We start from the raw sequence: 72,089 nt of genomic DNA on the forward strand, positions 1-72,089 counted from the left end.
CCAGGACTCATCCCATGCAAGAGCCATCTCTGCCTATTATTGGTCCGAAAACAACGAAGGAAAAAGTGGAAGAAAAGATCCAAACTTGCAGTGACTCATCCACTGGAAAGACACTCCCATTAATGTGCTAAACTTTGCCAAAGCAATTTCTTTTCAATTCTGAGAATGAAGAGGAAGGTAGGGACATTAAAAAAGAGAGAAAGAGAGAACTTACATTTCAATTCAGAGTAGATAACACTGGTTTTAATGCATTTTTTATTGTTTCATTGCAATATTAATTCTAGTAAGCTCTTTTCTTCTCTCATTCACTTCTTTTTATATTTTGAATGCCTATCATGAACTTCTCAATTCATCCAAATCTGGTTTCTTACTGTCTCATCTTGTATGTCATTTCATGGAATCTGCATTTTATTAAATTTTGATGTCAGTAATTTTTTGAAAATATTCTCCTATCTCATAGGAAAAATACATTTTTGGAACTATCTTCTTCCGCTATGTCTTTGGGCTAGCTGTAGCTCAGGTTTCTACCACCAGAGCAGAGGATTTCCCTCTGGCCAGCTTGTCTAAATGCTCCCTCTGTGGTGCCAGCAAATTCTGCCCTATGCTGTGTTACCCTGTGACAGGGCAGCCCTGAGTTCCAATGCAAAGTCCCCTAATAACTTGAGTCTCCGTCCTTTGGCACACAGGTTCTCCCTCCATTTGGCACACTGGCACAGTGCTGCTTGGGGACGGGGGAGGCAGCAGCATAGGCAATACAAAGCTGTCTTTTCTGCCCTCTTTAGTGCCTCTTTCCTTGACATAATGTTAAAATAAGGTATTGTGATTGATAACCAGATTTTTGGTTCTTTTGAAGGTGCCTCCTTGCATGGTTGTTGAATTTGGTGTTTTTGTGGAGGGACAATTGCTGGAGGTTTCTATTTGGCCATGTTGATCTGCCCCTTGCCCAAATCATTCTCTAATTATGGCCTCATTTTAGGATACCAAGAAACTCTCAGAGTAGACCAGTCTGCCCATGGAAAAGAAGCTATGAAGAGATCCTAACCACAGGTATATAAGATGATACCATGGAGCATCCCTCACTTTTCCTCAGTGTTCCCTAGTTCTCAATGCACTGTCTCTGTCTGAAAGTTTATCTTTTCAGAGAACAGTATAAGCTTCCAGTTTAGATAACATTGTGCTATGGCATACCTCATATTCGAAGAGAGGATCCTTTCTGTGATTATTTAGTACACTTTATAATTTATTTATTTGAATGTTGGCTTGCTTTTCAATTTTTTTGTTCTATTTTCAAAGAACTAAAAGCAGTGATTCAGTTTATTTACATCAGAATTTTATTTATAACGTCATGTATATATTAAATCATTGACAAGTAAATTGGGTTGAGTTGATTTGACTAGAGTAATAAAAAAAATTATTTACATTTAGAGGCTATGGTAATTTGTGCCATTACCTTAGTACATATACACAGGTTTTATAGACTGTTGCTCAAATTTTAAGAAAATACTTCAAGTGCTTAAACATCTATCTAGGTAATTGTATATTTTTTTCACTTCAAGTGACAGAGTCTGTTTCATTTTAAACAAGCAAAGATGTGCCACTTACCAACTGATAACCCCAAGGGTGTAGGATTAGATGACCAAAAACATAATGGATTATGAAGTTGGGAAGCAAAAATTCTCACTAATACATCTTCCTTTCCCAAATGTAAATGGTACTTATAGAATTAGTAAATTCTAATAAAATCAGTAAGTTCTTTCCTTTTTGTTGTGATTCATGATGCTAATAGATACATGTACTTCTAAAAACAAAAAAAATAAAAATAAATCACTAATATGATTGAATGACCACACATAAAAAAATGCTATTTATTCATGGTCACAATTAACAAATATTTACTTTTAAAACTGTAACAAATATGAGTAGCTAAGTTAATGTACACTTAAAATCCTTTAATTTCACTCAGCGCAGGTTGTCTTTTCAATCTTTTCCCTTCTCCTCTATACACTGTTACCCTAGAAACAGGTTATGTTTTGCCTCTGGGAATAGTGTCATGATAAAAATACTGGACAATAAAGCCAAAGTGCCCCTATATTAATTATAGGGCTTATGTGACTTAGCTAAAATGTTATGCACCTGGTTGTTCCTCAAATACCTACAGGCAAAAAGACATTAAGCAAATCCTACTTTAATAGCATTCAAATGTTATTCTATCAGTATTATGTAAACAGTCAACTGAAACCACTAACGTGGTCTAGCATAGTAGAGCAATTAAAAGGTTAGTCTCACATGCATTATGTTGCTATAAAATAATGCCTCATTTTGGCATTGAGGGTACATTAAAATTTATTTATATCCTTATAATGACACATTTTGTTTTCTAAACCTAAGGTTGCATTTCACAGAACTCACTGTTAGCATGTTCTTATTCACTGTCTTTTTATTTATTCATCATTGTATCCCTAGGAAAGATTACAATATATGAAACATCACAATGCTAAATTGCTTTACTTTCAGTGATGCCACTGACTGTTCCAAGATGGCTGTTCCAAACCAGAAACAATATTCCTCCTCTTGACTCCTGAATTATTTAATGCATTTTATTGAAAATGCATCCCACATCTTTATCATAATTTTAATAGTCATAGAGCTCATTGTTCAGCTTCTTCTATAATATGTCTCTAGTGTGCAGTTTTCTTTTATAAATATAAAGGTTGGTAAGTTCCATGTGTGAGATGATCCAAGAATGAAACTTAACTGCTATAACAGTATAAAAAACACATCAGGGACATCAAAGAACATGGGAAACACACTTACATCATATACTTCCCATGATAATTTGAATGTCAACATGGAAAATAAATTCATGAATCTAAAAATGTAAAGAACAAAAATATAATGTAGAAATAATTTTGGACGAATACCTCCACAAATAAATGAAAATTAAGCACTCTGCCAGAATCATAGAGGTGGGGCCACAGCTTGGATTCAGTTATGTGCCTTTGGTCCCTGGGCTACCAATCTTCCCTTTTTCCCTGGAAATTCTAGTGTGACCTACAAAACGCTCTGCAATGTTAAATAATTTAGATTTTTTTTTAAAAAAATTGCTGCACAATATTTTGCCAGCCCACATATTTAGGGCTGCTTCTATTAAGTAAACTCCTTTCCTGCGTTAGAAGAAGATGCCCCCTCTGGGAAGATGAATTGGAAAAGGCATAGCTTTCCCCAGGGACAATGAAATCTTGCTTAAGGAGGCTTGTTTGAGGAGTCCCCACCAGTTTTCAACCTCAACACACTCCATTGGCTTAGCTCTATGCAGGGTATAACTTAACCGTACATCGTTGACCTGTATATATTTTTCCTAAATTCACTTTCTTCACAAAGTAGTGAGAGTAAAAGCTCAGTGAAGTACCGAAGTGCTGTATTAGGTAAATGCTCTCATCATTATATTTGTTTCTTGCTTACCTTCTGTTTTCTTTAAACCTTGATCCAGATATATCTTTTCATCTTTGTGCATTTGAACTAATGGTCAGTTCCATGAGAAGTTGACAGCATATTGTGAAAGTTAGCATTTACAACCATTTTTGTAAGGGTGCTACCAATAAGTGTTTTTATAAATTGTCATGAAAAATTTTGCACAATCTCAATCATCATGCATGAGAAAAATAAAACATTGTTAAATTTTTCAATAGTTCAATGGCAAATTATCTCACTATTATCAATCCAGGAAGCAAATATATTTCCTTTGAAACCGGCCAAAATTACAGAAGCCCAGGGGTAGATTTTAGCAGTTAAAATTCCTTGAAAAATATTTTAATATTGCTTTCTAATTTTTCTCTATAAGAGATTCTTATGTCTTTCCAAGGTCTATCATTTTGCCTAAATGAAGTAGTAGACAGATAACCCTGGAATCTCAAGCCTTTAAGGAAATTAAGAATCCATCAAGATTAATTTAAACTTTTAGGTGTGTCTCACAGATTTCTTTTTCTTTTTTTTTATTTTTTTTATTTTTTTTTTTGAGACAGAGTCTCACTTTGTTGCCCAGGCTAGAGTGAGTGCCGTGGCGTCAGCCTAGCTCACAGCAACCTCAAACTCCTGAGCTCAAGGGATCCTCCTGTCTCAGCCTCTCGAGTAGCTGGGATTACAGGCATGTGCCACCATGCCCGGCTAATTTTTTCTATATATATTTTTAGCTGTCCATATAATTTCTTTCTATTTTTTTTAGTAGAGATGGGGTCTCGCTCTTGCTCAGGCTGGTCTCGAACTCCTGAGCTCAAACGATCTGCCCACCTCGGCCTCCCAGAGTGCTAGGATTACAAGCGTGAGCCACCGTGCCCGGCCAACAGATTTCTACAAGTTGTGTCTCCCTCATCACTTAGTTCAAAGAATCTTTTGATTTCCATCTTAATTTCCTCCTCAACCTAATAATTGATCAGCAGAAGGTTGTTTAGTTTCCATGACTTTGTGTAGAGATGAGAGTTTCTGTTGAACTTGATTTCTAATTTTATTTCACTGTGGTCTGAGAAGATGCATGGCATAAAATTTCTATTTTTTTAAATTTGTTGAGATGTGCTTTGTGGCCTAGGATATAGTTAGTCTTAGAGAAAGTCCCATGAGCTGATGAGAAAAACATATATTCAATGGGTTTTGGGTAGAATGTTATGTACATGTCAGTCAGGCTCATTTGTTCTAGAGCTCTGTTTAAGTCCATTGTTTCTTTGTTTATTTTCTGTTTAAAGGATCTGTCCTGTTCTGTCAGAGGGTGTTGAAGTCCCAAGCTATTATGGTACTGCTGTTTATTATTTTGTTTAGCTCCAGTAGTATTTCCTTTCTGAATCTGGGTGCACCTGAGTGAGGTGTACAACATTTAGAATTGTTATGTCTTCTTGTTGAATTATACCTTTCACCATTATATAGTGACCATCTTTGTCTTTCATTACTTTTGTTGATTTGAAGACTAAGTTATCTGAAATCAGAACTGCTACACCAGCTTCCTTTTGGTTTCCATTTGCATGGAATATTGTTTTCCATTCCTTCACCTTGAGTTTGAATGCATCCTTGTGGTTTAGATGTGTTTCCTGAAGACAGCAGATACTTGGCTTGTGTATATTTATCCATTCAGCAGCCTATGTCTCTTTAGTGGGCAGTTCAAGCCATTCACATTAATTGAAAGAATTGATAAGTGGGGCAGATTTCTGTTCATCCTGTTGAGTTGAACTTTGTTGCTTTGTTTTCTCTCTTGAGCCATCGAGGTATCTGGCCTTTGACCTTTAGTTTTGGATGATTTTACACTGATGAGTGCCTATTGTGCTGATCCGTGTGTAAAGCTATTCTGAGTACTTCCTGGAGGGCAGGTCTTGTCTTGATGAATTCCCTTATGATCTATCACCTCTTGTATTTTCCTGGATAGAGCTGGAGCCCATTCTACTAAGTGAAGTATCAGAAGAATGGAAAAACAAGCACCACATGTACTCACCATCAAATTGGTATTAAGTGATCAACACTTATGTGCACATATAGTAGCAACATTCATCAGCTGTTAGGCAGGTTGAAGGGGGAGAAGGGAATGAATATATTCACACCTAATGAGTGCAGTGCATATCGTCTGGGGGATAGACACACTTGGCTGACTTGGGTGGGGCAAAGGCAATATATGTAACCTAAACATTTGTATCCCCATAATATGCTGAAATTAAAAAAAATTAAACTTCATCCTCAGGTTATTAAAACATTTTATACCACAGTTTTCATCTTTAAAATGGATTGAATACCACAACCATCTCATACGGTTGTAATTGCCAAATGGCTTTCAAATGTTAAGCTCTCATAATTGTATCTGGCACTAAATAATACACACTCAATAAATATTGTCACTATTAACATCCTTGTATTCACAAAAAAACCATAAAACTCATAAAACTTGATAAGATTTTTGTTGATGTAATAAGCAGCAAATTTACAATAAAGTCTAAAATCTATCTGAGGTCATTTGGGTCTGATATTTTTTACAATTTGCTCTTAGAAATTTGAATGAATGACAAAGCAATAAAATAAATTCCATAACTACAGATTTAGTTCAGAATAAGCAATATAGACATACTGAACATTTAGAGGGAAAAGTCAGTAAAAGAAGGAAAAAATAAAAGTAAGTGATGATAAGTGGGCATCTGGAAGAGAAAAATATTATGATGTTATTATTAGATTCCTTTTAAAAACATCAGGTTTGTGTGCTGCCTTCTCAGAGCCTGCACACTTCGAGTGTTAAGAGGAGGAGTTGTTAGTGCTGAAGTAATTATAACAAGGGTGTAAGTTTCTGTAGGTGGGAGACAAATTATTCCAAGGAAATACTTATTTTAGTCTTAAATAATATTTTATTGAATTTAAGGATTTTGGCAAGACTAAATATGAAGCATAGTATTGAAAAAATAAAAATGCACTTCATATTTTCACAGTGGTGAATTTTTTAAGTGAAACATAGAAGACTAAACTTACCTTGTGAGACATTTTCTAGTCAGGCCTTGGACCCCTTGCAAAAGACTTAATTTCGGCATTTGCCTTTGGTTATTTATTTGCCTAATATCTTTATTGTCATAAAATATTAGTAGGAATACTCTGTAGTCTTTAATTTAAAGTTTTTAACTATATAAATAACTTTTACAGAGAATAATCCTTAAAAAACAAAACAGGAGTGTTAAGTCCTTGACCCTGATAAATATTTGCCTCTGCTCAATGTTATTTCTACAATTTTTAAACTTGTGTGGGTGCCCCATTAGTTTCATTCCCCAGAAAAAGAACTGTAGTACTATGACTTGAAATATATTATTCTGGTGACGGGTACACTGAAAACCCTGACTTCAGCATGATACAATTCATCCACATAACAAAAAACACTTATACACCATAAATTTTTTGAAATATAGGAAAAAATTTTATCAGTTTCTTACCATATCTGAAGAGATTTATACCAGCAGCTAGTATCTAGATTTTATATGAGGGAACGATTTTTAAAACAATTTCAAATTCTTCTGTTTTGCTAATAATATTACCCATTGAAATTTACCCTATGTCAGAGTTATTTAGGAATTAGGTTTTTCAAACTTGCGTACATGCACTTTTGAAAAATGAATTGACCTTAAGGTGCTAGAGGAAAAATCACTGGGAAGTATTTGCTAGGTAACTCCAAGTACAAAAGAAACCAGTTATATAAGTTTGTAAACTTATTGATATTTTCTCTTTCTTATTTAAATCTAATCCACTAGAATGTAAGACTAGAACAGAGTCTGACACATAAGAGTTCAATAAATATTGATATAATTAATATAATCCATGAATAAAAGTGATTCCACAGGCTGAGGCTCTTTATTCAGAAGGAGCACCTTCAAGTGTTAATGAGTTTTAATTAAAATACTCATGCTCAAATGTCCATGTTTTCTTCCTTCTATTCACAGCCATTCTTCTATTCCACTGTCACATTAATAAATGGAAACACTAATATAATACCAGACAGCATTCTAAGAATTTTCCATACATAACTCATTTAATCCTCTCAGTGATTTCATGAGGTAGATGTCCTACGTATCTTAATTCAGTCAGATTAAGGACCTAAAGCATCAGGAAGATGACTGATCTGCCCTAAATCACATGGTTGGTGGGCAATGAGTCAGGCCCACAACACAGAACAGTGACCTGGGAAACTAGGTTTTAGTCTTAACAACATACTTAATCCTATTACAAATCTAAAACTTTATTTGACTGTCCAAAATTGAAGTTCAGAGACACTTATTTAAACAATACGTAAAAAAACCACAACTTAAGAATTCAGGTGTTGATATTTTCCAAGTGTTTGAGATCCAAAAATTTCACACCAAGAAAGAGGTTGTGGCTCTAAAGTACTGAGTGACTGTACTTAGGTCACATGATAATTCATTCTTGGGATCCCAAGTCATTACATATCTTCAGAAAATTGTAGGAGATGAGTCATTAGGATGGGATTTACATGCTCAAGGGGGCTAACAGGAGACCTATCCAAATGAGGAGGGGACAGGGCCCAGGACTGATTTCCCAGTAATACTCTGCTCTGGCACTTGATTTCCTTACCTGATCCCAAATCTCGTACATAAGGAATAACAGGAGGGCTCATAAATGCAGAAAAGCTCATTGCCTTAATAGTGATGGGAGAATAGTGATGGGACATAATTGGCTGGAAAGTTTTTTTGAATTTTTTGTGCTCTCAATCAGAGTTGTACAAACCCAGGGACATCAATAACCTTGTACAGAGTTGGTCTCTGGAGTGGCCTCTGACATCGAACATGAGAGAGTAAGACTGTCTAGAAATAAACAAAACCAAGCCCTACGCCATACACACAATGTCAGGGCAAACAAAAGTCATGAATGGGCTGGCACCTTATGGGTGTAGAGATCAAAAGTACCCCAGAGCTTAACTTCTGGGACCACAAATTACTTTCTGGTGTGTAAGGAACTCTCATTCCTGGAAGCAGCCTCTGTGGTGGGTTTGAACACTTGAACCATCTCCAGAATTTGCAGGTTTAAAGCAAGGGCTGTATCTGTTGAGTGGTGGTGTTGCTGCTGTAACAAATTACCACAAATGCAACAGCTTAAAATGACATGAATTTATTACCTTAAAGTGCTTGAGGTCAGAAGTCCAAAGTGGGTTGGTGGGCCTGTGTTTCTTCTGGAAACTCTAGGAAAGAATCCATTTCCTTGTCTTTTCTTGTTTCTGGAGGCTGCATGTATTCAATCACTCCTGGTCTTTTTCCTCTACCTTTAAAGACAGCCACCGAGGTTGGAATTATCCCATTGAATCATTCTGACCTTTACTTCCCTTATAACATCTTCTCTGGTTCTAATTCTCCTGCCTCCACCTTATGAAGATCTTTATGGATATATTAGGTCCACTTATGCAATGCAAGATAATCTCCCCATGTCAAGATTCTTAACTTGATTACATCTACAAAGTCTTATTTGCCATTAAGGCAACATATCCGTATGTTGTGAAGATTCCTAGAGGGATATCTTTGGGCCGGGGTAGGAGGGGTAGGGGGAAGCACTATTCTACCTAGCACATAGGGCTATAATAGGGAAAGAGACTAGAGTTTTTGAGGACTATTTTTGAAAACTTCCATTATCCATGAAGGCCTGAGCTAAAAGTAGACTATTGTTTTCCTGTGGTCACAAAGAAATGTTTGCATTTTATTAGAGGCCAAGGGACGGTTCAGGGGCATGTGGCAGCTGCCACCTCACCACTGCCTTGAGAAACAAGATCTGTTTTTCTCCTCTATTGGAGGAGTCTGGAGATAGGCTGATTATTACTCATGTTTAGGGCACATGGCACTTACTCAGTGTGGGAAGGAATTAGGGCTGAAAATGACAGGAAGTGGTAATTTCCTTCTTACTCTGCTTTAGGTAATTTACATTTGTCACAGGATAATTTACCAAGCTGTTGATTGCTGTCTCCGACTCATTGCCAGAGGAGACTCCAAGGGGAAGAAAGCTAATTTTGCCCTCCTCTCTTATAAGAAGTGTTGGGCTTTTGGTCTCAGGGATTGTAAACGGCCTTTATGTTTTATGTTCCAGAAAAAGGTATTAAACACTTGTTATACATTTTGATCCAGCCTCTCACATGAAAGAGAATGTAGCTGGATATTCTGGAATGGGAGGAGATGAAGTCTGGAGTGGGATATTGGTGTGTTGTCCAGGGTCAGCAATGCAGGACCTTGAGAAGAGGAAAGTGGGGATGATTTCCTGCAGAATTGCTGTGGAAGCGCCTGCCCCAGGAGGCAGCTGGAATTCTGCAGGGTCAGCTGATGTGCTTGCCGGAGGGACTAAATACCAAGTACATTTACATGTCCCAGGCCCTAGAAGTTGCTAAGAAGCCCTTCGTTGTGAGAAATTATTTGGATGTTAGTAACAAAAAACCACAATTCGCCTGAATTAAGCAATAAATGTGAATGCATTGACTCATGCATTTGACAAGTCTGGGAAGGGATCTGCAATCAGGCGGCTGGGTTGACAGATGTACTCTCACAGGTGATGGAAAGGGAGTCAGATTCAAATCTTGAAAGCCTGAGATGCAACAAGCAGGCTGCCAGTCTTCCTTTCCACTACCCTTTTGGTAATACTACATACTTGTAAACAGGGAAAAATATTTTTTTTTTTTTAGTTGTAGGAGAATCAATTTTTACTTATTTATTTTAATTTCAGAGTATTATGGGGATACAAATGCTTTGTCTACATAAATTGTTTTTGCACCACCCAAGTCAGAGCTACAAGTGTACCCATACCCCAGACACCTCACACCGCATCCGTTAGGTGGGACTTTACCCATCCCTTCCTCCCCCTCCCACCTTCCTACACCCTATGAATGTTACTTCCCATATGTGCACATAAGTGTTGATTGATTAGTACCATTTTAATGGTGAGTACGTGTGGTATTTGTTTTTCTATTCTTGTGATACTACACTTAGAAGAATGGGCTCCAGCTCCATCCAGGATAATACAATAGGTAGCTCACCCCATTTTTTATATATGGTATATATATACTACATTTTATTAATCCATTCATGTATTGATGGGCTTTTGGGTTGTTTCCACACCTTTGCAATTGTGAATTGTGCTGCTATAAACATTTGACTGCAGATGTCTTTTTTATATAATGTCTTCTTTTTTCCTGTTGGGTAGGTACCCAGTCATGGGATTGTTGGATCAAATGGTAATTCTACTTTTAGATCTTTGAAGTATCTCCACATTATTTTCTATAGAGATTGTACTAGTTTGCAGTCCCATAAGCAGTGTATGAGTGTTCCTAACTCTCCACATCCATGACATTTGTCGTTTGGGGACTTTTTGATAAAAGCCATTCTCACTGACTGAAGTTAAGTGATAGCTCATTATGGTCCTGATTTGCATTTGTCCGATGATTAGAGATGTTGAACATTATTTATTTATTTATTTATTTTTGAGACAGAGTCTCACTCTGTTGCCCAGGCTAGAGTGAGTGCTGTGGCGTCAGCCTTGCTCACAGCAACCTCAAACTCCTGGGCTTAAGCCATCCTCCTGCCTCAGCCTCCCAAGTAGCTGGGACTACAGGCATGCGCCACCATGCCTGGCTAATTTTTCTATATATATTTTAGTTGGCCAGATAATTTCTTTCTATTTTTAGTAGAGACGGGGTCTCACTCTTGCTCAGGCTGGTCTCGAACTCCTGACCTTGAGCGATCCACCCGCCTCGGCCTCCCAGAGTGCTAGGATTACAGGCGTGAGCCACCGCGCCCGGCCCGAACATTTTTTAATATATTTGTTGTCCATTAGTCTATCTTCTTTTGAAAAGTTTTTGTTCATGTCCTTTGCCCACTTTTTAATGGGATTGTTTGACTTTTTCTTGGTGATTTTCCTGACTTCTATATAGATTCTATTAATAGTTATCAGCCCTTTATTGAATGTATAGCATGCAAATATTTTCTCCCATTCTTCAGGTTATCTATTTGCTCGAATGATAGTTTCCTTGGCTGTGCAGAAGCTTTTTAATTTTGATTAGGTTTGGCTGCTTTCTGGCCTTTTCTAGATCAGGCAGACTCCATATCCACACACCTGGATGATGGTTGTTCCATCTGGTTCATGAATTTCTGAGAGCTCAGCTCTTCCCCACATGTGTTCCTTTTTATGGCTTGGAAATTACAAGCCATTCTCTAGACTTTCTCCCAGGTCATGAGGGGCAGAGCCTGACTCTAACTCTCTCTGTCATATCTCAATAAAGCCCAATTCTTTCCCAGAACCCAATTTCCTATAGACCTTTGAAGCCATTTTGCTTAGAAAAGTAGGAGTAAGGAGTGACGTGGAAAATTAGAAAACTCTCTATTTGTAAACTTATATGGAAATATAAAATGTGAATAGCTATTTGCTAAATGCTATTAAAATATAAAATATGCTGTTCAATTTTAAGAGTGCAATAGCACATACAAATAAAGATACACATACACTGTCATCTATTATAGCATCAGTCATAATAGAATAATGTAAATAATACTTAAATTTACTTAATTAAAAATTAATAGTGGACTTATGGATGATTTTTTTATTGTTATTTGATGAGAAAAAATGTCAGCTGAATTTAGAGCCTAACCCTCATGGCTGAACCACAGCAACCTAAGCATGGACATAGTGATGCTAAAAATAATAAATCACATCTCCCTGGAAGCCTCTCCTGTGTGAGAACCTATGGGAGAGACCAGGTGTCCGTGTGTGTGTATTCAGTATATATATACCAGGAAGAAGATTTATCTTCGACTGAGTGCTATCTTCTAGCTTCTTCTTTTTTTATTTTGTCTGATTTTGCTATGTTTTTTCTCCCAAGGCTGTACATGGGACTTGGACGACAGCTGCTGCTGTTCATCCTGAGATGTTTGGTGTGCTCCCTGGTCTGCCAACATTGCCCTCTGCTGTCCCCCGGATGTCCCCCTGACCCTAATCCAAGCACTACTATTCTGCTGCTGATCCTGTGAAACTTCTAGAATTACCAAGTTGGTGCTTTGCTATCTGGAGTTCTTAGTGCCACCCTTATTCTATGTCCTGGGCTATAAGTAAGGAAAATGTTTATTTTCTGTTTTATGTTACATTTTTCTAGAATAGGTGCCAAACTTTAATGTTCTGAGGTTTTACAAATATTTACCTACAGCCTATTCTTTCTCTGTATTTTAAACACGAGCCCATGTGAGTGCTGAACTGGGTAAAGTCCCACAAACGATAGAATGTACTCAGAACAACCATTCATTCCCTTGGAATAACTTCTCCCAGAAGTCTCTTTGATTCCTCATGCAAAAGGTATTAATAATAATAAAAAATCCACTAATATTATGGAAGAATTATTAGGTGTCAGGCATTGTTACAAATACTTTACATATATTCACTCATTTAATCCTCTTGACACCTTGAGGTTTGTAGTAAAACGTATCATTTTAGTTGTGCTGAAAATGTGTGATATGTTTCACCCAACTCTACAGAACTATTTTAATACATACTTTACTGATATTTCTAAGCTTTGTCCTCAAAACTCCTAAGTTAAAATTTAAAGGTATAGACCAAGTTGAGTCAAAATATCCGTTATTTTTATCTACCAAAGGTTTGCAATGAAAACTGTAGCCGTTTCAAAACAAAACACAATTTTGATATACAATGCATACAATAAGGTATGTTAAATTCATAATGTAAGAAAAAAGACAAATGCAGAAGACCACACAAAAACAGTCTGCATACGGTATAAATTGAAGTGGGAGTTGCTTATGAAGAGGCATACTGCCAAGCTCTCTCCTGTTATCTGTGAAGTCAACCTCATGATTTTCAGTTAGTTACTCATACCTATTCTTCCTTTCCTCCATCCAATTCACTGTCTAAACCCTAATTTACTCCCACTGTTATCCACTCCTTCTGCTCTATTAATTTCAAAGCTGCTGTAAGTGTCCAAGGACACTTAAGTTGGCTTTGTTCCAAAAATGTCTTTTCCCTTCCTATGGAAAAAAATGTGTCTTATTCTTTCAATCTATTTCCATTTATTTCTGGCTCCCAATGAACTAGAAATACCTAAGAACTTTAAAAAACATCAGCTAAAAGTACTCTAATATCTTTTCTTTGAACATAACTTCCACCTTTTTCATTACTGCATTATAACTTGTCAGGATCTTGTCTTCCTTTCATTCATCTACTCCTTTCATCAACTTTGGTAAATTTTTTCCACTCAATTTTAGTTCTAAAGCCAAACACATAAATAAGGGATTTTTAGTAACAATGAAGAAGTCCTTATTTCCTTCTATTGACTTATTTTTGTTTAGCTAGTTAATGGATTTGGCATATATTAATTGAATTCTAATTTTAATAGTTCAAGTATTTGTTGAGATTAGAGAGAGAATCTATATGCAGTGCCTGTCCTTGATAAAGTCAAAAGATATATTCAAAAACAAACTTGTTAAAATTATTACTATAGAACATCCTATGTTTCATGATAATTATACGTGCTGAATGTTTTTGAATTACAGTAGACTGAATTATTTGTTTTTCTCCTATCAGAATCAGAGAAAGCTTCATAGAATGGGGACCATCTGGTCTTAGATTTGAGGAATAAGTAAAAATTCATCAGATTACAAAAAATGTACAAAGGAATTGGAAGAAAACAAAACTAGAAACTAGATAACAAAAATCAAATCATGGAAAAACAACACGGATAAATTCATGGACTCTTGAGAGAAGGGCTCAGAGATTAAAGCACATTAACTGCCATGCTGATGAATATGTATATTGTCCAACAAGAAATGGGAATCATAAAGATTTTAAATGCAGGCTGTATCTGTGCTCTTGAAGATTTTTAACCATAGTAGCTGCTACTGAATAGCTGCGTGTCATAAAGAAGCACATAGATACTAGAAAAAAAATTAAACATGTTTCTATACCAATGACCCCATTGAACTATCTGAAATTCACTCTACTCTTTTGAATTAAAACCTTGAGGACTATAGGAAAGAATAACATATTAATTTATCCTTAGCTAATGATATGAATTAATAAATCAGAATAGATATTTGGGAAAAAAGGCTTAAATGAAAAGAACATAGAAGATATTATTTTCAGTGAAAAGAAAAAACATACATATAACAGAAAATGTTATAATACTTACATGAACATGTACTTATAATACTCTACTCATGTTCTTATAATACTCATGTACTTATAATACTCTACATGAGCATGCAGAAGGAGAGTGAGTACCATACTTGTGTCCAGGCCAGGAATACTAGCTTTAGGCAACTGGAAATAGTGCACTTATCTGAAGTAGTGGACAATGTATCAGTCATTGTCTCAAGAGAAAAAAAATGGCACACTTAAAAGGGCATAAATAAAAGAATTTAATAAAAGGGATATGAACTGCTATGGTTTGAATGTTTTTGTCCTCTCCAGAATTCATGTTGAAACTTAATCCCCACTGCAACAGCACTGGAAGATGTGGTCTTTGAAAGGTGAATAAGTCATGAGGGCTCCACCCTCATGAGTGGGACTAAGAGCCCTTATTAAAGGACTTGACTGACTGAGAGAGTTGGACATTTTTTTTTGTCCTTCCACCTTCTGACACAGTGTTCTTCCCCTCCCAAGGACGCAATATCAAGGCACTATCTTGGAGGCAGTGACCAGATCCTCACTAGACACTGAACTCGCTGACACCTTGATTTTAAACTTTCCAGCTTCCAGAACTGTGATAAATAAATTTGTCAATTACCCAGTCTCAAGTATTCTGTTATAGCAGCACAAAATGAACTAATGCATGAAACTAGATGTTAAAGGAATAAATAGCAAGTGAAGAAAATCAATGACCGCTGAAGGAACGATGTTACTAGAGCTCAGAGAGAGCTGGAGACATGGGAGAGGAGCTGCAGCAGGACCTGGAGCTGGGGGAATGCACCCACAGTGGTGCAGCAGGGAGGGAGCTGGGCAGTGGAGTGAGTGTAAATATGTGGTCTCTTTCCCTTCCGACATTCTGATCTCCTGCCCATGTTTCCCACTGGCTAAATCCATCCAAACATTGAGAACAAGAGAACCTGGGTGACCAGTCTACAAAGGTCAACTTTCAGAAACATGAATCAGGGCAGAGAAGGTTGAGAGAAGAACTGGAGAGGCAAGTGGAGAAGCAGCAGCAAAAAGAGGAGGAAAAGGGCATAGTGAGAGTGGGGATGTGAGGAAGGGATGAGGGGTACCACAAACAAGTCTTGATAACTGTGGGTACTTGGTACAGGCTGGAAAGAAACTGAATGTAGGTGGGAAAGGAGAAGGAGTTCTCTTTTCTGAGATTTCTGGAACATAAGTAAACACCAAGGCAGCTCTCAGAATCAGGATCTCTAGCACTTGTACATGTCTCCTAATTTCTCATTCATTCAATGGTGTTTTATTGAGATCTAGCAGGGTCATACATCAATATCCTTGAAGGGATCTGAACACCTGGAATGCAGGCCTTTACCAAGATGAATAGGAAAGTACCAAACCCTCCCATGGTATAGTTAGGAGTCAGAATAAGATAGCAATGTAATATGGTATAACTGTGGTTGCAGTTCTATTCTTTCAGCTCAATGTTTGTGGGTAAAGGGTGGAGAAACTCGTCCATCCTTTGACATGATTGGAAAGACTTGGATCCAAACTTTGCAGTTCAATAAGATTTGCCTTGACCGGCTTCCATGAAGCTTTGGAGGCAGCCGACAACTTCTCAAGGGGGCCAAGCAGCAAGAGGTCAGTCTTGAACAAGTTAAACCTATCTCTCCAATAGGTATGGTCTGAGCCTTCATTCCATAAATAGGTTCTGGCTCAAACACATCCTGGAGGTGTAATTTACAGGGCTTCCTCTTCCTTATTCTTCTGCACTGTTATCTTTCTCTCTCTATTGTGAGAGATATGCATATCCTGTGTGAATGCTTGCCAAAGAGTGCTCTTCTCTGAGATAGCCATCTAATCAATGATCTGGCATATCTTCCACCACACAGATTACAGTCTTTTTTCCCTAGCCATGACAGTGCTTACCATAACTTCTCATGAACAGAATTTCAAAGATAGCAGGGATGAAATACATACAAGCCTTGGTAACAAGGACTTCCCCACCAAAGAGCCCAGGTTGACCATCATGCTTATTTTCTTTTCCTGGAAGACCCCAAGCTCACCATCATGTTGATGGCAGATTGACTACTAAATGCCTTCTCTAATGGATAGATAGAATATCAATTATTATTCACTGGAATATACATAACAATGATTAATATTTACCTTCTTTCACTGTCAATCTTTTGGCTGCATCACCATTCACAGACCATAGACTTTCTCAACACTTTATTCAGAGTCATATTATCTCACATGACATTGCTTCTCCAGAAGAAAATTATTTTCAGGTTAATTAATTAAGGTGATGTGCTGATTTGTAAGTGTTTCATTGGTTTTACCATGTTTTCCAGAACCTGAAAACAGCTATTCTTATTGAATAAATGGAATGGTCTACTGAACACCAACTTACAGTGTTACATGTTAGAAAGAAAATCTTGTGAGATTGAGATATGATCCAACAGGATGCAATATATACTTTGAACAGGTGACCATTAATTATATGGTGCTACTCATAAAATAGAATTTTGCACTATTAGGCCTAGTGAACCATTCACAAATGTCTACTTTATTTCTGTGTTGGACTCCAATGTTTTAAAGTTTTTTGCACCTAAGGGAGAAGAGTTTCTACCAGGGATCATGAAATTATGTCCACTGAATTCCATGTTATAATGCTATTCTGCCATTTTAGTGTCTTTATGCCACTGAATAGGCAAAAAGGGGAAGATTTTGTACCCACAGTAGTTGATCTTACTTCTCAAGAGGAAAGAGTTACTGCTATATATGGGGAGGAAGGCATGTGTCTGGAAACCCAGGCATGCTCTAGACCACTCTCTATACCATTCCCATGTCCAGCAAATCCTTACAAGAAGAAACTCAGAGAACTCAAGTTAACCAGGGATGAAGATCTAGTAACACCTTTAGATAAAGAACCTTAACTTAGGTGCAAGGTGAGGACTACACAATAGACAAAGAAAGTCATAAATACGAACAATAGCCAAGTAAGGACTTGTTGAACCAGGAACAATTGTAGTTAACACACGTCCTCCCCTAATTGCTCTATTTACATGTACTTAACTATTCTCCTCTCTCAATTTTCTTTCTCTGAAATATAAGCTGTGTTATTCACAGTTCAGTAAACTTAGTCCATATATTATAAACTTTCAAGACAAGGTAGTATATGAACTAGAGGAAAGATAACCAGTCATGAAAGCAGTGACTTGATAAGACATAGGTTTCTACTTTTGGGAAAAGAGTTAGCACATATTACATTATGCATGTACAGTTGTTCAGCTAGGGCATGATGTTTTTGCTATTTTATTGTCTAGAGAAATGTACAAATAAATATTGAGGAGCCAAAGTTGTCAACTGTAGACTTTACTGCAAAATGTCTCACTCAATACCATTGAACCCCTACAGATATGACAAATTTAACATTTCTTAAATTCCTCTGCAGCCAGAATTTCACATGTTCTTTAGCATGCCCCAAGCAAATGTTTCTGCAACACTATCCACACAAGGCTTGGAGGTAGAGTTGACATGCTTCTCATCATCAAAATCTTCAAAATTCAAGTGATGGGTACTTTTTCCCCCTCTTTTTCTTTTCTTTTTTTTTTTTTTTTTCTTTTCTGAGACAGAGTCTCTTTATGTCACTTGGGCTAGAGTGCAATGGCACAAATCATAGCTGATTGCAACCTCAAACTTCTGGGCTCAAGTGATCTTCCTACATCAGCATCCCGAGTAGCTGAGACTATAGGCACAAACCATTATTTATTTATTTGGTAGAGACAGGATCTCACTGTATTGCCCAGGCTGGCCTCAAACTCCTGGGATCAAGTGATCCTTCCCGTTTGCCCTCCCAAAATGCTGGGATTACGGGCATCAGCCCTGGCTCACAGCCAACAGGGGTATTTTTATGGCCATTGGGATGTACTACTGGTTCCTAGTTTTATTGATTGGCAGCAGAATAGAATTTGTGGGAACAATCCCATGGTGTGGGTATGTGGGTAGCCATTCTGTTGGCTGCATGTTCTCTAAATTTAATTTCTGCATATCCCCCAAATTCCGTGAGATACCTTATACTATAGATTATACATTAGACATGAGATAGCTTAGTCATATACAACAAAAGTACAAAGACACACATGGAAATAAAAATCAGAGAACAGAAATATAGGCTACTTTCAGGAATGGAGGAAAAGAAATGTGGTAAGAAAGTGGTAAATAGGATCTTTGACTTATTGATACATGCTTTATTTATTAAGCAGCACAGTGGTTACGACTATTATAATATTTGAACAACACCAGAATGAAATGTAAGAACAAACCTAGTACACACAGAGCATTTCAGGAAGAAGAAACAGTAGAGATCAGAGGTGCCAGGAAGCATGCTTGCTAGGTTTAAAAACAATATTGAAGCTGGTGCGGCTGGCATGTACTGCAGAAGTAGGAAGCAAAGCCAAAACAATAGGCCAGAGCATGTTATAACAAAGCCTTTTAAATTTATGCATAGCATGATGAAAATCCACGTGATTGTTTTGAACAGAGGAGCCTCTTGGTCTGACACTTTTTTTCAATGATCACCTTGCCATGGTGTGGAGAATATTACAGGGAACGCTTTGGAAGGCAGTTGCAGTGTTCCAGACTAGGAGATGGGGCTCGGAGGTGAGGGACGGCTATGGAGATGGTGAGAGAGGTTAGTAGGCTCTCACATATTTTGCAGATATTTCTCATAGAAAATGACAGTCAACTAATAGGAAAGAAATGGTTTTGTCAAAATACAGGATTGGGATATTGAGATATTCTCTACTTCAGGGAAGGATAAAATTTAAACCAAAGCAAATTAGAGATAAAGATTAAAATATAAAACATAAACTCACTTAAGAACACTGAAGGAAATATGGGTGCATTAACAAATTGATTTGGGGTTACAAAGAAACTTCCTGAGCAGACAGACAATAATAAATAAAAGATCATCACTGAGAAATTTAAAACTTTTGCATATCAAAAATATTGTAAAGTAAGAGGCAAATACCAAACTTGTGAAAACATCGGCAATACCCAAATGTTATTGAAATCTTATGTTCCTGCTTATAAAAATAAGGTCTAATTTATCTGTTTAATCCCCCACTGTAACAATCCCTGCCCTTTCATGATTAGTATATTGATCTGGCCATTGTTTTTCTCTGTCTACTTTATTTCCCTACTGCTATGTTATTCCTTACCTAGCTAAGAAAAACATGCTCTGTTATTACAATTATTACCTCACAAGTGTTCTCAATGCTCTAGCTCTTTTTTTCTCCTTTTAATTTTAATTTCCTGGCACAACCATAACTTTAGAAAATCCAACTAATTACATGTCTTACATGAAGCAGCTGAGCATTTCCAGAAAAAATTGCACTTACCTTAGGATAGGTATAGCTCATATTCATCACCCACAATAAATAATAATCCAATAGTATGTACCACTGTATAGCTTGTTCTCCAATTAGCAATGTATTGTCAACAGTTATTTAATAAATTCCAGTATATAGATTTGGGCAGTATAAATCAATTAATAAATCCACTATCTTAACCATGTATTTTGATTCCAATAATGAGCAACTATAAAGAGGAATTCAAAGAGCAATCATGTATCTCTAAGCATTGTTTCAGAAATATGGGTCAAGGGATATAAAAATTTTAAGGCTTCTTATGTATATTTCACAATTTCATTCCATTCCACAGAGGTGAATGAGAATTCCTATATTACTTTTTGATGACTTTCTAATTTATAGATTAAAAATGCTGCTATCTCATTATATTACCTCAATTACAAGCTAGGTTTAATATTTACCATCCATATTAGTTATAATATTTTACTTTTATAGTCTTTAGTTAACTAACATTGCCTTATTTCTATTATTATGTTTACTTCAATGATAAAAATGAGACTTTTCAAGTATTGAGAATATTAAAAACACTGACAGACAATATTATAAGTGATTTTTTCTCAAAAAAATTCTCTATTTTACACATACTTCTGCCAAAAATATCTTACTTATAATTAGAAAATAATTAGTATTTAAAAAAGAATCACAGTTTTGCTTTCCTATATAGAGAAAATATCATTTAGCCATTTAGTTTTTGGTGTTGATATCATTAAACAATTTGGAAGACAAATTGAAAATATAATCATTTAAAAAAGAAAATGATTCCTAAAACACAGTGAAAGTTTTAGTATACTCTATAAAATATGATCCCTGTACAAAATTATGTACACATATGTCTTGCATAAATTGAAATATGGTTGTCATATTTAAAGAGATTGGTATTAAAGAAGTCAAAGTAGGCCGGGCATGGTGACTCATGCCTGTAATCCTAGCACTTTGGGAGGCTAAGCCAGGAGGATTACTGGAGCCCAGGAGTTTGAAACCAGCCTGGGCAACATAGTGAGACTCAGTCTCTACAAAAAGTTAAAAAATTATCCAGGCATGGTAGCATGCACCTATAGTCCCACATACTGGGGAGGTTGATGCAAGTGGATTGCTTGAGCCCAGGAGTTTGAGGCTACAGTGAGCTATGACCACACCACTGCACTTCAGCCTGGGTGATAGAGCAAGACCCTAAAATAAATAAATAAATAATAAAACAAACAAATAACAAATCAAAGTAAGTTTATTACTTTGTATATATTAATATATATTATATGTGTGTGTATGTATACACATATATAATATATATACTAATATATATATACATACACACACATATGGCTTGATTAAATTCCAAGGGACTAAGAAACATATGAACAAAAATGAATCCATACTAGCAAGTTCACAAAGCAAGTAAGAAAAAAAGAGTGCTGAGCCTTAACCTGGAATTGCTAAAAAGTAAAAGGGGAATGTGTACCTGTGTACTTTCCACCTCTGGTCAGGGTCTACTTTTAGTAATGTCATATAGCTCTGAAACAGTCTGTCAGGATTATGCAACAAAATTCCTCCATGTGTTATTTCACTGTTATCTGAGGTAGAGCCAGAGCTCATTCTTCTAAATGAAGTATCGCAAGAATGGAAAAACAAGTACCACATGTACTCACCATTAAATTGGTACCAATCGATCAACACTTATGTGCACATATGGGAAGGAACTTTCTTAGGGGTTCTGGCAGGTGGGAGGGGGTGGAGGGTATAGGAAAATTCACACCTAACGGATGCAGTGCGCACTCTCTGGGAGATGGGCATGCTTGTAGTTCTGACTCAGGTGGTGCAAAGGCAATTTATGTAACCAAAGCATTTGTACCCCTGTAATACTCTGAAATAAAAAAAAAGAAGGAAAGATGAGGCAAAAGTAAATGGAATGGCAATTTCAAAGTCACTGACTAGTTGTGTCAAAGCAAGATTAGTTCTCATTCCACCTACCACGTTAGCCAACAGAAGCATGCACATGTGCGTCAAAAGACATATAAGGGTGTTTAGGGCAGTATAATATTTGTTGGCTAGAAGGTGGAAATAGCCAAAATGTGTATCAGTGCTAGAATAGATTTGTATGTACTGTGTAATATGGTGTGTTCATAAAACAGAATCCTTTAGAGCAGTGAAATAAATGAGTCACAGCTTCATGCTACGGCTTGTTTGCTACACAATGTTAAGCAAGAGGCCAGACACGAAAGAATACTATGACAGTGCTCCACTTATATAAAGTTCAAAAAACATGCAAAATGGCACTACAAGTCGAGGTAGTGGCCACATGTGGGGAGAAAGAAGAAAGGTGATAATTAGGAACAGAACTAGGGTTTCTGGGTCATGTTCTCCTTCTCGCCCTGGGTGGTTACATGGATGTGTTCACTTTATGAAAATTTATTGAGTTTTACAAGTATGATTTGTGCATGTTTTATATCTGTGTTATAAAACCAATCAGAAGGCTTTTTAAAATGAAAAAAAAAAAAGATTAGTTCTCAGGTATCCTAATTTTCAACTGGATAGCCTTTATTTTTTAATACAAATGAAGTCACAGAAGTGAATAAGAATATGAGAATTCCAAGTAGAAAGTGATAAGTGGGTGGAGAATCCCAGAAGCCAAATCTCTAGGAAAGTACACATACTGGGAGGAAGAAAGTAATGTCCTAACTTAAAGATTAATATAGTTTCATAAAATCTAAGGAAGAAAAGTTTCAGAAGGAGTATACATAAGGTGGCAAAGCAAAGGTTCAGAAGAAGATGGGTAAAACCAGACAGGAGTTGGAGATCATACACACGAATACAGAAAATCATTTTTAGAACACAATGGTAACTAATAGTCAATGGCTCTTGGAGGAAGAGTCAATAAAAGCAAGAAAACACACTAGGAATTTGTCCTGATAGAATCCAGATATTAAATATATGCAGCATTCAATAAATGCATACATTCAATGAATATATGCATCTATGCCATAGATGTCTAATGGGAGTTCAACTTGCATAATATATTAGCAAGATGAGGAATGTGACATTTTACATTTTTTATGGTGGTGATGAGACTGTATATAACATAATCTATCTTTATATATAATATTAAAGAAAGAAAGACTTTTTCTAGTTTTATTAATGAGTTACATGAATATATTTGTAGACAGAAGTAGAAGAGTAAGTGTACATGGGAAATAAATAATCATGCAGGGGGAGTTAACTATCAGTGCAAAGATTTAGTAAAAGCAAAAGATAATTGAATCAAAAACGCTGCAAATATTAAGAGAGTGAGTGATTATGAAGTCCAATAAACAGCATTAAAAAATGACTGAGATGAGACTAGCAGGAAAGGAAGTTTAACAGTATAATTCAGAAAGCTATTCGTCATTGTTGAATAATTAAAAGTATTATAAATGAAACATATCATAGAAACTTATAAAAAGTCTTATGCAAAAAGTGATATCTATAAATTCAATAATTAAAAATAAATGTTGTAATGATAGATAGATAATCCAATCATATCTATGTTAGCAAACTGTTGCTGTATTTATTAAGATTATCAAGAAATACCTGCCTATTAAAAGTTGGCTTTTTCCTTTCTTTGTTTTAAATCAATTGCCTATATATTTCAAATATATTACACTAAGTATTTTTACCATTTTGCATCATAATCTGATATTTCCATATTTATACTTCTTCAGGTGCCTCAAAAGCTCTTAAATTATCTAACCTGCCTAAGATCTACAATGCTGTTCATATTACCTAAATTTGTCTAGGAATAGACAGATATACATGGTCAGAACATAGTCCTTTCATTTACAAATGAGGACTACATCAGCATTACAATTTATTCTCCTATACATAAATGATGATAAAATAGATTGATTGAATTAATTTCAGCCATGCATAGTCACATCACATTTCATCAGAGTAAAATAAAAAGTAAATTTCTATCAGTGGCAGACTTTAAAAGGAACAATATAAGTCACTTTGATCTGTCCCAGGCGTACTTTCAGTCAACGAGTACAGAGGATATTATATCCATTATAAAGGAGAATTAACTTTTCCTAGACCTGCCTGGTGTTTATTATGTGACTTAGAGCTCTAATGCACTATTCACTGCTTTCCTAAAAAGAATTCATTTTAAATTAACATATCACATTCTTGCCGTCTTCTTAGATCAATTTTCTCCTAGTGTAATTTATTTTATTTTTGTTTATGGACTACCATTAATAGACTGAATTGCTGTTCTGAAGTGAAGTGATGTACACAGTAATTCAAATGAATATTTCATTTCTTTCACATAAATTAAAAAAATTTCATTTAATGACAACAAATTTTTGTCATGAGATAATAAAAGGTTACAGAGTCTTTGCCACTAACAGAACCCAATGCATGGTTGTATATATTTTGAGACAAAGAAGATCAGCTTGATAAAATAAACTTTATTAAAGCAAAAAATATTTTAATTTTTTCTTTTTTAAAGGAATATGCTTTATTTTTAAAGCTTGCATTTATGCCATCTTGCCCATAATTTTAGACCAATATACTAATTCTGTAAAACCTCCTAGCCTGTAAAAAAGATGAGCTATATAAGTTTTTGCCATCATCTTTGAGATCTGCCTGAAGTGTACTTTATTAAAAGCAAACAAAGACTGAGGGCCCCCATTCAAGAATGTGGTTTGCAGTGGAGTTTAATTTGTACCACAGAGCAAAGGTCATACAGAGGAGCTCATTAATGCACTTACTCTGGGATGAGATCAATCTCCATACTTCACCATATTGATTTGATAGCTCATTGGCATTTCCCTCCTTGAACTGTTTAGCTCACCTGTGAATGCCTCCCAAGGCAAAAAAATGGATCTCTTTACATCATCATTTAGGTGGTCTTTTGGTTCCTAGTGTTAGGATCTTGTATTAACACTTGTTTATCCATTACTCAGAAAAAAGATTGTAAAAGAAATAAGTTGGTTTGCTACCATGGGTACTACTGGTTTTCTTCTGCAGTTTTAATAAATCGTATGCATTCAAAATATAGATTAGATTTATCTAAATACAGGCAGATGGCTTGTTTAAAGTGAGCATATTGATATAACTAAAATATAGTTTATTGCTTGATTAAAACATATATGCTGAATGTGATTTTTAGGACTCAGGAGTCTCCTCTCTGATCCTTTTTGTCAAAACTCTCTGGCACTCCTGTATGTATGAGATCATTTAATTGCAGAGACACTGAGGAAGTAGTGGCTTGGAATCCAGCTTGGAAAACATTTTTGTGAGCTTTGTGTACTTTTTCCTTGAAGTAATGTGCCATGTGAATTTTAGAAATGAGGTAGAAACAAGCCAACAAACCAAACATTTCCCTTTTTAAAAAAATCTGTAGATTCCTGACTCAAACTGGATACAAGCACACTCAGAGCTTTTCTAACTCTCAGACATGGTTTCCAAGAGAAACTGTGAATATTGAGAAAACAGCAGCCTCCACACTTCCCAAGCCTCAATATTTTCATTAAATTTAGTTACAAGCTCGTTGAGAAGTGTTTCTTCTTCATCCTTTAATTCCTTCCAATGCAAGCACAATGCTATGCACAGCAATGAACAGGTGGCTTTGCACTCTATAGACTTCTAGACTTCATTTTCCAAGTTTTTAAACCAAAATTGGCCTTGAGAAAGAGTGTGAAATTTGAGTCTGAGGCAAATAAGTACATCTAGGCCAAAATTTTGCAAAATGGAATTAAACCTCATTCTTTGTATGGGTATTTCTAAAATAGACATCTATGAAATATCACTTTGAGTGTCAAAATATGACAGTTTTTCAGACCAAAAATAGCTTTTTCCTTAGATGGATTAAGAGTTAGATTTCCTCATCACCAAAAAGAACTTCTAGAAGGGGTAGTGTTCTTCTAAAGCCCTCATAGACACAAAACAACATAATATTATATTAATTACAACATGAAGACTGGACAGCTTAGTAAGATTTCATACTCAGGATATACTTCTGTCCCCCAGCTTTGTAAAGACAGACTGTCACAATAAGAAAGAGGATGTAGTTCCTCAAACGGGTTCTGTCTGAGCATCTTTTCCTTTTTTTGTTTGTTTTTGTTTTTCTTTATTGAGACAGAGTGTCGCTCTATTGCCTGGGCTACAGTGCAATGGTGTCATCATAGCTCATTGCATCCTCAAACTCCTGGGCTCAAGCCATTCTCCTGCCTCAGTCGCCTGAGTATCTGGGACTACAGCGACCATGCCTGGCTAATTTTTCTATTTTTTGTAGAGATGAGATCTCAATATGTTGCTCAGGCTGGTCTCAAACTCCTGACCTTAAGTGATCCTCCTGCCTCAGCCTCCCAAAGCACTAGGATTACAGGTGTGAGCCACCAACCCTGCATTTATTTATTTATTTATTTGAAATGAGGTCTTGCTATGTTTCCCTGGCTGGAGTACAGGCAGTGGCTATTCACAGGCATGATCACAGCACACTGCAACCTCAAACTTCTGGCCTCAAGTGATCCTCACACCTCAGCCTTTCAAGTATGTGGGACTACAGACGTGTGCTACCATACCCAACTGAGCTCCTTTTGAGCAATTGAAATAGCAATGAGATGCCAGGGGTCCTCAACCTGAAGCACCATGTTCAGGCCACTAGTAAGAAATGCTCACACAGTTCAAAGCTGAATGAGACATCAGGGAGCTAGCATAGAACAATGCTGCACAAATGCAACTGACTGACCACCTGGCTAGATAGATGTCTAGATGTGCATTGGTGGCATACTGTTAGATACTCTCTCCTATAAGTGAGTTATGATTTTTTTCTATTAATAGTTTTTTATTTGTATAAATTTATGAGATACATGTACAATTTTGTTACATGCATAGATTGTATAGTGGTCACACCAGGGCTTTTGAAGTATCCATAACCCAAATAATGTACAGCATATCCATTAATTTATTTCTCATCATCCACCTCCCTCCTTCCTCCTCACCTTTCCAAGTTTCCATTGTCTATCATTATACTCTCTATGTCCACATGCACACCCATTTTTTAGCACCCACTTATGAGTCAGAAGATGTAATATCTGACTTTCTGTGCCTGGCTTATTTCACTCAAGATAATGGCCTCCAGTTCCATCCATGTTGTTGCAAAACACAGGATTTAATTATTTTCTATGGCTGAATAGTATTCTATTCTGAAAATATACCACGTTTTCTTTATCCATTCATTCCTTGAAGGACACTAAGGCTGATTCCATATCTTTGCTCCGGTGAATAGCGCTGTAATAAACATACAAATGCGGGTATGTTTTTGATAATATTGATTTCTTTTTCTTTGGATAAATGCCCATTTGTGGAATTGTTGGATTGAATGATAGTTTTATTTTTAGTTCTTTGGGAAATATCCATACTGTTTTCCATAGAGATTGTTCTAATTTATGTTCTCCTCCACAGTGTATAAGAGTTTCATTTTCTCCATATCCTCACCATCATGTGTTATTTTTTTGTCTTTTTAATAATAGCCATTCTGACTGGAGTAAGATGATACCTCCTCGTGGTTTTAATTTGTATTGCTTTGGTGATTAGTAATGTTGGGCACTTATTTCACATGCCTGTTGGCCATTTTTATGTCTTCTTTTGAAAAGTGTCTATTCATGTCTTTTGCACACTTTTTCAAGGAATTATTTGGGGATCTTTTGGTTGAGTTTTTTGAGTTTCTTGTATTTTTTGGATATTTATCCCCTGTTGGATGAATAGTTTGAAAATATTTTCTCCCATTTTTCAGGTTTCTGTTCACTCTGTTGATTATTATATTATCATTATTATTTTTGCTGTGTACAGGGTTAATTTGATTAAGTCCCATTTGTATATTTTTTGTTTCTGTTGCCTGCATTTTTAAGGTCTTAGCCATAAAATCGTTGTTCAGACAAATTTCCTGAAGTATTTCCCCTTTGTTTTCTTCTAGTAGTTTTATAATTTTGAGTCTTACATTCAAGTCTTTATTCTATCTTGAGTTGAGGAAAGGGAAGTGGAGCAAGATGCAAGGAACATGTATCTTCCGTTGAAGTAGCGTTTTAAATAAGTTCTATAAAAGTGTTAGCAATTGTTGCATGCTTATTCTTCACTTGTTATGAAACTCAAGCTACTGTTCATTATACAGAAACTACATATGCTTGTATCCAGTTGACTTAGAGGTCAGTTATCTGTCCCAGAAGATGTTTAGGTTGTATCTTGAGAAAGAGTTTAAACTAGTATAAATAGGTCTAGAAATGTAAAAAATAGATAATAACATTTGGAAAATGGTTAGTAACTAAATTTTGCCAAAGAATGGTGAGGACCTACTGAGAGCTGATGCAGGGAAAGTAGTGTGCTACTAGCTCAACGAAGTATTTGTACTGTAAGGTAGAATAGATTAAAAAAATCATAATTTCTAGCATGAGTTGGTTACTTAGTGCATGCAACACATCATAATGGTCTAAGGAGATGATATACTATTCTTATGTCCAGAAAGAAAACAAACAAACAAAAGTACTGCTCCTGGAGATTTTGGTGACTCACTTAAAAATAAACATCTAAGTGTCAGCCTGAAGATCAGTAAGTGAAACATAAGTGTCAGCATCAGGACCCAGTACAGGTGCTCCAATCTAAAAGCCATCTTTCTTATGGATATTTTTAGAAGTGTATACTGCTCACAATTATATTTTTACTTTATATTATGTGCCTTTTGGAATCATTTAAATTCTTGAAGAAAGAGTTAAAAGTAAAATACTGAAAGCAGTTTGAGAAATGAGAGAAAAATGTTTAAAGACAGAGAAATCTGAAAAATTCTATTAAATTATTCATTCATTTATTTATTCATGCTGACTATAGTGGGAATAGAGTGAGATATGTCTCTTACTTTCCTGATGTTTACAGTGTAATGAAATTTAATACAAAAAGTAATGCAGACACCCCTGGGTCTACAATGGCCAGACATTGCTGAAGAATAGGTATTTTTCCACAAGAATGTTTACATGAGGAGATATTTTTTATCATATAATTTTAAACTGAAAACTTGTTTTCTGGTATGTCTCCTAGCAAGAAGAAATGAGATTTGATTGTTTCCCACTAAGGTTAGAGAAGATAAGAGATTTAGGAAATTGAAATTCAGTACAAAATGTAATTGAAACAACACATTCTAACAAACAAGATGCATTTTTACTGCAATTTTCTATATTTAACAATTGATTTTTTAACAGTTGGGAAGATGCTTGGAACTGTGGACCCCAGACATACATGAATCGATCCAAACTTGTCTGGGTTAGATTTTCATTATCGTTTTTATAATGAGCCCCTTGTAACAATGATTTAAAACACTATATATTTTCAGGCTTTTAGCATTTTAGAATAATTACCACTACATAATGGGGAATCTATATGATAAGTAATGTTGATACCAAGCACCATGACTACTTAATAGCTATTTGTCTCTCAGCATATTGGCTACAAATTGAAATAACCAGAAAAGAAAACATTAGAAATCTTAAATGAGTTCTAAAAATCACTGATCTTTCAAACTCAGGTAAATAAAAAAAAGCAAAAGACATTTTAATAGTGAGTTATAGTTCTAACACCCAAAGAGACTACTCTTACATTTTATATACCATATTTTGCAAAGTTCATATATTCTCCCTCTATCCTCTGATAGATGATAAAATCATTGTGGACAACAGATGAGTTCTATTCATTTCCAAGATACTTTCACTAATGTGTTGATCAAATCTAGCCAAATGACATAAGCACAAGTGGACTAGTTCAGTTGTTTGCAACATGAAAAGTAGATTACTAGTGCTGCATGATTTAACATTAGGTTTGGCTACATGTACTACATTTAGCCAATAGGGATGTATTTTTCTCACTTTACAAGAAGCCCAGAAGCAAACATTCCAGGACTAATAGAATAGTTCCACAATGCCATCAAGGCAAACGCTCCTACTATTTCTCATTCTGCCATCCTTAACATGCTTTCATTGTTATAGTTTCACATCTGTTCTATCTCAGTCACCATGTCCACAGTCCAGTATGAAAATGAAGAAACAGAGAAAAATATAAAGATGTACCCTTTTCTTTTGGCACAAATATGATCCTATAATCCATATGGCTCTTAACTTGATTTTTCTATATTAAAAACATAAGAAAAAACATAGGATATCATTTCAGGTCAATACCTGGTTTACTACACAAAAACCAATGTACTATTAATAAGTTTTTAAAATTTTTTCATGAATAGGAGCAATGATGTAAGGAATACTCTTGAGTATGTCTGCATTCTTGTGTATGTAATTTAGATAAACTTTTAGAAATAGAATGTCTAGGTAAAAACATATTTTAAATTTTGAAAGATATTGCCAAAATGCCCTTCAAATATTGTCTTGATTCATAATTCTAATAGCAATGTTGAGCATATTTGTTCTTTTATACATATTTCCAGACAAGGATTTTTTCAAGCTTGTTACTCATAACAATTTTGTAGATGAGAATGGGATTCATTATTTTAGTTGAAATTTTTTTAATTTTGCATGAGTTGAGTATTATTTTGAATGTTTTGGGGCCATTTGCATTTTTTGTACAGTTTAGAGAGCAACATAAAATTATCCCATACTTAAAGAACATCTACAATACATTGCTTTTATTTCAATATAAATTGAAATTATTTTGTGCATTTAACATAATTATTCATCTTTTTATTTTTTTTAAATGTAATACTGTTTATTTAACTTCAAAAACATTTCAGCATTCTAAATACAAAAAATAACAGAACGTTGCAAATGTGTTTAAGTATAGAAGGTTTTTGAATTTTCATTGATGCAGTGGCTCTTCCGCTTTGCTGACAATAAGTTCTCCAGTTTGCTTTAAAACAAACAAGTTTAAAAACTGCCGTACTTAACTGAAAAAAAAAAAAAAAAAGAAACCAAACATTTCTCATGCCAGCTGACCCCTCTTTGTCCACAGCTAAGAATGGCAGCAGAATGCTATGTCGCTATATACAAAAACAAGACAACCTGAAGCTAAATGGATGCCCGCTGCAGTGTCAACAGGTCCAGCTCACAGTGCGTGCCCTGAGCTACAGCCCCTCCAAAGGGCATCTTTCCCCATGGCCTCAATGCCAAGCAAGGAGCAACAAGAGTTGGTCTCGGTTGTTTTGTTCTTTTTACAAGCTATAGATATGTACAGTTGATAACTCAGGATTTCTAGCCAATAACCATATAGTTAACACCACCTTACAAATTAAAACAAAAATGCCAGAAACATCTTTAAATGCCTTGTCACACCAACAGCAAAGTGCACAGAGTGAGGAGAACACGAGAGTGTCTTTTCATTTTAAAAATGTTTGGAAATATGTACAACTTTGATACAGTTTCAGGGTGCTCCAGACACCCATGGCCACTTCATGTAAACCACTGACGATGTCTAGAGCACTTTGAGACTACAATATGATCGTGACGATCATCTTTTTATAAATGTAAGAAAACCTTAACTCTGTATCTGAATTGCAACACTCATCACTCAATTTACCAAGCTCTGGGTGCTCTGCTAAGAATATACAACAGTCACAGCAGCGACCACATGGGTCACTGAAAACTAACTTCTTCATATGGCATTTAATTCTATATACAACTATAAAAATTTTTATGAATATATAGGTAGTATGCACACATGTATACACATACATGTGTGTATGAAGGTATAATAAATATAAATAATGTATCACCATATATCTATATATATGTATGTATGAACATATATAAACAGAATTTTTGTGCAATCCCTCAAAATATACATATGTATAACATATGGATTTGATAGACTTGAATGTATATTTAAGTTTTCTAGAAATGTTCCTCTCCCTTTCATTTTTCTCTGGAAATAAGGATTTTTGTTACTGACTTTCACTATGCTTAAATTGTAAAAAAAAATATATATTTCTGCTTAGAATATTTTAATTTTGTTGCATGATTCTACCACTTAGATAGTATAAATGCTGATTAAACTGTCCCTAATAATATACTCAATAAAATTATTGCAAATGCCATATTTTCATATGTTTATAGAAACAAGGTAGTATAGACCCTCAGATGTCAGAGAACTTTATAGAGTATTGTGTGCTTATGAATTAAAAACTGATTAAACTATCTAATGTCCTGGACTTGTTCTTAGCTAGTTAAACTTTAGAAACTAGAAACAATGGTCAATGAAGATATTGACATTTTTGTATCACAACTTGTAGACTAAATCAAAGTGCCATTGTGGTATCAGTAAACATATTCCAAATAAAGCTTTGTCCATCCACACACATAGAATAAGAATCTTTGAATGTGTCATCAAGATTGATAAATAGGATATTAAGAAGGCATGCTATGGTGGGTAGGTCATGGTCTTTGGAAAAAGCAGATAATTCCAAATTACAGATTAATCATGAACTGTCTATGTAATGGGGGAAATTTATTTACTTATTCATTAATTTTACTTGAATTTATGTCCCACAAAAGAAATTTGAGGCAGATCCTTGTATAAATAACTGAAAATCATTTTCATTATCTGAAGGGCTGTTAGGAAGATTGGAAATAATATTAGTATCACAGAATCTCAGCAAATGAATTTTATGCCACTTTTAGAATGTTCTTTTGTTCAATAAACAAAATAGTTTTCAGTTGCCTTTGTGGTACATAAACCCTTCTGCCTAAATTTCAAAACTCATCACTATCTATTTTTTGTCTTCACATATTTTGCTAATTTTGTACTCTGACGTTGTAATGTGTGTAGACCCTCCACTCAGGCAAGAGAAGCCGCTCCCACAGGTCCCACAACTAGTGGAATTTGCATGTCAGGAATCCACACACAAAATAAATTAATGAAAAGTATTTGTGCGCCTAAGGAAGGCAGTACTCAGCCTCAGAGCAGTGTCACCTGCAATCCTAAATTTTTACTCTTATGATTAACAGCATTCAGATCCCAACAAATTTCAAGTACACATCCTTCACTTATATTTTGGAAACAGAAGGTACTGCATCTAAATGCTATGAAGGTTTATAGGTCGGAGACAGACAGTGTTTTGAATCACAGTCGGAATTTGAGCAGTGCAGTTCTGAGGAAAGTAAAAGATAATAAATAGACCTGTCAAATCCTTCTTTCAGAAGGCCTGAATAAAATGTATTCTTGCATAACCAAAAGTACCATTTCGCAGTGTTGGCCAGCATCTAATTTCTGCTTTTACTTTCTATTTCAATTTGTGGTTTGGAGATTTCTCACTAATTAGCAATGTATTCCCAACAGTTGTCTGGCAGCTGAGGAACACTTTGCACCTAAATATTTCTCTTATATTTGTGTATAAGTAGGTAAAGCTATAACATGAACAAAGCACGATACTGATTTTTTACATGGGTGTAAATGGGCATTGAATACTAAAATCGTGAATCACTTTATTTTTACAAAAGTATGCATAAGATTTAATTAAATTTTCAAAAACCAAGTATACGTTTTCAGAATTTCACCTAACTTCAAATGATTTTGATATATGAGTTAAAATATTTAGATATAAGGTATGTGGGCTCTATTTGTACTCTTTCTAAATGTCTAGCAAATTCTAAAGGCAGATCTCCTTATCCATAATTTTTATGCTTCCCAGATTGCAGCAACCATTAGGAGTGGGCATTTTATATTGATAAGAATTGTGATATCACTACTTGTGCTTATGTGGGCTTTAGTTGCAAATGAAAAAGGCAATGATATGATCACAGGATTAAGTGACTGTACTTATCCTTGATGGAACCATTTCCTGCATAAAGAAGCCTAGAAAGCCAGGCAGGGTGGCATGCACCCGTTGTCCCAGCTATTCTGGAGGCTAAGGCAAAAGAATCATGAGGGCCTAGGATTTCAGTTCAGCCTGGGCAACAGCCTTGCCCTAAAAAAAAAAAATAATAATAATAATAAAGAAAGAAAGAAAAAGAAAAGAAAAAAAAAAGATGCTTAGAAATCTGTACCCTTTTATTACTAGTATCTCAAGGGTACCTAGAATCTTTCAACCGTAAAGTTCTCAAATCAGGTGCGACTACTTGGTTTGCCAAAAGGAGAAAGGTTTTTTGTTTATTTATTTATTTATCAGTTAGTCCAGCACTTTGAGTGTGTGTAACTAAGGGAGGAATCTGGTCCTCTTGGCCCAGGGACTCTTAATAGTAATGGGTTGAGACCCCAGGGCTAAGATTTGTTCAGATTTTTTGAGAGTATGCAGCCTCAGTCACCTTTGCTTTTGAGTGTTCATTCTCATCTTTCAAGTTTCAGCTTCCCTGTGAGGCAGAAATATAAGTCACAGGTGTCGGGGGAGTTATAAAGTCCTTATTTGTTCAGGCTAAACTCTCCCTCTTTTGTACTATACTATTAAAATTTACACTGAATGTGCCTGTCATATACTTTAGTTCTTTCCTTTTTTTTTCTTTTTTTTTTCTTTTTTAGCATATTACAGGGGTACAAATGTTTAGGTTATGTATATTGCCTTTGTATTCTATGGTTCTATGGTTCTTAATTATAAAACTACCGGTAAATATTGTCAGTTCTTAATTTTTTGGCAGACCACAAATTGCAAAAATTATGCATAATTGCATAAATTAAAGGGAAAATCACACACTGAGAGTATCATTGATATGACTGGCACTTTAATGTATTTGTTTATAATGAAGTCGAAATAATTTTTGAACATTACAAAAAAAAAAATCACTGACCTTTCCTTCTCTTTTTTATCTTTCTTTTTCTTTAAAAGACTGGATGTCTTTTTTTTTTTTTCTTTTTAATGATAGCCTTTGGTTTGGAACCATCTGTAGGGCTCACTGTATTTCTGTTGTATAGCTCAGCAGGGGTCTTTAACACATCCTGTAGGGTGCTTAGTGTGAAATATCAATTTGTTCCACTGACAAAATGACTCATTTGTTGCTTTGCTCCCTGTTATCTTATTTTGTCTTCTTGCATTATTGTTTTTATTCAGATGGTAAATAACAGTTCAGTGTCATTAAAAGTCACTAACTTTCAGTGAAGGATCATGGAAATCTATAACATTAATAATAGAAGCCTCTTACTGTCTTCATAAAATAATATACTAGTAAAAGATTTTGTAGTTTTTTTTTTTCCACATCAAACAATTTTCAGGCAGTACTTTTATAAATTTTATCAGGACATAAAAGTCAAATATAACTCTTTTTTTCAAATTTAAGAAGAATAGCCATTAATTTTCAACAGATGACTATTCCATATATTTGGGTTAGGAAATTTTTAATACAAAGCAGTAGTAAGAATAGTGCAATGAATTCTCGTATATCTATCACCTAGGTTCAACAATGTTTTTCCTCTGTAAACCATTCACTTCCTCTCCCCCAATAATCACAACAGATTATGTAGAAGCAAAAACTCAAGACACAATAACATTTCATCTATATATATTACAATGTAACGATAAGTACATACATTTATAAATATAACTACAATTTTACATCATATCCTTGCCCCCAAATCAAAAGTAATTCATCCATTAATAGTATCAAATGTCTAATGATTGTTCAAAGTTTTTAAATTATCACAACACATTCAAAATATAAAACATTAAAAAAAGGAATATTTCCATCACACCAAAAGTTCACATCTGACTCTTCAAAATCGATCCTTTCCTTTAACTTCCAATTCCTGACAACCATTGATCAGTTTTATGTTCCTTCTTTTATATTTTCCAGAATGTCACATAAATGAAATCACATTTGAAAGTGCAAATGAAATTATAACTGAAATCACAAATCAAATTACAGCTTTTTGAGCCTTATAGCTTAGTCAAAAATCATTTGACCATACATATTGGACCTATTTTTTCATCAGCTACTCTGTTCCATTGATCTACTTACCTATCTCTACACCAGTACTACATTGTCTTGATTACTATGTTATACTGTTATACTAACTCTTAAAATTAGGTAGGGAAAATTCTTCAAGTAAGTTCTTGTTTTTGAAAGTTTACTCGCGGGGAGGAGGATATTCTTAGTCCTTATTTCCGTATTAATTTGGTAGCTAACTTTTATTTAAAAAAAAAAAAAAAGCCTACTGGGATTTTACTTAGGATTGCATTAAGTCTACATATTGATTGGGAGAGAATTAGCATCTTAATGATATTAAGACTTTCAATTTATAAACATGATATGTCTTTCTATTTGCACAGATTTTTAAAAATTTCTGTAATAAATGTTTTGTAGTTAGCATACAAGTTTTGTATATATTTTAGCTATATATCTAGATATTTCATGTTATTTATTGCTATTATAAATGTACTTTCAGAAATTTTAATTTCTAATTGTGCTCTGTTAGCATTTAAAAATACAAATGATTTTTAAAAATCGACTTTGTATGTTGTGATGTTGCCAACTATGTATTGGTTTTAATAGCTTGTTTTTTAGATTTCTTAGTATTTTCCATGTAGATAATGATGTCATGAGCAAACAGAGAAAATTGTATTTCTTTATTTTCAGTGGTCTGTAGAAGGTAAAAGTTTAATTTTGTAATAAATTCTTGACCTGATTTCCAAAGTGGTTTTTCCATTTTCCATTTTCACCAATCATGCTAAGTTCACTAAGTGAAATTATCTTTTAGATTTCTTTTTCCTGAAGTTCTATTTGGTCATTTTCAATATTCACCTTCTTTTCATTGTATGCTTACTTGTATTTTTAATAATAGGTTTTTGTAGATCTACTTTTCTTCTTTTATTCTCAATGTCATTTTCTGCCTAATTTTACCATAGTTAGCCAATGTCTACCCTTGTGCCTACGGATGGATGCACCAAGGCTGGAACAGTGGGGATTACTTCTGAGATGACATCACCAATGTGGCTTCCTGGTATTCTCCTACTGAGGGTAAGGAGAGACCTGGGAATTGCTCAAGCTGCAGTAGAATGGTGCTCATTTCTTCTTCTAAATTACCAGTTTTCTCAGGGAAATCATGGGAATACAATAGAATTTTGCATTAAAATAGAGATCTGAAAAAGGGAGTATTATCAGGTTGGCATTTAGTGGGTCTTGTGGGTCTTAAAAATTAAGGTATGGGTATCCTGTGACTCTTTAAAATGGGTGATTATAAAATAGACTGGGACAAAGAAGAAAAAGAATGTAGCCAATTGGTTAAGAGTGTGGGTTCTGAGGGTAAATTGGGTTAAAACCAGGCTTGCTGCTTTACTAACTAGTTATGTGGGTTTGGTAATTATTTAACCTCTCTGTCCTTTGGTTTCCTTATCTATACATTAAGAATAGTAATACTTGCCTGATAATTTTGATAAAATAGTAGATATTCAGTAATTGGAACTGCCTGACTTATAAATGTTAGTTTTCTTTTCTTTTCTTTTTTTTTTTAAGTAGTATAGAGGTATGTCCCACATAGCAACATATGAGCAGAGGAGCTGACCTGTATAAAACCAGTTCCTCTGATATGCTCTCTGTACCCTTTCTGCCCATCTCTCCATAAGAAGTTTGTCATGGATTTTGGCCATTGATAAGGCAGCCTCAAATAGCAGACACCTCTAGCAAGCGGCTTTTCTCTCTATTCCCTGGACCTTCTCCAAGACAGAACTTCTGTTTATGAAACTTCAGTGGCTAGAGAACCCAGGGATAGGACAGAGGCTGAAGCAGGAAGCTGGGTTCTTTTAGAAATTGTCTTTTATCATGTTTACCCATCCTCTCAAAACTGACCTGGCCCCATCTCAGGTAGCAGAAAAGCCCACTGATGAGTGCTGAGTTGATGGTTGGTTCTGTGGAGAGTGGGGAAGAGGAAGGTTCAGAAGTCACCGTGTAGTGGGAAGGTGGTAGGCAGACTTGTTATGATCAGAAAGTCACTTGAACATACAGCAAAAAGATTTTGTTGAACTTACCTTTTTTCTTAGTTTGTATTAGGAAAGTAATAGATTTTCCCCCAAAATTTAAAATGTAAAACATAATTTTTCAAATTACATTGGTTTTATTTTTCCGCTTTCCTTCCTTCCCCTATTTCAAAAATCTCGTGTGCTAATGACATCCCTCTGACATTTCTGAGGCTGTTCCTAATTATGGCATTTTCTCCTGATTAAGAGTCACATATTGCCGCCTCTTTTTATATTTCGTATTTTTTGATTAAATGCTAAACATTATGTATTACATTTTTGAATGCTTGGAATATCTTCTTTTAAAAGTGTTGAAGTTTATTTTTGATATGCTATTCAATGCTTTAAACTTAAACATTATCTTGTTTTTAAGCTTCAATATCATGTTCTAGATTACTCTAAAGCTAGTTTGGAACTTCTACTGAGACCTTTCTGGTCTTTCTACTGAATGCCAGGTATTTAACGAGGTACCTCCACTCAGGCTAGTAGAAACACAAATATTTCCCAGGCCTTTGTGAGTTCTTGGAATTGTTCAACTGAAAACTTGCCCTGCAGTTTTTCTTTGTTCAATCTTGTCCAGTCCCACCCTTTACCTATGCAAATCAATATTCAGCCAAAGACTCTAAGGTACCACTATTCAGATTTCTGAAAATATTTCTCTACATGGATCCCTTTTTGTAAATACTCAGCCTTAAAATTTGTCTGCCTCAGCTTCTCTGAGTTCCCATATCTATCCCCAGCTCACTGAGGAAACTCACTGAGTCATCTGGATGCTGTCAGGATGTTTATATCCCATATTGGAAAAATCGCGGTTCTATGCCTAAGTAGAAGGCTGTGTGGTAAATGTATACTCAGCAAATTGATGTCTTCCATTGAGATTATATCAAAATCTTGCCAGAGAAAATCTTGTCAAAGAAAGTAAAGTATGGCTTTTAAATGCTAGGTATGTTTGAATTCAATTAATGCTCAAGATTATTTTTGTTTTTTGCTTCTCATTATGTCTTCAACTTCTCATATGGCTTACATACAGTCACAATTAAAACTGGGAAAACTAAAATATATAATAATAGATATTGTTAAGGTAGTTTATTTGATGCTTTTTCCATTATGCTTTTGAAAATAACTCCTGACACTCTAGATTATTTTATTTCATTATTGCATTGATTTAATAAGAATCTGCTATTCTTAGAGTAACTTCTGATTGCACAGAAACTGTATGCTAGGTGTTATAAAAGCCAGAAAGAAATATTATACATTAGGAGTAGCAGAAATCATTTTTTCCTGTTTCACTATGGTTCCACTAAGGGTTTTCACTCTAAGCCACTCTAGCATTTCCTGCCCACTTTTAACAGAAGAGACTAACTACACACATGTAAGCCTTGATTGTATTATAATACAAGGCAGAGTGAAATAAATGCAATGATAAAAATATACATAATCTCTCTGAGCGGGCAGAGAATGAATAATCAGTTCAACTAGGAAACAGAAGACTTCAGAGTGAGGTAGTTGAATCAACATCCTCAATGAAATGTTGAGTCTTGAAAAATAGAATTTTAGAAAATCATAATATCACACAAGAGGGTACACAACATTAATTGTGCTTTTAAAATGAAAACTTTAATAGATCTCTTACTCTGGAAAGGACAGATGTGACAAAATTAGACATGAATTAAAAAGCTGAAGGTTCAGCAATGAAAAGATAATAAAAATAAGACTAAAAAGGAGAGTATAATAACGCTAGAAGATATAGTGAAATTTTTAGAAAAGCAAATTAAAAAGATACAGCTTTAGTGTAGTAATTCAGAGAACACACAGCAAAGCCAAATTAAGGATACCACACACAAAATGAAAATAAACATTCCAGCAAGAATCATAATCCTTTGCTATTCATTCTAAATGCCCGCACACAATATGTAGGACTAGAAGAAGTAAGATCAATAACAGATAAAAGTGGAGACCACGTATGTCTTCTTTGCAGAAAACTAGAAACCTTAGTGGAATCAAAGGTTAGCATGTATAAAACTGATTTTATTTCTAAGTCAAATAAAGTGTTGAAAATATCATTTAATATATACACTACAAATAAATTTGTGAGTATAAAGGGGCAAACTCATTTAAATAATAAATGAAGAACAGATTCTACTAATTTGGAATCTGAAAGGAGTGCTTATTACGAGGATAACTGTTATCATTAATATATTTCCAAACTATGAAGAAAGATTAAAAAAACTAATGGTCAATTAGTTCAAAAGGAAGAAAAACATTAATTAATCCTTTGAGAATCATTTAAAAACTATATCACGCTAAGTTTAGATTACTTATGTAGTTGCAATCTCAAAAAAGTCCAAACAGAAAGAATATTTGACAGTTTTCCCAATACTTTGTTTAAAAAACCAATTTGCCTTTGATAATGTTTTATAACTCATTACCAAAAGATATTAAATTTAGGGATATTTAAGGCTCTGACTATATTACTGAAGATGGAAGTATGCAAATGACAACCAATTTTATAGCCCAATTGGAGTTTCAATTATTTGGAACTGCATCATTTCATTTTGCTAATAGAAGACCTAGCCATAGATTGAGGCAATTTGTCAAGCTGTAATTTGTTTTTGTCATTTTCAATTAACTTACTGCTATGTTGATGACTGTTTCAACTGGATGCGGAAGGAAAAATGAATGCTTCTACATCAGCCACCTTCCATCTATAGGAGGCTATGTGACAAACTATGGCTAATTGCTGATGGAAATGTTATGCAGTTGCAGATCTGGCCCCCCAGATATCCTGTGACATCCTCTAATCCCCATTCATTTCATAGCTGGATGCAGAGAATCCAGTGGGAAGGTTCCAAATATAATCACAAAGCCCCTTATAAAAGGAAGGCAAGAAGGTCAAAGGAAGTAGAAGATGGGACAGGGGATGGAGCGGTTGGAGTGCTATGCTCTGAAGATGGGGAAGGGGCCATGAGACATGGAATACAGGCCCCTTCTAGATGCTAGAAAAGGCTAGGAAATGGGTCCTCCCCTAGAACCTCCAGAAGGAAGCAGCCCTGCCAACACCTTGGTTTTATCCCTGTAAGACTCATGACTTTTGACTTCCAGGACTGTTAAGAGAATAAATTTAAGTGCCAGACAGGGCTGCCCACTGTCCCCATTACTTTTCAACATAGTATTGAAAGTCCTTGCGAGAGCTATCAGGCAAGAGAGCAAAATCAAGGGAGTCCAAATAGGGAAGGAAGAGATCAAACTCTCACTTTTTGCTGATGATATGATGCTATATCTGGAAAAACCCCAGGATTCAACCATGAGACTCCTGGAATTGATTAACGAATATAGCAAAGTCTGAGGCTACAAAATTAATATACACAAATCAGAGGCATTTATATATGCCAATAACAGTCAATCGGAAAACCAAATTAAAGACTCAATACCCTTCAAAATAGCAACAAAGAAAATAAAATATCTAGGTATATACCTAACTAAAGAGGTAAAGGACTTCTATAAGGAAAACTATGAAACACTGAGAAAAGAAATAGCAGAACTTGCAAATAGATGGAAAAATATACCATGCTTGTGGATCGGAAGAATCAACATTGTTAAAATGTCTATACTACCCAAAGTGATCTACAGATTCAATGCAATCCCTATTAAATTACCAACATCATTCTTCACAGACGTAGAGAAAATAATTATACACTTTGTATGGAACCAGAGAAGACCCCGTATAGCAAAAGTAATTTTAAGCAACAAAAACAAAATGGGAGGTATTAATTTGCCAGACCTCAAACTATACTACAAGGCCGTGGTTCTTAAAACAGCCTGGTACTGGCACAAGTTCAGGGACACAGACCAGTGGAACACAACAGAAAATCCAAATATAGAACCATCCTCATATAGTCACCTAATTTTTGACAAAGCAGGAAAGAATATACTCTGGAGACAAGAATTCCTATTCAATAAATGGTGCTGGGAGAATTGGTTAGCCACTTGTAGAAGACTGAAACAGGACCCACAGCTTTCACCTCTCACAAAAATCAAATCATGGTGGATAACAGACTTAAACCTTAGGCGTGATACAATCAGAATTCTAGAAGAAAATGTAGGAAAGACTCTTACAGACATTGGCCTAGGTAAAGAATTTATGAAGAAGACCCCCAAGGCAATCACAGCAGCAACAAAAATAAATGAATGGGACATGATTAAATTAAAAAGCTTCTGCACAGCCAAAGAAACAGTCACGAGAATAAACAGACCACCTACAGAATGGGAAAAAATATTTGCATACTACACATCAGATAAAGGACTGATAACAAGAATCTATTTAGAACTCAGGAAAATCAGCAAGAAAAAATCAAACAACCCTATCAAAAAGTGGGCAAATGACATGAATAGAAACTTCTCAAAAGAAGATATAAGAATGGCTAACAAACATATGAAAAAATGCTCAACATCCCTAATCATCAGAGAAATGCAAATCAAAACCACAATGAGATATCACTTAACCCCAGTGAGAATGGCCTTTATCAAAAAAACCCAAAACAACACATGCTGGCATGGATGTGGAGAGACAGGAACACTCATACACTGCTGGTGGGACTGCAAACTAGTGCAACCCCTGTGGAAAGCATTATGGAGGTACCTTAAACAGATTCAAGTAGACCTGCCATTCGATCCAGCAATCCCATTATTGGGCATATACCCAAAGGAAAAAAGGTCATTCTGTAACAAAGACACATGTACCCGAATGTTTATAGCAGCACAATTCACAATGGCAAAGATGTGGAAACAACCCAAATGCCCATCAATACATGATTGGATTAGTAAGCTGTGGTTTATGTATACCATGGAATATTACTCAGCTATAAGGAATAAGGAAGATACGACATCTCTATGGTTCTCCTGGAGAGAGTTGGAACCCATTATATTAAGTGAAGTATCCCAAGAATGGAAAAACAAGCATCACATGTATTCACCAGAAAATTGGTTTGCCTGATCGTCACCTAAATACACATCTGGGAACGACACCAATCGGATATCAGACTGAGGTGGGGGGTGGGAAGGGAATGGGGGTATGCCTACACAATGAGTGCATTGCGCACCGTTTGGGGAATGGTAATGCTTGAAGGTGCTGACTCGGAAGGGGGGGGTGGGGAAGGGAGGGATATATACCTACATGATGGGTGCAACGCGCACTATCTGGGGAACAGACACTCCTGGAGCTCTGACTTGGGGAGAAAGGCGGTACATGGGCAACGTATGTAACCTGCAATTCTGTATCCCCCATAACAATAAGATGAAATAAAAAAAAAAAGAGAATAAATTTATGTTCTTTAAAAAAGAAAATCTATAAGATGAAGGGGGTATGAGTTCCTGTATCACCACATGGAATCTGGCTGCCACTATTGATTGGATTGGACTGACCTGTGAATGAGAAATCAATCTTTTAATTTTAAGACACCAAGATTTCCTTAGAATTAAGGGGTTGTCTGTTTCAGCACTGGCATGCTCTGTCATGCTCTGTCATGAAAAGAGATCTAATATTTTAGATGATAAAAGTTCAGATTTCAAATACAATGGGTCATTGGGCAAATGCAGAAAAAGAAGCTTTTAAGTTTTTACATCAGTTAAATATTTACTGTGTATTATATCTAGTGTTTCCTTCAATGTCGAGAATAAAATAAAAACTGGAAAGAATCTGGAAAAGGGCAGCACAGCTAAAGAAGGGAATAAAACACGTTTTAAGAAAAAATCCCAAAGGATGCAACAATTTCACCTATGGAAAAAGACATTTTTGTGACTTCAAGAATATATTGGGCTGATCATCAGAGCCATCAATTCAGGGAAAAACAACTGACATTTTACAGAACATTACAAATAATAAAAACTTCTTTAGCACCAAGAAGCTGATAAAATACTAAGAAAATAATCCATGATCCAGCCAAAATCCAAATAACTTGAAAATTCAGAATTAAGCATGACAACACTACTTATGCTTTGAAGGCAATCGAAAAATATAGTGAAATTAAGCTTTTGCTTAGAGCTTAGAAGAAAACGTCCAGCATTTGTTTAAAGTAGATAATGAAAGGAAGAAAGGCTAAAAATAAATGCACTAAAACATCAGGAAAGAAAAAAGAATAAACACAAAGAGAGTAGATGACTGGAAATATTAAGAATAAGAAATAAAATTAATAAAATAAAAAACAAAATAGAATCAACAAAGTCCAATTGATTTCTTATGGGGGGTGGGGAGGACAACCTAAGGAAATAGACAAACCTTCAGTGAGATTGATAACTTTCAGTGAGATTTAATAAGTTAATACATGACATAATAAACAATTTTATATTAATAAATTTGAAAGAGTAAATGTTTCTTCAACTTTAGGAGATACTACCAAATAGCAAGTACTTTCTCCCATTCTGAATATTATATTAAAGGTGCCCTTTGAGGAACAGAGTTTGTAATTTCAACATAGCCCAATTCATCAATCATTTTCTTTGTGAAAAATTTCATTTTTAGCAAAGTCAATCTTCCTTCTTTTTTCTCTTCTTTCCTTCCTTCCTTTTTTTATTTCTCTCTCTCTTTTTTTTTTTTTTGTTTTCTTCTTTAGGATGGCAATACGTATTAATGTCTTTAAAGGTGAATTAATATTGTTACATTTTTCTTTATAAATATACATCTACAAAGCTGAAATTCCGTTCTTTTGAACAGGGATACTCTAATTACTGAGAAACTATACATGGGGGAAAAGCACAGACAGCAAGTAGAAAAACAATTATTTAACAAAAACTATATATAAAGACTCCTCTCTTAACAGAGAAAAGAAAATTAAATCTTGAGGAATTCGAAGAGTCTTCTAACTTTCTATTCATTATCCTGAAACCTTGTCATTTGCTTACTCATAACTGATTTTGGAAAGTCTCCATTTTAAAATTCATTTTAAAACACCTGTTATCGAAACTGCAAGGGGCTTTTGGCCTAGGTCCGGTTGGCCCATAGAATAACCAATTGCTGAGACAAGGATTACCAAGGAAAAAAGGAAATTTTAATACGAAAGATATCGTCATATTAAAGGGGAAAAGCAGCCTCAAATATGTCTTTCTAGGCTTTTTAAAGAGGGGAAATTAACAAGCGGCTCAGTGCATTTTGACAGGTTGTGTTGACAAGGGGCTAGTGCATGGGGCAGGGTGCGGTGACAAAGGGCTAGTGCATGGGGCAGGGTGTGGTGACAAGGGGCTAGTGCATGGGGCAGGGTGCGGTGACAAGGGGCTAGTGCATGGGGCAGGGTGTGGTGACAAGGGGCTAGTGCATGGGGCAGGGTGTGGTGACAAGGGGCTAGCTAGTTCATGGGGCAGGGTGTGGTGAAATTAAAAAGGGGCTAGTGCGTGGGGCAGTAGTACTGAAGGATGGTGAGGCTTGGCTGTAGGAAGTCTGCCCAGAGGCCTTTAGAATCTCAACTCCTTTTTCTGGCAGAAAATTCACCATTTCTGAGAAACAACTCAAGAAGGTCAAGTAGTTAGTTAAAAGTTACAGGGTTCTGGTTATCAAGCCCTACTTGCCTGAGAATCTAAAACATGAGAGGGAGAGGATTATTAAGAAACATATAGGGGTCACTGAAATTTGTTCATAAAGCCAGTTACACACCTGATCACTCACTTTCATTAATCCATGGATTTTGACAGATAACGTCATTTATCATTCTTATTTTCATCCTGCAGACGTTTTGTTTAGCACTGCTTATTCCATAATATCAATAAGTGGTCTTTCTTGCATTTAGAATGTTTTCTCACTTTCTAGCAATCAAAATTCCATACTTTCTCCCGTGTATTACTCTTCAGGAGCACTTTGCCAACTAATTCAACCTCATATCAATCTATTATTTTGTTACTGCTATTATAAAGTGCTTGTAACACACTCACATACTTTTATTCTTGCATAGTTTGTCTCTGTAACTATGGTTATAATTTCTTCATGAGCAAGAATACTATATACCTGTAAGCCTTACAATAGTCAAGATAGTAGTTAATACTGTGATTATGCCGTGTATTTAGTGAGAACTAAGAAGAAACATGAATAATTCTATCAGAAATGTTTAATCAAGCTGATGATAGCCCTTCACAATTGAATGTTTCTATCCCATAATAGAAAATTATAATGTTATCAGACTATCACACCTCGTTTAGGAGCCATTATCTCTTCTATCTGCCACAATCTGTGCCCTAATAAAAAATAATTTTAAAGAAGTTATAGCATCTTCAACTTTACAGTCAACTAGGTTTAATATAGTTATCATTTCAATCAATCATATACAATCAAATCATATGCAGAATTTTTATATCTCTGCACACATGCATTTTTCCAAGCCATTATTTTATGCTCAGAATCAATTATTCATAACCAAAAGATGACTAAGAAATTTGAAAAGTAGAGCTATTTAAAATAGCTACCATTTAGCACATCTTTACTAATAATTGAAAGAGGATTTAGATTAACAAGGTTCCGGATTCTATTAATCATTTGCTAGGTTGCTTTCGGCAACTCACTTTATATTTTTGCATCTCAGTTTCATCATCTGATAAAGTAAGCACTGGAATATATGCTGAATAAGCCATGGAACTACAAAATTTCCCAGTAGTAGACTTAGACACTGCCTACCACTCCCCATCTCGACAACACCTTAACAAATGGGTTTATGTGTGTCTCTTTAAGGACACTTGGGGGAGTTTTCCTGAGGTATTTACTCAGGAGCAGAATTTATGGGTCATGAAGTATGTTTTTATTTTATTTGACTAAGTATAGTCATATAGTTACATTCTCATTTAAAGACATATCCACACCAATACTTAGCATCCTTCAACTTTCTATAAAATAGTTTATAAGCTGTGGAGTGATGTGTTCTTTCTTTGATTACTAAGGAACTTTAACATCTCATATACTTGTTAGCATATTAGTTTACTTCTGTAAATAGCGTGTTCTTATTCTTTGTATATTTTTTTCTATTGATAGCAGCTAAAATGTGGAAATAACCCGTATAAGTTTCCTAAGGCTGCCATAACAAAGTATCACCCTGGGTGGCTTAAAACAGAAATTTATTCTCTCCCAGTTTTTGAGGCTAGAAGTGTAAAATCAGGGTGTTCATAGGACCATGTTATCTCCAAAGACTCTGGGAAAGAATCCTTCTTTGCCTTTTCTAGTTTCTGAAGGATGCCAGCAATTCTTGGCATTCATTATCTTAAAACTACATCATTCCAATCTCTACCCCCATCTTGACATGGCCTTCATCCCTTTGCATATATTTGTATGTCCTCTGCTTTTCTCCTAAGGACATGAGTCATTGCATTTAAGTTCCACCTTAATCTAGTATGACCTCAACTAATTATATCTGCAAAGATGCTATTTTCAAAAGGTTAAATTCTGTGTTTCTAGGTGGGTATGAATTTGGGGGAGACAGTATTCAACCCACTGCACAACCTAAATGTCCATCATTTGATGAATAGACAAACAAAATCTGCTATATCCATACAATAGGCTAGTATTTGGCAATAAAAAGGAATGAAGTAGTGTTACAATGTGGATGAACGTTTAAAACATTATTCTAATTAAAGGAAGCCAGTTATAAAACACCACACATTGTATAATTCCATTTTACACAATGTCTAGAATCTACAAATCTATAGAGATACAAAACAGATTAGTGATTGCCTGGGGTTGACATGGGTGTGACTGCTAATGGGTATGGATTTCTTATTAGACTGATAAAAATGTTCTAAAATTAGATTATGGTGATGGTTGCACAATTGCGTGAATTTACGAAAAATTATTGAACTGTACACTTTAGATGAATTTCATGGAATGTGAATTATATCTCAACAAAAGTTGTTAAAATCTGAATAAACGGCATATCTGGATTTGTGTGTGGGGTTATGCCATACTGCCAGAATACGTGCTAACCCTGGGTTCCTATCTTTTGGTTGTTGGTTTGAAAGAGTCGATGAAACAACATCTATATACATCGAGATATATACCTGTATCAGGTTAAACTATTGGAAATCCTCACAATTTTTCATCTTTCTACTGGTTTTGGTAATGATGAGATTTGCCAAATAGAATTTCTTATAAGCATATTCATCAATATATTTCTTGTGATTCATAGTTTTGAAAATGTTAAGTCCTTTTTACCCCTACATCAGTACAAAGTTTCTCATATATTAATATAATTACCTTACAGGTTTTTCTTTCACATTTATGTCTTTAATTCATCTGAAGGTCAAGTCATTATGTGTAATTAGATAGAAATTTAATTTTCTCTATATACAATGATCCAGTTTTTGTAATGTTTATGAAGTCCTGACATACACAGGGGCTGATGTCTTAGCTCCTCTGTCTTTTCACTTGTTCAAGTCTTGTGTCATTACCACACTGTTTTCATTAGTATAATTTCACATTTTCCTTTATCATTTCTTATATAGAATAGAGTCTATTACGTTATGTGTCCAGTTGAGTCACAGTTTCTAAGGTTTGAAATCAAACTTCTTCATAGTGGACTCTCCAGCAATTAGCTCATGGCCAAGCATATAAATATGTAATCAATAAATATAAATAAACACTGTAATCCTAGCACTTTGAGAGGCTGAGATAGGAGGATCACTTGAGCCCAGGAGTTCAAGACTAGTCTGGGAAATATAATAAGACCGCATCTCTACAAAAAAATTAAAAATTAAAGAAATTAGCCTGGCATGGTGGACGTGCCTGTAGTTCCAGCTACGTAGGAAGCTGAACCAAGAGGATCTCTTGAGCCCAGGAGTTTGAGGTTGCAGTGAGCTATGATTGAAGCCACTGCACTCTACCCCAGGCAACAGAGGGAGACCCTATCTCAAACTACATAAATAAATAAATAAACAAACAAACAAAAAATAAATAAGGAATATATATGAATAAATGAAGAATGCATGAATAAAAGAACTGTCATGTAGAAATTATGTGTATAATCCTTAGTAAGACAAAATAAATTACCTATTTGCTTTTGAGAAATTACAACAAATGGATGCATTGTGTAAAGAACCATATAAAATATAAAGTAACTAATCAAGTCATGAGAACAGAGCAGAACATGTAAAGAGGAGAAATTGTCCACACACATAACCTTCCTTCGAAAAGGACAAACCATATGTCATTTAATATTATAAGTCAAAATTTAAATATAATGTTTTTAATATTCAAAGTCATACAATCTTGTATTACACTCTTATCTCATTAATTTTATGTTTTATTATAACTAAGGCATTGTTGATTTTGAGTTTGAAAATGAATACTAAAGATTATAAAAATACATCTGATTTTAATTGGGGATTTAAAGTTTTATTATACTAATAAAATTTTCAGGCTCAGCCAACACTAATTGCTAATTAGACATTGTTTGCAGGTGCAAAATATGAAAACATTTCATAAAATTGTAAGCACTTTATGATATTTTAAATATCTATGTTTTATAAAAACTACCGTTTATAGTGATTTGCATTTTAATTGATTTTTTAAATCATTCAAGGAGTCAAAATTATGATTATTCTTTGAAAAATAATATGTATAGTTTCAAAATGTCTAGTTACTCCTCAAAGTACTGCTTATCTTGTATTACTTCATTTACACCAAGGTTCCAGTGATCCATTCGCACCTATATGTGTATCAAAAGCTATTTGTCTCCCAGCACAATTTGTACATCCACTTATTTCTACTGATGTAATTTTTGAAATTGTATAAGCAAAAAAAAATAAAAACTGTATAAAAATGCCCAAACTTAAGGAGGTAGCTACATGCATTGGCTTTCTATAGGCTTTTTTTTTTCTTCTCAGTTTAAAGGGGAACCAGAGACATGTTCAGAGTTATGATCTTTTGATGTAGTTTGAGCTCTGGAGTTCGAGACCAGCCTGAGAGCAAGAGTGAGACCCCATCTCTACTAAAAATAGAAAGAAATTAGCTGGACAACTAAAAATATATAGAAAAAATTAGCTGGACATGGTGGTGCATGCCTGTAGTCCCAGCTTTTCGGGATGCTGAGGCAGGAGGATTGCTTGAGCCCACGAGTTTGAGGTTGCCGTGAGCTAGTCTGATGCCATGGCATCTAGCCGGGGCAACAGAGTGAGACTCTGTCAAAAAATAAATAAATAAATAAATAAGTTTTACGTTTTTTAAAATAAGATAAACTTGTTATTGAGGTCTATCATTTATAGAAATTAGCTTTGCCTAACTATGCTGCGTATCTCCATTTTATGAATAGCATTTAATAAATACTAATATTATGCATTTAATAATAGAATTCATTTTGTCAGTACTTATCACATGCTACACAATGTACAAGAATCTTATATAAAATATTTTCCTTTAATCTGCACAATGGCACAATTTGGAAGCTAAATGTATATGATATGGAAACTGAAAACTAAAGTGGTTATATGACTTAGCTTGGAGGAAGCAGACTTATTATACCAGGATCCAGAGGGTGAGTAATTATAGTTGTATAACAGGTATCACAAAAATAGGTACAGTGGATAAAGTGTTGACCAATTATTCCTATAAAATCTTTGCAAGGTGGTTTTACTAGCAACTAGTAATATTAGTTCACAATCTCAGATTGAGAATGGAAAAGGGAGCTAGATTGGAGGAAGAGTACATTATCTCAGAAGCTGAAATGTGACAACTTAAATTTCATGCTTCAAACCAATAAAGGAAAATGAAAGTCTATGTTTACTGACAAAAATTTTACTCTTCTGACTAATGCTTTAATGAAAATGCTTGATTATTAAAAAAAAGTATAGCAGTTGTCAGACAAAAAAAAAAAAACAGGCTGGTTGTTTAACTGTTTTTTTAGCTTGGCAGTGAAAATACACAAATTAGTAAGTATAGATACAATCTGATTGTAGAATTTATGTTTTTTAATTTTTATGTGTGTATAAAAGAGAGATGCCTAAAATATTATCATCTAAGCTAAGAAGTCATAGATACAATGGGCATAGACAATCTGACAAGAATATAATACTTTTCTGAATGATCAATGAAACTGTGTAAATTCCCAGTCTTCTATTAAGCTAAAAATCCACATAGGGGCAAATATTATTTGATGAAGTCAACACTTTGCAGGCTTTATCTTTTAACCTAACACAGCATATGGATGCTGTTTATCCTGGAATTTCTGTACTTGGCTGAGATCACAAGAAAATTGACAAAAGACACTTTGTAGATTTCTGTGCACCCACTGGGCACCAAAATGAATACATCAAAATCAATTTAATATGTGTAGTGAGTTTGGCAGGGGTTGAGCAAAGGAGATGATTGAAGGTGGAAAACCAAGGCGTATAAGAAAAAAAGTAAAACTAAAAATGATAATTTAGTACAGGAAAAAGAAAATTGAGGAACAATTTAAGAATAATCTTCACAGATAAGAAGTGTATTTTAGAAATGGTGAAAGCTAGTTGTTCCTTTTTTTTCAACGGGAAAAAAGCAGAAGGAAATGGAGATAATTTTTAAGCCATAAAATAGCCCAGGAATATTTTAACCAATAATGGTTATAAAATATCATTTTTCTGATTTTTAAATAATATAGCCCAATCTATTTCTATGATATAAGCATGTGTACATATACATATACACATACATATCATTTTATAAATATATAAAAGCATTGTACAATATTAGTAATATTGTATAATGGTTTTAAAGGTGTGTAGATACACTGAATGATTACTTATCAACCTCTAGCTCATATTCTCTTACTTTTTGATGGTTGGATAGATATCATGGACTCTAGAAAATAAGGATTCCTTTCTCCTATGTTCAACCTCTTTAGGGCAGAAATTCATGACCCCATCAAGAATAAAAAGACCATCGTTAACCTCATCCTTGAGTCAGAATAATACCGTATGTTGCTGCACATTGTTTAAATAGAAAGTTACTTCAGCTCTTATAGAACTAAAGATGTTAGCAAGGCCAGTAAGAATAACACTTATTGAAGGATAAGAAGGATGAGAGGCCACCACTTATTGATGGATGATTGAGAGATCAAACACTGAATTGAAAAATCAGTTTTATTTTTGTTTTAAGCAGGATGGCTTCTCATACAAAAGATAATTACACTAAAATAAAGGACTTTCCCCAAATTAGGTTTCACAATGTACTTTTAGACTTAGCATACAAAATTATTTTATTTAAATGATTATTTAAACTTCAGTGGCCCTCTGATGACTTCTTTTTTTTTTTTCAAACCTAACATCCTCCCTTGAAAATAGGAGTAATATTTCCTTTTCTATTAAATTTACACATTTCTTATGGGGATTAAATAAGATAATGTGAAAAATCTTTAAAAAGTCTAAACTTATATATAGAAATACATAACATTCTTATCATAATTTTATGGGTCGTGTATGCTAAATCAGTTCTGCAATCTATGCACTGGGGATCTGAGATCAGCTGCCGGGGTTGTTTGCTTGTTTTATATTTTAAAAGAGTTTGACAAATGTTAGTCATGTTATTTAAACTGGCCTAAGAAAATGATCAGAAGCTGTTTGAGTAATGCTGAAACCAAAACATTGTAAGAAGTCTTTTCATGGTGTTTTAGTTGCAATTTACAGAGCTCTGCCCTGGCTAACATTACAGAAAGCAGAATTCATTGAAGGAAGAGCCAAAGACCTTGGCTAGGACAAGGTGAGAACTAATACAGCTCCAGAGGTTGAGGGAGCAAGAACAAATTCACAGTCTTCTGCTGATGCTTTGGTCAATCAGCTCCAATCCCTTCCCATTATCTGTACCACTCAGTTTACAATTTAAAGCTGTGATGGAGTTTAACAGGCCTAGCTAGGATTATACGTCCATATCTTGTCTAGTGATAAACAATAAATGTTAATAATATACCCTTTCCAAGGATGCATAAAAGAAGGAAGACGAAATTGTCATTTGGGAGGCTGCTACTAGAATAAGTGAAAGTAGATGCTGAGTACCTAAAATAACTATAGCAACAAATGTTTACCACGTAAGTAGGTCTTAGGACTTGGCACAGAGTAAATCTGAATAAATTAGATATCATAGCAAAATTTCCAAATACTGGAGGATGTTTTCAATAGATTTAAAATGAACCGTTTATTATGTTTAATAATTTATAACAAATTCTAATATTTAGAAATATTTCTAAGTTATATATAGACATGAGAAATAAAGAAATGAAAAATACATTAACAACACATACTTTCTTCTTTTCAGCTATATTTCCTTTGAATTGCACTGAAGTCTGACACTTCAAACATTAGAATAACGTTTTTCTCCTTGTCTCTGAAAGGATGTGCCTGGATCTCAAATGGCTAATAAACCTGTATGTTTGGTTTTACCCTTAAGATAATTAAGAAATATTCATTCTAATTAGGCTAAATGTGCCCTTTTGATCCTAAATAGTGTCATCAGAATGTCCTACACACATATATTTAGTAATGATGTTCTAATTTTAATAAAATCTGTTTAAAAATCTCTCTTCATATGTGATGAATAGAGTTCTAAACCAACTGTCTTAAGGGCCACATGTTTACTTATTTTTATGCAAATATTTATCAAGCAACCCAACATTTGCTAGCACTTAAGAAGCTCAAAGTCCAGAATTAGAGAGAGTAGGAGCATTTTCAACAAAATACTACTTTGAGTAGTATATAGAAGAAATACTTAAATTTTCCTAAGTGAATCTAGTAATCATTATCAAATAAAATAGACTGTAGTCCTATATAGTTTTCAAGTAGAAGATATTGTGGGAACATAAGGGGTATGTTAAGATGGTTAGAATAATTAGCAGCGTAAAGTGAGATCTTCATTCCTCTTAGGGGTTTTCTATAGACTAATACAGTGGTTACAGTAATGCTAGCTATTGTAACAAACAAATCCCCGCATCTCTGTGCTTTACTACAATAAAAGTTTATTTCTCACTCAAGTAATAGTTGAATGTGGGTGCTTCATGTCAGTGTACAAGTCTTCTACACATAGTAATTTAGAGACTAAGGCTTTTCCTATGCCCTAGGCCCTGAGTGTAGGTAAGGTTAAAAACAACAAAAACAAAAATCAGCTCTCTACTCAACTGTCCTGGAAATGGCATCTATAACTTACTCTTACATTTCATTGTTGAGAAATGATCACAGGCCACACATGCAATTTTTCTCAGTAAAAGCAGCTCTATTCTATATAAAAGAGATTATAGTATGAGTGATAGCTAGCTGTCTTGCCCAGAGGTAAAGGTGAAAGGATAAATGAGAGAGAGAGAGAGGAGGGGAATGTGAAATTAACAGGTTTGAAATTTATAATAAAATAAAATACCGCCAATGACATTAACAAAAGTGATGAAGAGCAGCTGATGCTTTTGCAGACTAAGAATAATAAACACACAGAGTAGGGGAGAATTTGAGACTTGAATCTCTTATTATTTTAAAAAGGATTTATTTTGGACTTTATCTTAAGAAATGGCTAAGCAATAAAAAATGAAGTATACCTGTATGTTTCAACATATATAGATCTCAAAAACTTAATGTGACATGGGAAAAAATGTAAAGATATCTGCAAGATGTGAACATTATAGCAATTATATAAATTAAAGCAAAAAATGTATTGCTACATTATGTTGTTTAATAAATATAAAGATACTAAAATATGTACTGGAAGGACACATACTAAATTCTTAGTAATGGTTTTCTCTGGGGATGGAAATAAAGGAATAGAATAGTAGATGTATATTCCAATTTTATCAGTAATATATTATTTCATTTGTTATAAGAGATCAGAATAAAATATGTCAACATGTTAATATTTTTTCACTTGGGATTGTGAGTACAAGGATTTTTGTTGAAGATAGTGTTTTCCAAATAAAAGAAAACATGCAAATTTAATTTAATCCTTTCATTAGACAAGAGAGACTTAATGCTCATGTTTAGGGCACTGTTTTATGTTTGCAAGGTTGTATTACTCAGTCATTTTTACACTTTACTCTGACAGTTTATTGCATTACCTTTTGTGAGATAAAAAAATTTTTGTCAACATTGCTGAATACAATTTGGATTGGGCATGTAGGAAGAGAATTATCAGCCAGGAATGCATTATATGATTGGGTTTAGTATAAATAGACTCTCCGTTCTAGCCTATCTCAGAGGCTTCAGAGGATAAAAGATTAAGTGCTCACACAATTCCTAGGAAGATACATAAGAGAGCAGTTGTTACTATTTCCAGAAAGTAAACCACAAAGGTGGGAAAAGTATTTATCTGGTGATCTCTTTATTTCCTTGTCTGACAGAACAGATACTTTCTAGATTGGCCTCAGTTAAAAGAACAAAATGCCAACTAACCATTCTTTCCTTGTCTCCATATTCTTCAAACATGGCCCATAAAAAAAAAAAAAATCTGAGTTTAGAAAAATGTGTAGAGAAAGCTTCGTCCTTTCTCTCTATTCTCTTTTGCTCTACTGCTTTGTAGCTGCAGTGACTTATCTCAGCGGTGACATGGTGCATCAATTGTGCCTGTTGGGATTAATGAAAGGACTAACAAGAAAAATATCCTCATGTCATGCTCTAGTGAAAGTAAGGGATACAGCATAGGAGGAGACAGCACAGGCAAGCATCATGAAAATCTGAAACATCCAGGATCAGCGTCCAAAGTGCTTTTTGGTCACTCACAACATGCTTCATTACTGGATGACAAACCACCAAAGTATGTGTGATACCTTGGTGTCTGGAAAGCCATATTCTCATCCACAGAAGGATCTTTTGCATTCCTCTTCGTTTCTTAACCAAACCAGACTGGAAAGGAAATCAAGATAACACAAAAGAAACCAGGTGAAAATGATCAGTCTGTACATTTTTTTATAAATAATTTTGACAAGATAATACAGACTGCTCCTTATGTGTTGCACCCAGTAAGGAACTGCATTGATCAGCAGTTGGTACAATTTAGTTAGGTTTGCCAAGAGTCAGCATCATGACTCCAGACACCCTCAGCAGTAAGTACAGGGTTGTAACTGCCCATCAGAAATTCCCCGTTCTTATACACTTGGGCTGTTTGGGCCAGTGAGTAGGTACCTTCCTTCTTCTGGATGCTTCATAGTGCTGTATCGTAAACTTGGGAGAGCAAAGCCTCCTGCGCCTGCATTTCCCCTGTGACCAAGGACATGGGACAGCTTGATGAAAAGGGATTTACTGGCTTGTAGATTTCAGAAAACATTCAGGAAGCATTCTTCAATTCTGTTTATCAGCAAAAAAGATGAATGATTAATCTCCACTTAATTTTCTTTTTTTTTTTATAATTAAGAATCCAGGCCGGGTGCGGTGGCTTACACCTATAATCCTAGCACTCTGGGAGGCTGAGGAGGGTGGATTGCTTGAGCTCAGGAGTTCAAGACCAGCCTGAGCAAGAATGAGATCCTGTCTCTACTAAAAATAGAAAGAAATTAGCCAAACAACTAAAAATAGAAAAAATTAGCCGGGCATGGTGATACATTCCTGCAGTCCCAGCTACCTGGGAGGCTGAGACAGGAGGATCGCTTGAGCCCAGGAGTTTGAGGTTGCTGTGAGGTAGGCTGACACCACAGCACTCTAGCCCAGGCAAGAGAGTGAGACTGTCTCAAAAAAAAAAGGTTTTGAATGAGGTTTCCTAGAAGCCTAGCAGGCCTCCATATCACTATCCATTATGCTTCTTTCTTTAGAAGAGAAGGAATGTGTTACAGCAGCAAAACTGTTGCTCCTAGAGTCAAGTGCTTTGGATTTTATTCCTAGCATCTTCATTAATTTGCTGTGGTATACTGCTACAAGCCGTATTTTTTTCACCAATCCTCATTTTCATCACTGTCAAGTTAGAGGGCTTGTCTAAGTAACTTGCAATATTTTTATAAAATTAGTCTGAGGACCACATCCATCAGAATCACAAGGAGGATAAATGGGGTTCTGCAAATAGGACCAGGGAATCTAGTTTACAAATCTCCAGGTCACTTTTGCCTGCTTGCTTTGAAAACTATGGTTATAGATTTCACTATTTATAGGGATTTGCTTTCATTTCTTGTTTTTCCCTCTTACTCATAGATTTTATCTCTGTCCTTGCACAATATTCTTTGTCATTTTATTAGCATCACTTTAATGGAATATCAAATAATGAGAATTAAAAGGAGTCTTTTTAAAAAATATATTAGCAATCTAATACAAAAAACTCTTCAGGTCGATTAATAGCTAAGATTTATTGATGTCTCACTGTATGCCATCTTCTGTTTAAAGGTATTTTCATATATGAATTCATTTTATATTCAAAACATGCTTTGATAAAGGTTCCATTGTAACTGGCTCTATGAACAAATTTCAATGCCCCTATATGTTTTATATAATCCTCTCCCTCTCATGTTTTAGATTCTTAGATCAGTAGGGCTTGATGGCCTTTCTGTTTCCCAGAAATGACACAATTTCTGGAAGACTCCTGGGCAGACTTCCTGATGCCAAGACTCACCACACCTCAGAACCCATCCCAATGCACGTGGCCTCTCCTTAAAAAGCCCATGATCTCCATCAGTCAGAGAGACAGAGTTGAGACCTGATTCCCATTCTTTTGACAGACATCTCTCATAATAAAAAATTCCTTCCTTCCTTGGCAAGTCTCAGTGTCTCATTAATTGGATCTTTGTGTGGTAACTGTACCTAAGCCAAAACTCCCTTGCAGTTTCGATAACACCATTACTAATATTATTATTGTTACCATTTTTATCAATGAGGAAATGAATGAACAGATAGATTAACTTCTCCAGTGTTACACAGCTGGAAAGCAGTGAATTCAAATCTATAGCTCCTTCTGTTAAACACCACTCTATGCTGCTTCATTAGGATGTGTTGCCATCACAATCTACACAATCTGCTTACTCATCATCTTCCTACAACAGTAACGTAAGTAAGATGGGGGGCCACTTGCCCATCCGTGCTAACAGTGTTACAAAGATTAAAGCATTTGGCTTATATTTGACTTCTATTGTTCCATCAGAAATGAGCTACAGAAACCTATTCTATTGCAATAGCTCCTTGGAAGAAAAGAATGGAGTGTAACAATGAACCTCCACAGACTCACACTAGTTGAGGCTTCCTCCTCCTAATTCATGTTTCTGAAATGACCTCTCCTAAGATCATTCTAGTCACAAGAAGAGGCTTGAATGACATCTAAAATTTTGTCAAATGCAAAGCTATATGACATTTATATGTCATCCAACATATAAATGTCCAGAGAGTAAAATGAAAGCTAATCCAACTGAAACAATGAAGAAATCACCTCATGTCAGTGAGGTAACATTATGGACTTTTGTTAACAGAAGATAATAAGATAATCATATGACCTATGTGGATGATACACATTTTAGTTGAAGAACCCTTGCTATAATAATGGAAACCTGTTTTTCTAGAAATACCTGTTTTTTATGTTCCCTGTAGAGGTTCTCAGTGTACAAAACCTTCAGTACACTAAGATGGAAAGCTCCCTTTGGGATGACATTATTTTTTTTTCCTCTGTAGGTAAATAATTTAATGAAAACTACTTTTTTTATGGTGAAATATAATAGCCATAGATAAAAGTGCATTAAACACAAACTTAGAGCTTAATAAATAATTATAAAGTGAAGTATGTAATCAACCACAGATAAAGAACACTGCCAGGAACGTATGAATGTGGAAGTTCCTAGATTTCACAATAACCGCCTCCTCCCTCTCCCCTAAGAATAACCACTATTCTGATGTTTATGATAATCACTACTTTTCTTTTTAAAGTATCTTTACGCTATGGTTTAGTTTTGCCTATTTGGTGTTTTTATATAAATCAGTCATACAGTAGGTAATATTTTATGTCTGACTTCATTTACTTAGTATTATACTTGTGAGATTCATCCATTTTGTTGCATGTAGTCATAATTTGTTCATTTCCATTCATATATAAAATTCTCTACTATGAATAGTTCCCAATTTATTTATCCATTCTATTACACTTCATTTCGATATTTGCTATTTTGGAGCTATCAATAATAATGCTGGTAAATACATTCCTGAATTTGTCTTTTGGTACACTTATGCTTGCATTTCTGTTGGAATATAGAACACATGTATCATCAATATAAGTAAATAATACCAAAGTTTCAGTCACACCAGCATCGAATGAGAACTCCTATTGCTACTCACTCTTACAAATACATGATATAATCAATTTTTAAATTTTGAATTAAGTATGGTAACTATATGTATTGGTATCACATTAGTTTTTTTTTTTTTTTGAGACAGAGTCTCACTCTGTTGCCCAGGCTAGAGTGAGTGCCGTGGCGTCAGCCTAGCTCACAGCAACCTCAGACTCCTCGGCTTAAGCGATCCTACTGCCTCAGCCTCCCGAGTAGCTGGGACTACAGGCATGCACCACCATGCCCGGCTAATTTTTTCTATATATATTTTTAGCTGTCCATATAATTTCTTTCTATTTTTAGTAGAGATGGGGTCTCGCTCTTGCTCAGGCTGGTCTCGAACTCCTGAGCTCAAACGATCCGCCCACCTCGGCCTCCCAGAGTGCTAGGATTACAGGCGTGAGCCACCGCGCCCGGCCGGTATCACATTAGTTTTAATTTGCATTTACCCACCTACTACTTATTGGGCATTTTGATAATTTGGGGAGGAAGTGTATGTTCAACTTTCTCAGCCATTTTTCTACTTACTGTCTTTTTCTTGTCAAACTTGCATGTTATGACATATCATCTTTATCTTAGGTTTTGCAAATATCTTCTAATCTAATGCCTATATTTTTCACTGGCATAATTGTTTTTGATAAATAGAAGTTCTTAGTTTTAATATGTTAAATTTAAAAAGTATTTTCCTCCATAGTTAGTACTTACAATATCTTATTTAAGAAATATTTCCCTGAAGTGAGATAATTATCCTAAAATAATTCAAAAGCTTTGCATTTTTCCTTTCACATTTACATTTTGTGTGTACATGTGTATAAATATATACATCCATGATTCTACAGTACCAGCTTTGTTATAAATCAAATATCCACATATGAATATTTCTAGATGCTTTATTTTGTATATTGGTCTAATTGTCTATTTTTTATAATAAGCTTTGCTATTTTGTAGGATAAGTCTTCCCTCCTTGTTTTTCCTCAAAAATATCTTGCCTATTCTTAGCCTTGTGTGTTTCCATATAAATTTTAGGATATGTGTACCAGGTTCAAAATATAGCTTGCCGGGTTTTGATCGGGATTGCACTGTACATACAGAAGAAAACTAGGGAAAATTGATCTGTTCACAACATTGAGTCTTCTAATCCATTAACACAGCTTATCTCTCCATTTGTATAATTATTTATCTCTTGACAAGTTACTTTTTCATGAGGATTTTTGAATATATTTTGTTGGATTATTTCTATGTATAAAAATTTTAAGGCAATGATAAATTGTGTGTTTTTCTTCCTTTTCAATCTTTAAATCTTTTATTTTCTTTCTATGCCTTAATGACATGCATAGGCCTTCCAGTACAATGAAGACAAAAAATGGTTCTCATAGGGTTCTTGGTCTTGTTCTCAATCTCAGGAGCGTAGTTCCAAAATTTCACCATTTGTTGTGATGTTTTCTATAGACTTTTATAGATACTTTTATCAAATTAAAGAAATTCCTAGTTATTCTTTATTTGCTAAGGTTTTTTTATCATTTATTGATGTTGAATTATATCAAGTGTTCCTCTGTATATCCTAAATAAAAATGATTTCTATCTTTTATTATTTTAATGTGACAAAGAACACAAGTTTTTCAATATGGAATAAACTTTTATATTCCTGAAAATAAGCCAAATTGTTTTTGTGTCTTGAAGATGTCCATGTGGCCCTGGACTCTCACTTTTATCTCAGAAATGCTACTCTTCTGTCAGCTGTATTGATTGCAATTAGCAAACCCTTACAGGGAGGGAGCAAGTATCTCCAAAGGACAGGTTCACCTCTCTGGACTTTTGTTTCTTTCTGGATCACTGCCTGGTAATTTGTCACTAGCGTGCTAGTTCTCTGATGACTTAAAGTATATTTGCATATTTAGTCCAGTATTTTCAGTTATTCCAGGTATATTTTGACTAGTTGTCTGACTAACCTGGCCTAAAATCACTGTGCATTACTGTGAATGTTAATTATTAATCTTTAAGTCAGGAAAGATTTAGAAATGCATACAGAACCATCAAGGAGAAATAAACTCATAATATTAAGATAACCTAATAAATAATCTGAATATTTGGTATATAAATAATTTATTATTTTATGAATATTTAGTCCATTAGAGAAATTCTTAGCTTTTAAAACATTTGACAATGTAATTAATTTTAAACTTGTGATTTAAAATATAACTTTACTAAATTGATTGTTAAACATTTAATAAGACTTTATATATACTGTAAATATATAAAATATATATACTATGAATATATATAAACACTATAAATCTAATAAATTTATTACAGTTTTCTAAGAGTTGTTTATGTATTCAGATTATTTTTTAGTAGAGGATAAAGGTACTGTAAAAAGTGAAAATATTAAAATTTTCACTGGTATTTAACTTTTTGAAGAGGTAATTAACTAAGCTATAGAAGCTTTTACACGTGATTATGAGATTTTTCCATTTAGAAAAACACAATTTTAAAAGCTGTAAGTCTAACTTGAAAGATAAGCAATAAGAATTTTGAATTTCTAGGTATAAAAAATTGAATCATAACTTTTAAAACCAAAGTAACTATAGAAATAATTTTTTCATTTACAAAAGCACCCTTATAGACATTTAGCTTCAGCTTTCTTATCACTGCAGAATTGTCCAGAATACACTAAACAATAATGATTACTACTGACATTTAAGATTTTCAAAATGAAAGTCTCCATAAATTAATTAATGTTGAAATTTCTAACATGGTGCTTGGCACTCAATTAGCTATTAATTGTAGCTATTTTGTCTGAAATGCCTTCTTAGAGATTGTAATTGTAAATACTGTTTATTTTCTAAACTAAAGGATCTATTTACTATCCTATTATTTCAGTAGGATGTGACTATATGAGATAACTTTGTCTATTTGTTCATGGGTAGATTTCTTATATCAGAAATAAAAAGAAAATTAAAAAAAAATACCTAACGAGTACAATTCACACTATCTGGGTGATGAACACACTTATAACTTTGACTCAAATTGTACAAAAGCAATTCATGTAACCAAAACGTTTTTACCCCTGTAATATTCTGAAATTAAAAAAAAAACAAAAACTGGATGGAGAGGTGGTCAAAGGTTTTTAATTTTTGTTTTTGTTTATAACCAAGAAGAAATTATATTCAGTTTGTATATATGTTGATGGGTATAATCCAACAGAAAGAAAAATAAATGGTATATGAGAAAAAATGGATAATTCTAGAAAAAAAGTCCTAGAGTAAACAAAAGGGATAGTGACCTAGCATATAAACAAATGGCCTGCCTTTCCTAGAGAATGAATGACATCTAATACATTGTAGAAAGAGGGAAGAGAGATTGTATCGTTACCTCAAAAGAGGTTTTACCAACTGCTTTTTTGGAAGATGACATGTTTCTCATATAATTATTTTAATATTATTAATAGGGTAAGAAGTAACTTCATTAGGTCAACATGTATTTGAAGGGAGAGGTAAATTGGTCCTGAGGAGAGAAGCAAATGTGTAAAACATTCAAAAATGAAAGAGATATATATGTCCTTTTGCATTTCAGTGTCACCAACAGATACCGAGGACTGAAGGAGTGGTAACCCAGCATACGGAGAGAGTATTTGGGTTACTTTAGTCTCCCTTTATCCTGTAAAACAGAATAGGATTTAGTTCAAAATTTTATAGAACAAAAGGGGTTCTGACAAAGCAATCAAATGTGCTGCTCATCACTATTAATCTTTTGAAGTTTTCTAATTGAAAATGTAAAATTAACTAAAGATTTGGGTGACACTTTTTGTTATTTATCAGTTTTGGAAAATTTGAACCAGATATGTTTTTATTTATTGACTGATTAAGAAATGAATTCTGAAGCTGACTGTTTACTGTAAACATTAAAGTATGAAATTATTGGAACTATTCTCCAACTGAACTATGCTTCAACTAAAACTAGATATAGGGGATATTTCTACATCATAAATTTAGATACAGTAAAATTTAAATAATATAGCCATTAAATATGATTACAGAAAATTTTCCTATTTATTTTTGTTTATAACTTTCCTTCTACTTTTGGATATCTTGCTAGATTTTAGATGTGCTAAAATATGTAAAATGAGGCTCTTAATTGATTTAGTCAAATTTCACTGATCATTTCTAATATTTGTATTAGTAAAGAAAATTCTAATTTGACCATAACGAATAATACATTTTATTCAATAGAGTCAGGATAAGGATTTAATTTCCAAGTGTTCCTGGCTTGGATAGACTTTACTAAAACTTTAAATTATTGCAGCAATGAGTGATATATAGTAATTGGTCAATATATGCAATAAATATACATATCATTATGGTGTTTTAAGATGAGTCAGTACTGAATTCGGACATGAATTTTGGAAATTAGGAATATCCATTAAATATTGGTATAGAACATTAATTTAGAAAGCTTTTAAAATTCATTTATTTACAAATATATGAACAAAATTCATTCTTTAATTCAACAAATTTGTATTACTGTCTACTGTTTGTATGGTATCTGTAGGCACAAGGAAATTCAAAGGAGTATGGTTATTTTCTGACTTAAATATTAGCAAGTCACCCTACATCAATATAGTCAATATAGTCACTGAAAAACAGTCCTTGAAATCTGGACCTCAGTCATACCTCATTTCTACTACCTCTTTTTGGGTGTATCTCTCCTTCACACTCCTCTTATGTCTGAGAATAAGTCACCTTGTCCCCATTTCCACTTCCCATCTTATGAAAGCAAAATCCAATGGCAAGGCTGGCTCTGGAACCTAGCAAGGTGCAGTGGGAGACACAGTAAACTCTTCTCTCCTCCTCCACGTTAATACTAGCAGAATAGGAAGCAATCGCTTGTCATGTTACTGTACCATCACAAGAAATGCATGTAAAAACAGTTTATTCCTGATCTGCCTACTCAGGGCAAATTCCTTAATATAACTCTCAAGTCGTTAATGAGAGTACTTTTTTCCCTGAATATTTTGAAAGCAAAAAAAAAAAAAAAAAAAGGTTTAAGCAAGTCAACAGATTTATGGCCAAAATAATAAAGTTACAAATATGTGGTAAAGGAATATAAATGTGAAAGGAATTCAGAGGAAGGGAAGCCAACTTGGCTGAGGTGATCAAGGATGGCATACTGTGATAAAGACCATAACCTTCCTCCTTTTGGAAGTTAGAAAGATTTCATCTTAGGATGCTAAAAAGGATATTTTGAGTTACTGTACTACATTTTATTACAGCACAACTCTTTTAAATTGCATTCTGTATTAGCTATTCCTGGTTGTATAGGAAAATAGTTAATATATTACCAACACTGACTTTTTCAGACTGTAGAACACAGGGAGAAAAACGTATTTTCATTTTTGCCATATCTAAAAATACATTCCACAAATCATACCTAGGAATTCCAGTTGAGAATGATGGACTATAAAGTTTTGAATTTCTCCTCTCTTCTCTCAGAACAAGAAGAAGAATGAGAAACAAAAACACAAGCACTATTTCTGATGACTGTGAAATCTGTGATTCCAAACCATAAAATACAAGGAAGAACTATCCTAAATAATAAAGGCTAGATGAGGCCATTGGCTGGGATTATTTTGAAAATATTTAATAAACAAAACACTTCAGGCATTGACCAGTTGGAACAGATTCTGTGACTAACCAGAGCAGATGCTGATCATTAAAAAATAAAAATCAAACTGGCATATCTCTGGCATATCCTACTGGCTAAAACCCAGCCTTAGTCCTCCTGCTCTGGTCCTGGAAAAAGGCAAGGTAGTGATTCTCAGGGCCACACTGCACAATCAGGGCTAAAGCAAATACTGACGAGAATGTATATATTAAAAACTCAGAAAATATAGAAATGTTATAACTACAAAAAAAATTGGAGGGAAATAAAGAGTGAAACAAAGTAGTGCAATAGCTTATTTCCTCATTTTAATGATTTGGGTTACCAATAACCCTTTACATAAATAAAGTATTATTCAAAATTGATGAATCTAGTACTAAACACATAAGTAAAGATAAAAAGGTAAATACTAAGAAAATAATATAATCTCTTATATCTATTACAAATTTTGTAAACCTATGTTTACAAAAATAATATATTACAAGATAGATGAGATGATGAAGGAAGAAACACATGATAATAATTCTTTCATTGTTCCTGAGAGGACTCAAGATATTCTCTTAAGAAACATGATTAATCATGTTTTGTAAAGTTATTTTGATATATAAGTAATCTTTAAATATAAACTTAATGAACAATGAATGAACGACAGGCATACATATACACACATGCAAATAGAAAACAATCATGATTAAAATTTTTCATAATTTTATAATAGCATATAGAAAGAACAGTTAACAAATCTTAAATATACAGTATACAATTTCATAAATTTAAAGCAACTTAAACAGTGTTGCAGAAGATCCTCTTATTTCCTTCCTGTCACACACACCCCCTCCAACCAGAGGTGATCACGTATAATCATTCACCAACATGTAACAGCAATCATCTATTTTTCATATTTTTATAAATGGGATCATTCAGTCTGTATTTATTTGCACATAGTTTGTTTTTTTTCTAACTATTTCTCAAAATTTTTTTCTGGTTATTGTACCTAAAGGAGTCTCAGATCTTTATTTGCTAATCAACACCCCATGAAATTATAATGCCACTGATATTCTGTTATACACTATATGTCCATCTGTGCTTTTATTTTCAGCTTTTTTGAGGTGCCCTTGACAAATAGCATATGTACATATTTCAGGCATGCAACTTGATGCTTTGATACATATATATACATTGTGAAATGATTACCACAATCAAGTTCATTAGCATATCCATCACCTCACATAGTTACCACTCTCTCTCTATTTCTTTCTCTCTCTTTCCTACCTTTCTTTCTTTCCTGTGGTGAGAAAATTTAAGATTCTAGTCTCAGCAAATTTCTAGTATACACTACAGTCTTTTTTTTTTTTTTTTTTTTTTTTGAGACAGAGTCTCACTCTGTTGCCCAGGCTAGAGTGAGTGCTGTGGCATCAGCCTAGCTCACAGCAACCTCAAACTCCTGAGCTCAAGCGATCCTCCTGTCTCAGCCTCCCAAGTAGCTGGGACTACAGGCATGCACCACCATGCCCGGCTAATTTTTTCTATATATATTTTTAGCTGTCCGTATAATTTCTTTCTATTTTTAGTAGAGATGGGGTCTCGCTCTTGCTCAGGCTGGTCTCGAACTCCTGAGCTCAAACGATCCGCCCACCTCGCCCACCTCCCAGAGTGCTAGGATTACAGGCGTGAGCCACCGCGCCCGGCCTACACTACAGTCTTGTTAACTGTAGTCACCATGCTGTACATTAGGTCTTAGGAACTTATTAATCTTGCATAACTGAAACTTTGTATCCTTTTTATATACATGGGCTTTTATATATACATAAGAGTAATAATTTTTTTCACTTCCAAGAATCAGTTTTCACCCTCTTGGAGGTAATATTGCCCTTGTTAAGACTGTACAGCTTAACATGTTTGCAAATTTCACCCATATCATTTAATGTAGTTGTAGAATGTCGTATCATTTATACTAATTTCTTCACAGTATTTTATTGTGAGAACATACAATATTTATCTATTTTACTATTGATAAAAGTTCACCATTTCCATTTTGGGATATTATACATTTTCTTGTACTTTTTTTGTAACATATGCATACAATTCTGTTTGGAATAGTATTTTTAGGTCATAGGATATTCATACGTTCAGCCACAATAGATTGTGCCAAATAGTTTTCCAATTTACATTCCTAGAAGCACTTTTTGAGAATTTCAGTTGCTTCACATCCTCACCAACAATTTTATATTGTAAGTATTTTAAAATATTAGCTATTTTGATGGATGTATATGTCCTGGATGAGTAATGATAGTGAACATTTCTTTACATACTTATTGCACATTTGATTATTCTCTTGTGTTAAGTGACTGTTAATGTCTTTTGTCCATTTATCCGTTGGGTTGTCTGACTTTATCTTACTAACTTTTAGAAGTTCTTTAGACATTTGGGATACAGGAGCCTTTCCAGAAATATGCAAATATCTTCTGCTACTCTGTCTTGCCTTTTTTACTCACTTTTTCTGATAAACAGAAGTCCTTAATATTAATCGTGTATAATTTACCTTTTTTACTTTAGGTTAACACTCTTTATTTCTTATTAAAAATGACATACATTACAGTCAAAAGTTACTTTCCTATGTTTTCTTCTAAAACTTTATGTTTTTCCTATCACGTTTGTCTATAATTCATCTGGCATTGATCTTTGTGTAAGGTATGAGGTAAATGTCAAGATGACTTTTTAAATAACTAAGTTTAAAAAAACAAGTAAAACAATAAATAAGCATTCAATGAGTGGAGAAATCTTCATAAGAATGACTCAAAATCTAGATTCCATAAAGGAAGTTGTTATGATAAATTTGCCACCACAAAAACAAAAAAAGTCAGTTTAGCATAAAAGAAAAAACAAAGAAATTCAAAGACTAAATACTAAATTGGAGGGGGAAATTTTGCATGAATGATTCAGTCTTTATTTTTTGTATTTAATAGCATCTACAAATTAATAAAAATACCAATTGTTCAATATAATTTATCTATATTAGTTAAGAAATAGATGAAGCTTCTGTAACAAATACCAAAAATAATAGCTAAAACAAGATAGCTTTTAAAGTTATGGTTTTTTTTCTGTCTCATAAAATAGTGTATGTATAATGTGGCCTTATATTGTTGTGTGTCCTTCCTAAAAAATGTGACTTCTATTCATGACTTAAAACAGCTGGTCTATCTCCCTCCATTTTGCACAAATTTCATTCATTATGAAAGAGAAAAAGCAATGAGAAAAGGTATCTTTTAAAAATACAAGTGAAAGATTACACACATATTTCTGTTCATATCCTTTCACTAAGAACGTAGCCATCTATCTACCCACAGGGATGGTTGGAAAATGGTTCTTTAATAAATGACAAAGGGAATATGGATATCGAAGCCACTGTCATTCTTTTTGAAACCACAGGGCAACAGACATAAACATTTCATAGAAAGTAGATCTTAAACACAGTAAGATGCCACAATTAATTTAAGAAAGATGTAAATTTTAACTACAAATTGATACTATTTTAACTTAACATATGGACAAAGAACTAAAGGTTTGATTCCATATTGTGGGCAAGGATAGAGGAAAGATACATTTTCTATATCCCTATATGCACTTAGGAGAAATATAAGCCAAAATGCTATTTATTGCAATTTGACAATATTTATGAAAGTTTTAAATATTCATATCCTTTTACCCAGATATTCCACTCTCAATTATTTACCTTCCTCACACCCAAGCAAAATAACAGCCGTGCAAGGAAATTCAGTGCAGCACTGGAAATATACACATTTATGGACTCAAACTGATTCAAATCAATTATGTTCATATATTCAGTGGAATACTATGCACCATTGAAAAGGCATGACAGTTCCATTTAAACTGATATAGAAAAGGATGCTTTATATAAAGAGAAAGCTTTTAAAAACAAGATACAAAGTAATATGTAGTGTATAATACCTTTCTGTGTAAAAACAATAAAAATTTTTTTGTGTGTAAATGTATATGATCTCAAATAACAAATTCTAGGAGCAATATACAAAAAAACTGTAATAGTAGATGCTTCTGGAGAAGGGAACTAGGCTCTGTGGGGGATAAGGAGAGAGAAAGACTTAGTTTTAATTCCATTTTCTTTCATTCTTGTTGAATTTTGCATTGTACAAATATATTACTTTTGCAAAGAAAATAAAAAACAGGTTACACTTAAGACTGTTCAAAGATGGAAAAAGCATTGATTCATGGAAAGATGCATCCAATTGTTAAATTAAGTCTAGGATTTAAATGTTATCTAAAATAAGCCTAAAATGTTTAATGTCAACTGAAAATAATGTTATCTCAGGTTAATGGTTCTGACTGCCTTGTAAATACCAAGACAAATCATGGTAAGTATTTTTTAAAATGAAATTCATGACTGGTATGGTTAAATACTTTTATGTTTCTTATGAAAAGATATAAGCATATATTTTTCCCTCTGATTTAATCTATAGCTTTAAAATGTGTATGCTGATAAACTGAGCAACAAACAAGCATTTGAAAAACTTATATTCTATTCCTTCCTACATCACTACAGATTTACTGTATGGGTTTGAATACCTAATGTATTCAATAATATTTTTCAAATTTCAGTATTCAAATACATAAAGTTTGAAATACACTTACAGTACTTGGCATCAATTGACTTCATGACAGTGAGTAAGCAAGTAGTTTTTAGAGTGATATAGAAAATCAAGATGTGTTCTTCAGAGTGTGCTCATACCTCTTTTTGACTTAAATTTAGGGATTTTCTCACCATGACTAACTTTACAAAAAACTTACTTTGCTTAATCTTTCATATATATTTTCATAACCTAGTTAAAACTCGTACCACTTACAGCAAGGCAGTCTCTAAGTAAAGACGGGAGGTGTTAGGGTAAGAAAAGTGGCTCTCTTTTATTCAGAGAGCAAGCAAACAGAGAAGATGGCAGACTAATGTCCCAAAGAACCATCTTAAGTTAGTATGAACTTTAAGCTCCTTTTTATCTTGAGGATGAAGGTCGGGAGAGTTGGCTTGCAAGAGGCAATCAAGGACTGCAGATATCTGGGTGTCCACAAGGGTCCGAGGAAGTTGTAAAACTTCTCTGTTCTTGGTCAGTTAGCTTTGGAGGATAAAGATCAGGTGAGGATGTTCCAACAAATCTTTAACAAAGCACTGTTACTTGTGTGTATACTTTTCTTATCTCCCCAGGAGTTAGTTTTGGGAAAGGGACAGTTAACATCTTCCTTCTAGCCCAGTTATCATCTTTTTTCTAGCCTATGAGCAGAGCTAAACAGAAGCTTTTAACCTATGGGATATTACACAGGGGGCCTAAAGCAAAATGGAGCTAGTTACACTAAGGCTCTCTTCCACTGTTATATTTATGAGACTGCTAATTTACTAATTTGCCCTGAGATATATGAATAATGTGTTTCTTCTCACAGGGAAACAAAGGAAGTTGCTCAGTGAGTTTCAAATCAGGAAAATGAAAATTAATTGATGGCTCAAACATTACCCATCCATCTTTGTAACAGAAATACACCTTTTAAATGGGAATCCCCAGATACCTTTGACCAGGAGCTAGTGGTATGACCAAAAGACCCTTCCTAGAACTCATATTCTCTGCTTCTATTGCTGATGGAGTTGTTAATACAAATTTTCTCACCAAAACAACTGTTCAAGTTTTGCACAGGACAAATTTCTCTGTTGAGTTTCCAGCTATTCAGCTTTATTTGCTGGAGCCCATATTCCCTTGGCCTCTTAACTTCTGATTTCAGCTCTTTCCATTATGGCATCCAATATGATCTTTGGGAAACAAGCCTACTTATTGCTTATAGAAGCTCCTCACATTGTCACTTCAATCCCCTACCTCCACTCGCCAAAAGACTCAACTATCACTTGGTTATATCTTTCAGCCAATTTCTTTCAGCACTGGCCTGTACCAGTATCTACTAACTTATGAAAAATATTGTTCTAAGATCATCAGACTATTTTTTAGCCACACTTGAGAAGCTTACTTATCCAGTTCTAAATTTAGTGCTTAACGATAGGCAAGAGTAGAATTTTAAGAAAAATCTTGGGTGCTTAATATCATTGTTAAGGAGGTTATAGGATGAATTGTCCAAACCAGGACATTGTGGAGATGAAAGAGGAAGTTTTCAATAATGATGCTATGACAACAGACCTAAACTGAAGGTGATCAAGACCAACTAGGATATATGGTCACTCTATAATTCAACATTTAAGAGGGAAGTTTTCAAAACAAGCCCTGAAATGTTTTGTTTTGTTTTTTTTCAGTTTCTTTCCACAACCGAAACTAATATGTCACATCTCCCATAAGGTGATAAGTTGTTCCCAGATAGCATTACATGGACACAAAAAAGATATCAAGAGTGAAACCATCCAATAGCTTTCCCATTTTTTTACATATTAAAAGTAAAGTGCTATATCAACCGCTGTGCACACAGCAGGTGGCCTGTGAACACTTCACTGATCCAGAATGCAAGCACCTAGGCTCCAGATGATATGGTTAGCCAGCCAGGCAGCTTTGCCAGCAGAAGGTGAGTGTGGAGCCGGATGGGCATCCTGACAGTTAGAGCCCATAAAATAAACTGGCAAGGGCCCCTACCGCAGGTCCTTGAAAGAACTTCAACATCCTTCAGAAACTGGAGCATTTTACCACCTAAGAAATTCCTATAATAAACTACCGGGATTATATTTAATTTGCCTTATCTGTTATGCTATTTTGTGTTGATGATTAGTAAAATAGCTTTTGCATTTTATCACTTACCAAATGTCTTTTCATCTGAAATGTACTAGATATGCCATTACCAGAGAGATTTCAGAGTGGAGCATCAGACTAAGAAAAGTGAAATATTTCACTTTGTGTATTTGATCTCTCTGGCAAAAGTTTATATAACGTGTAGTTAGGCTTAAATTCCCAGTGGGTGGCATTTCTAGAGTTTTCTTCAGTCCACTGCATCAGTCCATTCCATCAGTCACTGAGAAGCAAATCTAAGATCCTAGACTAAAAAAAAGTGTGTGTGGTGGGGGGAGGTACTCTTAATGTAGTTGGATTTTTCAATTTTAGTGAAAATGATTTGGTCTTTGCTTAACCAAAGTATCAATTATGCATCTTAAATATCATCAGATCTCCTCAAGTTAACAGTGATTTCAAGGTGATGGGGTCACATGATACAAATGGTTCTTCATGTATATTCATTAACTTTCATTACTATTATAAAAATGCAAAT

This window comes from Eulemur rufifrons, chromosome 16 (genome assembly GCF_041146395.1).
Source record: "Eulemur rufifrons isolate Redbay chromosome 16, OSU_ERuf_1, whole genome shotgun sequence".
Lineage (NCBI taxonomy): Eukaryota > Metazoa > Chordata > Mammalia > Primates > Lemuridae > Eulemur > Eulemur rufifrons.